Raw genomic sequence first — 72,089 nt, forward strand, 5'->3', positions numbered from 1 at the left:
CTACGAAGAACTTATTGAGCTTATCAGATTTACAAAAAACAAGGAAAACAAAATTTCACTTTGGAAGGCACATGATTAAGAGATTAAGGAGTTGTATAAATATCAAGTAGCTGTTGATGGTGCTGCTGCCAATGCTGATAGTGATGGTGCTGCTGATAGTGGTGCTGCCAATGCTGCTTCTCCTTGATACTTTATTATGATAATTAAGATATTATAAGTTTAAGGTTCTAATACTTGTTTGGTTTTGAATTATCGTAAGAATTGTTTGGATGGTGGTTTTTTATTAGGTTTGTTTATAGCACAATGGGTTCATGAATGAACTTTTAGTTTTAATAATGTTTGTAATGGGTTTATGGTACAATGGGTTTTATGCATGAATGAACTTATGGCTTGTAAATATAAGCTTACAGTCAGTTGATATGGACTTACGTATCAACTGATTTTGTGGATTTCATCCCATAATCAGTTGATGTAGATATCCATGTATATTGTTTCTGCAAGCTTAAAAATTGTCTGTTTTCTGTTGATTTTGTATATCACAATTGGCGGTCATGTACAACCATATCAATCTATTCTAATTACTGAAAACATCAACCTTTATGTTGATTTTTAAGGCTACAATCGCTCGATGTGGATAACCATACAGATCGATTTTAGTTGGTGTCAAGGCATATTCGGTCGTTAAGGACATTCACGAGCGTCAATTTTGTCCAATACCCTTCTTTCGATTTTTTTTTTCGAAAAATCTAGCCACTAGGTCTTACTCTATATAAGAAGGATCCATTTCCTGGACCCAATTTTCCCCAAACTTGTATCTTTTAGCACTCCTACTCCATCCACTACTCAAACAACACATACCTAGTTTCCTATACTCCAACAATTTCATTTCATCATATACTCAATCAAAATCACTTCACACCAAGTATGACACCGTTTGACTCAGTTGAAGATTTGGTCATTAATCATGGTATAATGAAACTCGAGGTGAAGATTTCCAAGCTGAAAGGGTTGCTCAGGTATCCTATTTGTGCGAGATGATGAAAATAAAAAATGAAGATCTCTGCAACAAATACACGATAGGTACCAACTTATCCAAAAATGGATTGTTTATTATGTAGACAAACAAGAGAGGATTTTTTTACCGTAGACATTTAGGCTTGTCGATCCAAGAATTTGTAAGTATTTTTTGAATTTATTTTACATAACCTAAGTTGTTTGATCTTCCACTTAAACACTAACAAAATAAGTTTGTGTTTATGTTTTTGTAGAAGGGAATAGCAAAAAGGCACTACTATGAGGAACAAGGAGTATAATTCATATTTGAAGAAAGCTATGAATTCACGAAGTCCGAAATTCAACCCGGACTATATGCCATTCAATGATTTAGATGAATATACCTTCCATGAAGATTAAGATTTATAATAGTTTTGAGTAGGTTTCTATGTAAATCCTCACAAGACTGTAACTCGTCCACTAAAATCACCTAGCTTGTTGCACACCATAGTGAGTTGGATAAAATTCAACGCTCACCAATTGTGAGGTTGTTCGCACCCCCTGGTTTACTCCGGGAAAACCACACCTAACCTTCTTTAATAGACCCCCCCCCCCCCCCCCCCCCCCCCTCTCAAGTCTCTCTGTAAATCTCGCCATTTTTCTCTGTCTCTAGCATCTCGTTGTCAGTTCACTTTCCCCAACGATGGAAGCTACGGCTCTAACAAATCACATATTCTCAACATTCTCATCTCATTCATCTTCATCTCAGGCTTCATCAACTCATCATTATCATTCCTTATTACCTACTACCATTTCACTTAAAAATCATAAAAGAATTTTGTCATCTAAAGTTTCAGTTTCTAGCCCTAGATCTCATTTCAACCGAAGAAATTTCATTATCTGTTCTTCTGTCAATGGAATAGAAGAAACTGTCAAAGATGTTCCAATTGAGAAGCAATTTCCTGCATACCCAACTGTGATGGATATTAACAAGATTCGCGAAATTCTACCTCATAGGTTTCCATTTCTATTGGTTGATAGAGTGATTGAATACAATGCTGGAGTTTCAGCAGTTGCAATTAAGAATGTAACAATCAATGATAATTTCTTTCCTGGCCATTTCCCAGAAAGACCAATTATGCCTGGAGTTCTCATGATTGAGGTACAATTTATGTTTTGCATATCCACATTTTATGTTGATTGAACGTTTAATTGATGACCAGTACTACGTTTTGATCAGAACCAGTACTACTAGTGTTATTGTCATAACAAACTGATTATTGATTCTTTTATGGTGGTATGTTGTTTGTTTGGTTTCATGAGCATAGTCATGTACGTTCACTGCTAGGAAAAGTCCTAGTATGCACATCTGAAAACCAGCTCTGCAGTTCTGAGTCCCACCGTTGAGACATCAAAAACTAAGCCAAGCCAAAACATGTGTTGTATGGTTTCGTAGTGTGGTTCGTCGAGTAATCATCCAAATCAGATTACTCATAGTGTTTTTTACGATGTCATTTTGCATAAAGTTTATAGATACCGATAGTGATTCAATTTATGATGGTGTGGGATGTTTGATTTTATCTATACCAGACCGATCCTCCTGTGATGCCTTAAATTTCCAGTGATGACTATAAAAATTTCCTTTAATTTAAATTAGAAGGGTTTTTTAGATGTTGTATTGCTGTTACCAACGGTGTACCTGAACAATTGATGGAGAACCAAGTGTTTCAAATTGCCAGAACTTTGTTAGATTCATACATTCAAGTGACGGGGAGTGCCAGTCAACTAGGCCCATAGCATGAAATTTGTTCCTATAATAGCTAACCTTCATATTCATTTGTTTTGTTGGTTGTACATCTTGGATGCAAACTGCAACAACTTTTTAGATATATCAAGTTGATAAAGTCCCTCATAATCTCCTTTGTCTTTGTGGTGCCATGAAGTATATAATGTGTGGCAAATTTCATATGCAGAAGTTTTTGTCATGAGAGAACATCTGCTGTAGTAAACATACAGGTCCTAAAGGGAGGTTTTGCACACTGTAAACATAACTGCAATGTAAACTTGCTTATTAGTTGCTTTACCGCTCCAACTTTTTCATTAAAATCTGTAATATGGAATTATGAAATCACTTGTATACAAACAAATTACTTCTTCATTCTCGGAGTTCATAAGTTTGCCTTGAATCTTGATGTTCAATGTTTCCATATCTTTTGTTGAGTGTTGCCTGAAATTTTTGATTATCAATAAATAAACCTTGTCGTCAATATGATTTTCAGTTAATGTTGGGAAGAGTATTCATGTTCTTAATAAGCACTAATACATTGTTTGGTATCCAGGCCATGGCTCAGGTTGGAGGTGTGGTGATGTTACAACCAGAAGTGGGTGGGTCTCAACAAAACTTTTTCTTTGCAGGAATTGACAAAGTGAGGTTCAGGAAACCAGTGATTGCAGGGGATACCCTGGTTATGAGGATGACCCTTATTAAATTACAGAAACGTTTTGGAATAGCTAAGATGGAAGGGAAGGCATACGTTGGGGGTGAGGTAGTATGTGAGGGTGAGTTCTTGATGGCTACTGGTTCTAGTGAATGAGCTGCTGCTGTCTCTTGATCCTTCAATTGCCAACCCTTCTCAAATCGGATCATATTACGAGGTCAAAGAGTTTGAGGATTTCATTTCATTGAGATTCGGCATTTAATGGTTCTGGATAAATTATCCTTTGGCATTGTGATTGTGTTTGTGTTTCTTAAGATAAAAGGGTTATTTTTCTTTCTTCTTTTGTTATTTTGTAGAATAATTTTCCAAATTATCATCACATAATCTAATGGGTATTTGGGTCCAATAGCATAGCTCAATGGTATCCCATCAACTCCATTAAGGAGGAAGTCAGGGGTTCAATCCCTGCCACCGTAAAGGTTTGTAATAGATTAATTGTATAGTGGGTTGGCGGTGTTGGATTTGGCGGTGGGGCCAGTTCAACTGGCTGGGCCGCTGGGTCCAGGTAGGGGCCTGAGTCCGGCTTTCGCGTATCAAAAAAAAAATAATCTAATGGGTATATTAATTATATGTCCTTCCTTTTCAAACCCAACAAATATATCCTTATTTAACAATAAATATGTCCCTACTTTTTTATAACCATATCCATTTAATATTACATTACCTTAATACCCTTATCCATGTAATATTTTTCTTTTTTTTTTTTCAAAATGGAACAAATTTCTTCCTCTACCACTTCACCACCACCACCAACATTTAACTACCATTTCACCACCACCTACCAACCGCCACCACCACCAAGTATTCCACCACCACTCCTTCACCACCACCATTACACCACCAACAGTCCTCCACCACCACTAGTCTGTCGCCGCCACCACCACTAGTCCGCCGCCGCCGCTGCCTCCACCACTGGTTCAGATATTTTTGTATCAACAACAGTAGTTGATCCATTTCAGTTGGATCAACAACGGATGTTTATCCATTTCAGTTGGATCAACAGTGGATGTTTATCCATGATGATGGATTAACAGTAAGTGGCATAAAACTGAAATTGATATACCCTTGATAAACAGTAGAAGTTTATCCATTTCACGGTAGAAGTTTATCCATTGCAGTTGGATCAACAGTAGAAGTTTATCCATTGCAGTTGGATCAACAATGGATGTTTATCCATGCTGATGGAAAAATGCTACCATTTCACCAGCTGCAGTTTCAGATCCACCATCAAAACCATCAACCACCATTAATAATCCATAGCAGCAACCACCGCCACCGTCGCCGCCGCCACCATCGGTTCAGATAATTTTGTATCAACAACAGTAGTTTATCCATTTCAGTTGGATCAACAATGGATGTTTATCCATTTTAGTTGGATCAACAGTATAAGTTTATCCATTTTAGTTGGATCAACAATGGATGTTTATTCATGCTGATGGACAATGCTACCATTTCACCAGCTGCAGTTTCAGATCCACCAACAAAACCATCAACCACCATTTATAATCCATAGCAGCAACCGTCACTGTTTTCTATGAAGCTTCAACACCAATTCGAACCACCACCACCGTCGCCACCAGAACCACCATCGCCGCTACCATTATCATCCTTACTTCTCTCTTCATAATTCTATATTCCCTGTAATTCCTACACATTTGTCACTACCCTAAAATTCATCTAATTGTGAATCTTCCCGCAACAGACCCATTCTTCCACCAGCTGCAGTTTCAGATCCACCAACAAAAACATCAACCATAATCTATAATCCATAGGAGCAACCGTCACTGTCTGCTCTGAAGCTTCAACACCAATCCGAACCATCTGAACCAATTGAGCAGATACAAAATCCTAAATCGAATCTCCATCTCGTCAAATCTGATTTTGAAAATTAATCTTCGAAATCACGACCAGTTGGCAGCGATGAAGATGGTGATAGTTGCAGAGCTGGTGACGGTGAAGAAATCATCGTTAGAAGAAGAACCCTAAAACTATCAGATCTATGATTTAAACATGAAAATTGATTTAAAATTGATTGATTAGATCTAAATCGATCTAAATTGATTGGAGAAACAGTAGTGATGGTTGTGGCTGTGACGATGGCTACAATCATGGTTGTGACGATGGTGTTGGTTAGGTGGTGGCGTAAGAGACGATGGTGGTACTGGTAGAAGCGATGGAGTTAGCTAGGTTCGACTGATTTTTTTGGAAGCGAAGAAGAAGAACTAAAAGGCTAAATAAGGAACTATTAAGATTATGTTTTCATATAAAATTTCAATTATGCCATCAGGGACATTTATAAAGTCTGTTAGGGATATTTGTGAAGGCCCATCAAAAACAAGGACAATGGTTCAATTACCACTTAATTTATTTTATTTTTAATAATGAGGAACTAAGTACGAGTATTTACAGACTTGACGTCTTTTTAAAGATCATCAAGTAGGCAACTAGGTGGACTGCTTGTCATACGGCACGTCTCTGCTAGGGAATCAGCGGGACTGTTAGCTGGTCTTCTTGCATACGAGGATTCCCAGTAGTTATTAGGACTCACACTCTCCCATCTTAACTTAGCAAAAGAAGAGTTAACAGCTTTTGTTCTCATCTTTCTGAATTACTAATTCCTCCTGGACCCGAGTTGCACTTCCAAACAAGCTAAGGCTTCAGCTTCATCACTGTCTCTAGCTTCCATGCAACATCCTTAGGCAGCAGTGATTGAACTGGAGCATCATGAGGGGTTAAACCAACTGCAGCTTGACGGTTAGTTCTACTATACGAAGCATCCTAATTCAATTTTTACAGCCTTCATGTGGTTTTTCCCACTGGGTGTTTTCATGAGAACCTGCAGCTTGATTTGATGTAGAATTCTGATTAAACTACGATGGTTCTGCATTAACTTCCACTATGTCCAGGATTCTATTGACAGCAGGACTGAGACGAGTGTTCTAAAAGGCAGATCCTCATCTGTCCTTTTAAAGTAGTGGTCACTATCCAGCAAAAAAAGCAAACCTTTGTTAGCCTTTCACACTGTTTCACTATACTGTAAACAGCACTCACTTTAAATAAGAACTCCCCTGTTTGTTAATGACGTTCAAGAACTTTGAACTCTGTTTTTATCTATTTACTGACTTCAAGGTTGTGAATTACTCAGCACTTTAAGCAAATTATGTTGATCGAAAGATCATTAAATAGTTAAAAGATGTAGCATTTGAAATGCTATTAGCAAAGCAGCTAATTTCCCCTGTCTTGGTGTTTCACATGATCTCCACTGAATAAATAAATCATCATTTACTAGCGCTTTTCAAAATTCGCAGACATGAGAGGCCAAGAAGAGAAATTTTGAACGCAATAATGAAAGACAAAGCAGGCCCCCGTACTGGATTTTTGGAACATGTGCAGTGTTTTCCAAAGAAAGGCCCAAATCGAATTCCTCTTCACCTCTATCTGAAAACTGGATGAGGTCTGGCGTCAACATTCTTGACCTCCCTAATCAAAAAGACGGTTGGCACATTTATAAGCCACCAAAAAAAAGTAAAAAATAATAATAAAAAAAATATATATCATTTTTGCCAAGCTGACGCCTTCTTCTGATTCATTGGACTGATAAACCTATCTTTTCCGCTCAGAAAACTCGATTGCCTCCTCCTTTATCTTGTTATTAGCTAAGAATATCAGAAAATACACCAGAATCTTTCCATATTACACTTTCACATGCATAAGGCGTTGGCAGTTAACACCACAACCAATGCCGTGCAGGTAACATATGAGCACCCATGGTTCATCACAATGATAACAGAAATATCTAAGCGTTACTATCCATCTCTCTCGGACATGATTTCAATCTTTAGGCAAATTCACAATAAACAGTACACCAGTAATGAAGATCCTTTTACAAGATCAACTTGTGGTGGGCACTGGAACACAATAGGTAATTATCTCCAAAATTGTTCTTTAGATGAATATTATTTTTTGAAAATTTTATTAGATCACGAAGATATTACAAAATATATAACTTAAGGGCTGGTATTGATTTGGCCCCAACAACAATAATTGCATTTCGAATTTTCGAATAACAAATTTACATGTAGAGGTGTGTACACTGCTCTAGATAGCTTCATGCTCTTTCAAATGTTGTGACCATTCCATCTCCTCTAACCAATGCCCAGTTTCAAGTGGGGTGTGTGGTCTGTAGACCACAAGACATATACAATGTGGTCCATACCACTTATAGCTAACTAAACCATTAGAGAAGGAATTGAATTGCTCATATTGTGTCTCATCCAGTGGTACTTAGCTTCCAGTCGACTTCTAAATGTTCACAATATAATGTACTTTTAACTTTGCTCAGAGCTATCTGCCTGTGTTGGAGTAACAGAAGTGATCGCTTCTCTGATCCTTTTTCCACCTCGTCAGTTATTCTTTTGCGAGGCAATTCCCTAGAGAAGTTCTTCCATTTTGATTCCAACTGGCAAGCTAGAAGAATAAAAAAGAAAGAAAACAATGGTCAGACTCTCTGCCTCTACTTAACATATATGTATAGAAAAAAAATGTGCATACTCATGCTACCGCTCAGGAATGCGCGACAAACAGGGAATACATGGAACAATTAAAGTGTAAAAAGTTCAAAAATAAAATAAACAGTAATCAGACAAAACACACACAACAAAGAAGAATACGACATATGCATGTTTAATATGCGCACTCCACCAGGGTGAATTTTCTAATGACAGGTTTTGAGTAAAATACTCGAGACTTCTCTTCATTTGGTCATAAATGAATCTCGCAAATATCATATACAGATGAACTCAGTAACAGATTATGATAGAAAAGGTGGATGTTGGTCCCTAAACAATATACTGCATAACAACAAAGGCTATTGTGATAAAAAAAAATCGAATTCAGAATCTGATGCATCTGGAGACTGGAGTCACGATCATCCCAGGCAAGGTTTCAAAAAGCGAAACGCTATCCTAATAAAGTGCAAAGCACAGCTTCAAAACGTTGTTGAAGCGTAGCTTCAAAAAATATATATAAATAAATAGATAAACTTCTTAACACAAAACCATATGAAAGTAAGATCAGAAGAATATTAGTGTAGATTTCTTAGCTTGGGCAGGCAGGCTAGCCATTGCAGATCAGAAGAATAAAAACGTAGAATATAACGGAAGAAGAAGAAGAAGATGTAGAATAGAAGGTGAAACATTTGAAGTCTCCAAATAGGTAGCTTGTTGAGAGTTGATAATAGTTTTTAGGGTTTTTTTTTTTATTAAAACAAAAAAGGAAACTCCGGACTTGTTTTTGGGCTTTAAAGCCCTCTTTTTTCCTAAAATATTAAAGGGGACGTTTTGAAGCGTTTTTATATTGAAGGGCTAAAAAACGAGCTTCAAAGAGTTTTTTGAAACAATGATCCCAAGACAGCATGGAAAGAATAATGCTCAGATCTCAAAAACCAGCAAGTCCACTTTGTTACACCTGGAGACTTGAAACTGGATACCAACTGAACTCCAGTTCAAAATAGTTCATGCCAATTTAGAGCATGTTTTATCCTACAACACTAAGCTTGTTCACCAAATCAGTAAGACTCAAGATGACTCACAAGAAATCATCTTTATGAGGAATTTCATTTTTGTGATGTCGCTTATAAGTAACAAGTCATGGTACAGAACTACAGACTATCTAGTGTTCTGTGGAGTCTAATTCTAAGCCATTAGCAACGGATGCACAGAGGATTGTGACCATAGGAATCAGATAGACCGACCACGATGATGGTGATGGGGATGTTGATGATTGATTTTGGGGTATGGGAGTTTCAATGTGTGATTTTAAGGAGCGGAAGGTTTTGGAAAGGATCATCCTTCTCTCCTGCTACTGTCCGTCTGTTCATCATTTCCAGGTTTCCCATCTCGCTTTGGCCCCCCCTTATAGTCACGTGCAACATCATCCTCGCACGTGCATCCCCACATCTTAACTAAACTAACTAAAACCGATTTATTTATAATAAGACACATGCGCGATGCGCCTGTAATTTTGTTCCAAACCAAACCGAATTTTGCACTCAATAATTTTCTTCCCGTAAAAAATCCATTTGCACAAAAAAAAAAGGTGTTTTCTTTGGAAATGGTCACTTGTCAAACCTTTTACTCTCTTTCTGGAGAACTGGATGCTCGAAACGGCCCAATTGCAAAGTCTGGGTGCCTTGATCTCAAAGGGCACTTGTACACGTTTTACGCATGGAAACCACGTGTTTGAGAAGAATTATTTTCGGTAATTTAACAATCTTAGACCGATCCTCTGTCTTTCTCCCCTCCACCACGGTCGCCGGACTTGCTAGTTCTCTGTTTATTATTCCCTGTAAACCAACATCAAGCTTTCATCACAGAAGTGGGAGAGATGGTTGAACAATCATTGATATTTATTCATCGGGGAAGTACTAATGTTTTGTTAGCATTAAAATAGGTCAGCCTCAATAGAAATCACAGGTGGCAACGGATGGTTTTTTATGTTCCATTAAATCCATCTGGATATTAGGAATGGGAGCCAACAGTGTATTAAGGGTGTGGGTGTGTTTTGGATTTGGATTTCATTAAGAGATGAATCGACAAAGAGAATGACCTACCCATTCACGAACCCCAGAGATGAATATGGATGAATTAAGTGAATTCTGAAGCACATCCCCTGAACACCAACTCAGGTTAAATAAGGAATGAAACAGATTGGGTATAGAAGGAGAAAATCAAAAGAGAGATCTCAAATTCTGAGTAGAGAAAATCAATCTGTACGAAGAAGAAAGAGAATAAAAGGAATTGAAAAAAAAAAACGAACCGAGAGAAACAATGAAGATGAGATTCAGTAGGTGTTTTGCAAACATGCGGTGAAATTAAGGACATTTTAATAAAAGAGGGTGGCCACGGTTGAAAAATAGGTCTTTTCTTTATATTAGTAATAGCATCTCCAAGAGAAGGTGCAAAAAATTCTATGTGGATTTTTATTTAGTCCTGTTATTTATGAGGTCTACAATAGAGTGAATGTAGGACCTCATATCTAAAAAATCATCTCCAATAGTGAGAATTTTAACCCTTAAAATTAAAAGAAAATTAGTTAAAAACATGACATGGAGGCGCAACCGGAGATGTAGATAACACTTTCTTGAACACCTTCATATTTAGTAATTGGTCCCTCCTAACTTGTAGGACCCTACTGTTGGAGATGAATTTATGTCAAACGGGGGTTTAAAATCCTATATGTCACCAAAAATAAATAAATCTACCCTCTGTTGGAGATGCTCTAAGATAATAATATGATTTCAGGTGATTTTCCTTTGCTGTGGTTAAAAGCTGAATCAAGCTCTTTTCTTAGAGCTTCTGGCTCCATCAAAAAAATATTGACCAATAGAAATCTAAGAATTTTTCACACCACCAATACTTTTTACGGGAGCACCACGAACATTAAACCTAAAAACTAATATTTCTTACGTCTCAATCAGAAAAGGAAAAAAAAACGTAAAAAATAAATGTGTCTCAATTAAGAAAAATAAGAAAAGAATTTATAGAAAACTACGTGCTTTCGGATTCCTAATGCAAGAGAAAACCCTGAGGCCAGTGCGTATATATATTGCATGATCAAGAGATAAATACGCAACAAGATGCAACATTAGATTGCATCTGCCAGAAAAGAGACGGGTGTGCGCATCATATTTACAGATGGGTAGATGCAGTCATAGCCGACAGGATACACACTAAACACTAAGTGCTGACATAGTCTTGCAACATCGGCATAAAAAAAATCCATCACTACTATTGTCTTGCGATGGTAGCGGACTAGTGGTAAAATACCAGGAGGAAGATTAAGGTCAGAGATGAGTTTTAGTATATTTGCACCCAATTTGGGTCAAGGTCAAACATATTTGACCAAAAATCAGCTTTCCCCCCGGGTAGTTTTGGCTTTCTCTTTAACAAAAATCACCTTAAAAGCTCAAAGATGACATTAATAGATCTAAATACAGTGAATTAGATTTTCATGAAAGGAACCATTAGGTAGAAGCTGTATCTGTTTAAACATTTGCAACAAAGCAGTCGAGTGTAATAGACGTGCATTGACTATCTTTAAATTTATGAAGAAAATTGCAGTAAATTGATTTAGTCCAAATGCAGTCCATTGATATAAAGCATACGGTGGTTAATTATGTTTAGTTTAGGTTTTCTGTTTGGTCTAGGTTTAATTTGGTAAGCTGATCAGAATTAATCTAACACATATGGTTATGGTTTCTTCATTTTGTTTGTACTTATAGTTTTCATGTGGTTTACATATGGATTCATAATTTTTATGGTTTGGCACTGCTGGTATAATATGGTCTTTTTTGATGAAACTATTTTTGGATTCATCATTTTACAACTGTTAAATTGGTTCCACCATAACTGATAATGTTTTTGGTTGATTACTGTTCATTACTAGTCGGTGTGAGCAGATCTTACATTTCCCAACTGTTAGATTTAATTCCACCAGAACTAGTCTGGTATTGTTGGTTGATTCTGGTCATTTTGATGAAACAATTTTTGGTTTCGAAATTTTTCGATTGTTGCATTGGTTTCACCAGAACGAGTTCGGTGGTGTTGGTTTCGATTTTGATGTTTTTGATGAAATTAGTTTTGCTTTCATCATTTTCCCTTGTCCAATTTGGTTCCACCAGAACTGATTTGGTGGTGCTGGTTAATTCTGGTAGTTTTGATGAAACCATTTTTGGTTTCATCATTATTCCCTTGTCGAATTTGGTTCCACCAATACTGGTTTGGTAGTGTTGGTTAATGGGCTTTTTGATAAAGTACCCCTACTTTTAACATTACACTAAAAAAATGCCCTCGTTTTTAAAAAAATTGTTAAAGTACCCTTGCCTTGAGCGTTTTATTCAAAAAGTGATAAACGAGAGTTAGCAGCTGTTAACACTTAGGTGGCAGGGTCAAAATGTCCAAAAAGCCCTTCCTCTTGAGTAGAGTTGGATTTTCTTGAATCGCCGACTTGAAACGCCGAGTCGAGTCAACTCCAAATCAACTCTACTTCTTATTGCCTGCAATTCCTGTCTCCTCTGTTTATGGCTGTTTCCCGGCCATAATTTCATGTCATTTCATTGCTAGCTTCCCTGCACAACCTAACATTCATCACTTCAAACCCATTCATTCTTCATTTGTCATTTGCGTCAGTTCAGCTACACATGCCAAGGCATATAAACCTTGTTCTCTGTAGTTGCAATCTGGAACTCTAACATACCACCACCACCAGCACAACTGCATCCATTCTGTAACCACCAATGCGCATAACACCATTAGCAGCTTCATCTACTTGCAGTAATTCCATACACAACCAACTTCATAATAAACATTGCAACACTCACCACTGTCTCAGTTCATTTTAGTTTATATACTCCTTCCATTTCCTGTCTCCTAATGCAGCTCCAGTTCTTGAGATCCCTGTACTTCGACTTTATATACATCCATGTAATGTATACTCCTGCCATACAACGCCATCTGTAAACCGCATAAACCAAATCCAGTTCATAGTTCAAACACCACCAGCTCATCAAACACCACCATCTCATCATCACTGCGTCTTTCATGACTGTTGTCCTAGCCTTCATCTGTACAGCAGCTGCAACCTTGTTCCGCCAAATACAAATCCCATAGTTCCATTGCAACCACCATCTTCTAACAAATGCAACACAATCCCTTCTCGTTCTCTTCCATTAGTACACAGATTCGGCACAACTCATTTATTATCTGACCGTGGTCCTAACATACATCTAAGATCATTATGTAGCTTCAATCATCCCAGTTTCAGTTCCCTGTAACCACCAACAATTCAACTACAGTACCATCAACTCAACCTCCATTTGCAGCAACATAACATTCATGGCCACAACCAACAACTAGTTCAACCCAGACCCACTCTTTAATTCATAACCAGCTTCTGAATCTTTCTAACATCAGCTCCATCTCAACTCCGGCTAGATTTCAGTACCACCACTGCTTTACCACCAACACCACTGCGGATCCAAATTCTTCTCAAAACGAAATCAAACAAATACCCATTGTATTCACCACCAAATCAAGACTGTAGCCAACACCAATTCCATCTCAATCGAACCCATACTTCATTTTCCACCAGCAAAACCTTTTCCCTTAAATTCGAGCAACATAACTCAAATCTAAACCAAATTAACACTGATTCAAGCTTGTTGTGTTCTTCTCTGTGAATCTCAAACCCTAGTTTTATTCTCTTCACCATCAGATTCAATAGAATCCCTAGAATTATTTTTGTTTCTTAAAAATCCCCAAATCCGAAACCCTAAATTTATTTGTGCAATATGAGAATCTTCTTTAGTTGGTTTTTATTGATTTACCAAAACTATAACTTCTTCTTTTGTTAGCGAACCAAAATCATGTTCTCCCGATATAATATTTGCAACATCATAAATTCTTTCTGCAAAAAATCAGATCCATCAAGCCCTAATTTTCCATTTTTTCTCGAACTAAACAAGCCTTAATAGAAGAAATTACAGGAGGAGATGAACTTGAAATTAATTGAATGATTTGAAGAAGTTAAAGGAAAAGATGAAACTTGATTCTCACTTTCTCATTACGCTTCCAAGGAAGAAGGCGAAGAAATCACGGGGTCGATGAAGATTTTGGGGAATGAAAGGATTTGGGACATTTATGTTTGGGTATGGGCTTTAGTGTAATTTCTGCATACAATTTTGACTGGGTGAACTGGTCTTGACCAATCAATGTGGGTCCAAGAAGGAAAACCAAACAGAAGGGCACTTTAGAAAGTTTGAAAAAAACGGGGGCATTAATTTAATGGGTATAAAAAACGGGGGTACTTTATCAAAATTCCCTAGGTTAATTCTGGTAGTTTTGATGAAATTCTTCCCTTGTTGTTCTACCAATATTGGTACGGCAGTGTTAGTTTATTCCTGTATTGGCTACTAAAATCAGTTTTGTTTTGCATGGAAAATACGTCAAGATTCCCTTGTTGGTTCTACCAGTAATGTTTGTAATTCCATACCAACAATTTTCTTTTACAAGTGCTAACCATTTATAAATTTGTTTTGTAATTTCAGGGTAGATTGTGGCCTTCATGTTTGTTATTACATGAAGAGCCTCTTGAAGGGAAACATGAAGTCTCATGAAGAGGATATTTCAGAAAATGTGGAAAATAGAGCAAAGTTGTGCTACAAGATCCTGATGGACAACCCACTGAAAGAATCATAAAGGAAGACATAAAAATTAGTATATAGTCAACTAGTTGTAAACTTAAATGCTTATAATAGTTTATAAAAGGTTTAAATGGTTTATGAATGGTTTCAACTAGTATACTGTGAACTAGTTGTTAACAATGTTTGTAATGGTTTCAATTATATTTAACGCAAACCATATTGCTGCAGAATGTTATGTCTGTTTTTTTGATGAAACCGAAAAGGGTTCCAACATATTTTGATTTCATAGTAGCAGTAAAATGATGAAACCAGAAAGGATTCCGACATATTGCAGGTGAAACCAAAATGAAAAGGGTCGTATTACAGCTTGGTTTAAACTCAAAAAATTAGACATATTTCAAGGTATGGAACATTTTTATGTTCCAAGGAAGAAGTCTAATTACAACAAAAAGTATTAGACAATAACAGGAAACACACCAAGGATCGGTTTTTGGCGATCGACATTCAACACAATGGTAACAAGTCATGGAAATAGTTTATAACACGACAAATAAAAAAAAGAAAAGATAATTCCGACATACTTGGACAACTCAACAATGCACATTTAAAAAAGCAATGAAATGATAAAACCAAAAAGGGTTCCAACCTATTTTTGTTCCAAAATAACAGTAGAAATAATGAAACCAAAAAGGGTACCAACATATTGCAGGTGAAACCTAAAAAGGAAAACATAATCTAAATGAAACACCAACAGGAAATTAACATGTTTAACTATAAAAATGAAATTTGATGAACTGTAATCAAAATAAGGTTAGACTATAAGACTTCACATCCGCTTCGTAGAGCTTGTCCTTCAATTATGCGTAGTCAATAAACTGAGACCACCACAAGTTCGCATCTTCTTGTTAGGAATTGAACTTGTATTAGGAATCATTTTCTTCTTACTTGGGCGACCTGATTGTGGCTAAACTTTAGGTCCAAGAACAAACAGACTTGGGTGAAATTGTTGCAGGCCTTTCAACTGTGGGAACTGGATGAATTGGTCTTGAATATGATTCTCGATAAGACTTAATTGTGAAGTAGTGTTGTCTCAAGAAAATTATCATATCACAATTAACATTGGTTTCGTCGTCAAAATCTAACAAAAATTAGATGAAACCAAAATCAGTTTTACGCAAATGCCTCTTCAATATCTCCTTTGAACAGGTGTTGGCTTATTGTATGCCTGTCAGAGAAATTACAAATTGGTTTCGTCTACAAAAGCTAAAAAAAATTAGATAAAACCATAATTAGTTTCAACAAAATGAAAAAAAAACAAACATATGAAACCAAAAAGTTTCATGCAAATGCCTCTTCAGCATCTCCTTTGAACAGATGTTGGCTTATTGTATAACTGCAAGAGAAATAACAAGAGGCATTATGCAAGTCCAAACCCAATCAACAGAAGCATAAAACTATCAGTATAAATTGGCGCTCTATTGCAAACAAATTTCAATCACCTACAAAAGAACAACATAGATGAATAAGATTTTATCATACTGCAGTTGTGCATTTTATCATGCTACAATTGTGCATACATGTTCAAAGATATTAAAGACACGCAAATCATTATTTATCTACTGATTTGCAAACTAATTAGTTTAGATGGGGGAAATTGGAAATGTAAATGAAAAAATATTGGACCTACCCCAAATTTTATATGCAGAAAGAGCGATACACGGATGACATCCCTTCAAAGCGTCTAACTTGTCACTAATTGGGTAGTAAATTCATCTTACAGTGATGTGATTTTTACACATGAAGACAATGACTAAAGAACTAACAGAATATATTTTTACACATTTCTTTTTCTAACTGTAAGAAAAACGAAAGTTCTGCAAAGTAAAAGTAACGAGAAACGACATGGAGCGAGTAAATAATCTTTCATGAACATGTTACATACAATATTGATTAGCATAGTTAGTCGTATTACTTGGTGTTTCTATAAAAAGACGTCGGCAATACTCTAATATAACCATCTTATCATTGAAGCTCACTTGGTGTTTCAACAAATCTATTAACACAAAAAATAATAAATATTTAACATTTCTTTGGGTTTTTAATTACCAATTACAACAAAATTCACAACAAAACAAGATCCAGTATCCAATTTAGTAAAAAAAATCAACGAAATGACAGGATTTTAACTACTTACCAACTTTAAATTACCATTATAAAATTCACCGTTTCTCCCAATACAATAAGCAGATGGAATTGAATCCCCGTCAATGGTTCATTTCCACCATGAGATCAATTCGCCACCATCACCACCTTGGTTTCGCTAATTGAGCTTGTAATAATAATCGAATACCTGAATCATTTCGACGCATTTTCATATTCCATTATATTACTAGCAATTGATTCATATTATTAGTTGTGGTGGCGGAGGAAGGGGAGGAGGTGCTACCGATGGGTTGGAGGAGAAGACAAGAAGCCGGTGTTGGTGGAGATGGTTGTGATTGTGCTGGTGGTATAGAAGTAGAAGGAGAAGGTGATGTTTCTGGTGGTGAAGGTGGAGGAGGATGCAATGGAGGAGGTGGTGTTGATGTCTGATCTGAACATCGTAACCGGTTTGGTGGCGGCAGATGTGTTGTTGGTGGCGATGTGAAATGGTAATATGCGATAAAAAAAAGAGGTGTTGCTGGATATGAAGGAGGAGGAAGAGGATGAGGTTTTGTTATCGTATATGGAAGTGGTAGTGGTTTGGTGATGGTGCGACGGTAGGTGGTGGTGGTGGTCTTAGGGGAAGAAGAAAAAAGAAATGAAATCACGAGAGGAGAAGAAAAACTTATATGCATGTATACACTATAAGGCAGGTTTGGAAATACATAAAGTAATGAAAACTAAATTTAACAATTTTAAATGGAACTTGAAACTTTAATACTGCTCTCATTTACAAGTTAGTATGGAATATTGTCACAGATGATGAGGAATTATGGGTGCAAATTTTGAGTGCTAATTTTTTTAAAGATTGTAGCATTTTTCATTTAGAAAAGTTCAATGAAAATTGTTCCTGGATTTGGAGGGGCATTTATAAATGTATTGATATTATAAAAGATAACAGTTTTTGGGCTATTGGGTGTGGTACCAGAACTAAAATTTGGCTTGATAGCTGGGTTATTGGACTTGATCATCCACCTATTCCTGCTGAAGGTCTAGTGAACATTGTTTCATATACGTATGTTTCTGATCTTTTTATAGAGAATACTAGATTCTGGAATGTTCACTTAATCTATTATCTGTTTGACAAAGATTCTGCTGAAAAAATTATTAATATGTTTGTGCCTGCCACTGGTAAGGATAATCTTATTTGGTTGCCTGATAGAAAGGGTCAATTCAGTGTTAAAAGTGTCTACAATGTGTTGAATAAAGGAACTAACATTGCTGCAAGTTCCATTACAATCCTAACTCAGGTTTGGAAATCTCTCTGGAAAGTTCAACTCCCTCATAAAGTAAAACTTTTGCTTTGAAATGCATTAGGAATATTATTCCTACTAGAGACAAGTTTTCTAGCTATAAGAGTGGCATTGAAACTCATTGTAGCTTATGTAACCATGTAGTTGAATCTTGTGATCATCTCTTTTTAGATTGTCCTTATGCAAGATTTGTTTGGTTAGTAGTTAATATAAATGTCAGCACAGTTTTAACACAGCATGGCTCCTTTAGGAACTGGGTTATCTCTTGGTTCTCAGTAGGTGCTCAGCTAGTTTTTGGCTCTGGTATTACAAGGGATGATATAAACAAAACTCTTATGGTTACTTCATGGATGATTTGAAAGATAGATGCACTAAAAAAATTCAGAATAAGAATCCCAACAGGGATATTTCAGTTGTAGGGATTAATAATCTCACTGTTTTGAATACTCATAGTTCAAACAGTCACAATGTTCACTCACAGGTTCAAAGATGGAGGCCCCCTGATCCTGGATTTTTGTAAGTCAATTTAGATGCTTCATTTATGCATTTTAATTCTCAAGGAGGCATTGGACTAATTGTTAGGGATTTTGCCGATACCTGCATTGGAGTCCAAGGGAAATACTTTGATGGAGGAATGAAGAAAGGAATAGAAGTGGAGGAACTAGAGTGCATGGCTATGCTAGCAGCCGTTACTTTTGCAAGCAATGGAAACTATAATAAATCACTTTTTGAGAGTGATAGTGAGGTAGTAGTTAAGTCAATCAATGAGCAAACATCTTATGTTCATTGGATGAATAATCATTTTATCTTAGACATTAAATATTTGTTAGGAAAATTAGATGAGTGGAATGTATCTCTGTTAAAAGAGATGCAAATGGTGTTGTTGATAAGCTAGCTAAGAAAGCTAGAACATCTAAGTCATCTTTTACATATCAATCTGTTCTTCCTCATGATGTAAAAGAGTGGATTGATATGGACTACAATGTAAACTCTTAACTCTATTAATAAACTACTTTTTGCATAAAAAAAAAAACAATTTTAAATAGAAATGGGGTTTTTGTTTCATTTCTCCTGAATATGGTTTTCATTTAGCCCAAATAATATGACTGGTGTTTGTGTAACTCAAAGAGTATCACCTTGTTCTTTTAGAGCTTATTATTTTATATAAACCAAGAAAGTTTGGAGTCGTTAATTCCATTCGTTTTATGAATACCAGAGATCAAAATTTGATCATAACTTTCAAGAAAGTAATAAAAATCGGTTCTTATTTCTCTATGAACTGCACAAATTTGGTCGCCAAAACTCAAGAACATTCGGATCGCAGGTAAAGGGTTTTCTTCTTCTCAAATTCTACATTTGATCATCTATCTAAATTTCTATGGGTTAGGGTTTCATGTATTCTAATGAAATCAGATTGGGTTCTTGAAATATTTAGTCAGGGTTTAGCGATTTTATTGTTGAGTAACTGAAGAAATTAACTCTCTTGAGTTCAGTTGAACTAGGATCCAACAGTAGAACTCTCAACAACCTCTTTTTTTTTGCTCAATTACTTTCAAGAACCTGTACACAATGATTCTTGATTATTTTTAATAACTTTGTTAAAATCTTCTTCTAATTTTTTGTATTCGGTCAAGATAAATCCTTAAAATTTTATCAAATTTTCAACTTTTCTTTTGACACGAATGTTTCTTTCTTTTAATATAAATGTTATGCTTCTTGTTTAATCATTTTTAGGAATTTTTCTTAATGATATTAGAGATAATACCTCTTCGTCTAATCCATCTTACAGATAAAGAATGGACTTTTCTAATGATGAAGATAACAGAGTCGATGACTCAACCGATGAGGATAATTTCCCATATGATATGGAGGGTAAAATCTTAAATGGAACTCAACCAGTTGTTGGGACTACTGAAAACCAGGAGAATACTGCCCTGGTTCCAAGTAACAGAATGGATGATTTAAGCGATGAGGATAGTTTTTCTTACGACATGGAACGTTACGGTGAAATCTTAAACTCAAATAACATGAATGGATCTCAACCAGTTGTTGAGACTAGTGAAAACGGAAATGTACAGGAAGATGTCATTGTTTCAAGTAATGCAGGTGAACCAGCTGAGTTGAATGTTCAGGTTTCTGTCCCAAATTTGGAGCGTCGTCAGCTTGATCCGAATGTGGAGACTAGTGCCAATGTTGATACTGAAATATCTACTAGTGTTAAAGTCTGTGGGCATCCAACTCAAAACCAATTGGCAATGAGTGGAGCGGCCCTTCCATATTATATTTTAAGTTAATTAAGCGGATTATAGCGATGTGGGACTATTGTTCTTTCACACTCTCCCTCACGTGTAAGGCCAGTCATTGGGCCTCACACGTGGACCTACGTACGAGTTACCAGTCCATCGGTAACAGGTGTACACAGGTGAGTGACTAAATCAGGGGGTAACACCTCGGCCAGTATATGCACTGGCCTACACCCCGGGTGTACAAGTGAAAAAATCAATTAAATACTTCGGCCAGTAATTCGGCCTACACCCGACGTACGCAGGTCTGGGTCTGGGGCTTAGCTCTGATACCATGTTAAAGTCTGCGGGTATCCAACTTAAAACCAATTGACAATGAATGGAGCGGCACTTCCATATTATATTTTAAGTTAATTAAGCGGATTATAACGATGTGGGACTATTGTCCTTTCAGAACTAGCCTGAAAATTTCAGTTGGGACAGGGCAAACTTCTGAGCAACAAACATGTTCAAACAATTTTGACATGTCTCCTACTTATTTTCCTTACGACACCGATCGGTTTGGTGTATTTATGAACTTGGACAGAAATGAACAGGAGACAACGGATGGCACACGTGCAATAGAAGATGAAAATGTAGCTGCCTCAAGAAACCAAGACAGCGTTACTGATGATGTTGCAATACCGAATTTGAGTAATATATCGGTCGAAAATGAAGAAAACTTTGGCCAGCAATCAGATTCGAATGAACAGGATCCATCCCCTCCATATTTCCCCTATGACATGGATCGATTTGGTGAATTCTTGGACCCCAACAACCGGAATGTACCTCTATGAACAAATGAGATTAGTGAAATCCATGGAGAAAGTGCAAGCAACGAGGAAAATGAGTTGGTTGCTGAACCATCAAACTCAAGTGATATGAAGAGAATCTATCTTCTACACTTTTCCATTCCGACTGCTTTGGAGACTTTAACAATAACATGAGCGACGATTTGCATTTTACAATATGAGCGACGATTTGTATTTTGAAAATGATATGCCAAGTAAGCAAAAGTTCTGATGGATCTCAACAAACAAATGTCAATTCTAAAAATGATGGTGGATATGTCGAGGTTACACATAATGAAGATGATGCTACTAATAACTAAGGCCGCACAAGAACCGGTTGAGAAGACCTGTCCCGGACTGGGACCGGAACCGGTGTAGCCGGTACAGGCAACGGGAATTAAATATGGGAACCGGTGTAGACCGGGACAGGTACCGGTTCTGCCAAAATTCCCGGCTTGTACCGGACCATAGTACCTGTTTAATCATATCCGTTGATTTTTTATGAATCCTAGTCGTTCATTCTTGGTATTTACTTCACTTATTACTCTTAAAAATTTTCATCGTCATTGTTCCTTCTTCTTCTTCTTCTGTTCTTAGGCGACAGTAACCAAATCTCTTCTTCTCCAGCAACACCACTAGAATCAAATCGCTTCATCTTTCAATCAGTCATATATGTTCGTAAGCGACACCACCAGGGCCACCACCATCTATTAGACTATTACAACTTCCAACTCCTTCTTCTTCACTTCTTCTTCAGTAGTTTCAAAAACTAGCAGCAAGTCAACATCTTGATTAACTCGTATAGCTATAAATTGACATAGGGTTCTTATTTATTTCATGTTAGATTAATTTGTTAAATGAGATTTATGTTCTTATTAATTGCATGTTTGATTTAGGGTTTTGTTTGAGATCGATTTGGAATATCGTGGATTGAATCGATTGATTTTTTTGAAATTAAACAACAACAACAGGTAATTGTGAAATGGGTTTGATTTATTTGATCTTTGTTTTGCTTCTATCAATTGATTTTGTGAAAGAAGAAGAGAGTTGGGTTTGAGATGGAATGGTATTTTAGTTGCTGATACAGGTAATTGGTGGTGGTATGCTGCTCAAATTACAGAAGAAGAGGAGTTGGGTTTGAGCTGAAATCGAAGAAGAGAACAAGAAGAAGGGATTAAATGGGCTCTGGTGGTTGCTACTTGCTATTACAGTGATGCAAATTAAAAGGATTTGTGATGTTGGTGTTGTTTTGGTGGATTTGCAGCTGTTTATTGATTATGTGTATACAAACTCCACTGTTTATTCTGTGATTATTGATTCTGTTTCATTCTGTACTTTGTAACAAAAAATTTCTGCTAATAATTGTGTTCATTAGGGTCTTTGAATGCTACTGTTTAATGTTAATATGGGTAAAAACCCGGTACCGGAGGTGCAGGTATAGGTACCGGTCCTCAAAATGAGGTACTGGCCAACACTAGGTACAGGGACCGGTTCCATAAAAAAACCGGGCCGTACCGAACCATGCGCAGCCTTACTGATAACATTCCCAGCGCTGCAGTTCTGAATAGTGGGGTCAGCAGTGTTACCGATGATAATGTTTCTAAAGAGTATGGTTTCTTACGCAATTTGTACCTGAATCCTTCAAACAACAACGATACCCCCTACTATTACCTATCAGTTTTCAGTTCTTTTCCCCTTATTATTTTTAGCACTGATATGAATTTCTGTAAGCTTATGCATTTACATTTTAATAATCTAAAGAAATGGAGACTTTTGAGCTATGAGTTATTTTCATCCTTAACCACTTATATATGTTTTATGGCGGATGCAGATTTGGATGATTGGATAAAAAGATTACTTCTCACTCTCGGTTAATTTTGGTATGCTAGCATTAACAAATGTGAAGCATCCACGAGGGATCATATTATTATGTTGTCCATCTGCGACCCGACTTTGATAATAGTAATAATATCAGCGCTCAATGAATGGATTGAGTTTCAGTGTGAATTTAGATTTATTGTAGGTTCACCAAATTAAGAATCCATATATGATCTTTAATGCTCATCTTCTTCTCTTGTATAATTTTCTTTTGGGTTACTACTTGATAACTGAACTATAGAATTATGTGGAATTAAAACGGTATATTGCGCTTTTATTTGTTGCTTTCTCGGGGTGGTGAAATGTTATAAACTGTTGACATATGTCAACACGTAAACTTCATGAATAAACGAACCGATTAGACAAGTGACGGACTCAAGAATTTCTCTTGGATAGGGCTATATTCTCAAGTTTGTGTTAGGCGGCGGACCACCGCCATCTTTATTCATTTATTTATTTTTAAGCTTATATGCAAGTAGAGTTCTGGTATACACTATCCTATAATGCATAATCATATTGCAGCCCATAGTTTTTCAAGTCTTTTTTTTTTTACTAGGAAATGAGAAATTTCATTGATAAAGCAGAAAAATTACATGAGATTTAGGCCGAATGGAGCACCATTGTCTAACCATTCTCCCAAGACATTAAATATTTTACAATATCTGGCTGCTTTGTCAGCCCAGCCGTTAAAGTCCCTACTAACATACTCAGCTTTAAGATAATTAAAATCCTTAAAGAGATAAAAGACAATCCTCTAAAATAGAATGATTGAACCAGCTAATCTGGTGTATTAAGAAAGGAAATAACATTATTGGAATCACTTCTAAGACATACTTTACTTAGATTTATTGCTTTTGCCCACTTCGCTGCTTCGAGCAAAGCTATGCATTCCGCTTCTTCTGGATTCATGGCATGACCTGCGACTGTCCTGCACCCTTTGCATTCACCTGATACATTGTATATTACAGTACTAACACCAGAGTTGTTAATATTCTTGTCAAAAGATGCATCACAATAAATAATATAACAATCTTGTGGTAGTTCTTCATTGGAAGGAAGAGCTTGCTCAAAAGTAACTGCAATTTGACTGTTATTCTGATTAGAGACTAAATAGTCATTAGCATCACTAATAAGTCTAACAGAAAGTCTCGATGTACCCAATGCATTAATAGGCTTTTGTTGAAAAATATGAAAACATCTATCCCTCCACAAACACCAAGCAGTAGTTAAAACTGAACAACAAATGTCATTGTTGGAAGAGAGATATTTGTTAATCCAGTCATAAATATTCATATTAGAAGCAACATCTTGAAGAACAGAGTTACCAAAATGCATTGAAGTCCAAATAGCTTTAGCAAACATACAGTGAAGCAACAAATGTTCAGTAGTTTCAGGAGAATTAGAATCACACATGCTGCAAATAATATCCTGATTAGGTTTGAAAGCCGCCAATCTAGACTTAGTTGGCAGAATGCCTTCAATACATTTCCACAAGAAAATTGGATTTTAGGGAAAAGAGCAGCCTTCAAGAGACTCTCATAGATGGGATTAACCTGATGATTAGTACTAGCAGAAGGTAGGCACCAGACAGAAGCTTATAAGCAGACTTAATAGAAAAGTTTCTATTTTTCGTAAATGGCCAAATCAACCTATCATTACCTATCATGGGAATCCTAATATTCATTATCTTTTGGCTATTGTCTTGTGTGAAGTATGTTTGCACTAGGTCAGGATTCCAAGTTCTGGAATCTACATCTATAAAGTCATTCACATACATATTAGGATTAAGAATGAAAAGCATGAATATTAACTCCATTTCTGACATCCCAAATAGAATGTTTCCTAACAATGTTAAGACCATGGCTAATACTCTTCCATACCCATGAAGAGTCCTCAATTCCATGATGATGCAAGGGATGACAATTTCTGAAATATTTGCATTTTAAAATTTTAAATCAAATCTCATCAGCAGAATGAATAAGCATCCACGCAGTTTTAGCAAGTAAAGCTTCATTGGTAAACTTAAGATTCTTGAAACCTAATCCCCTTATCATTTTATGAGTGCAAACTCTGTCCCATATTTTAGGATAAGAACCCCACTAGAATTTTTTCCCCCACCAGAAATCCCTTTGGGATTGTTCCATTTTATGGATAATATTATCTGGTATTAGGAAAGAGTTCATATGGTAAATGGGAGAGGAATGCAAAACATTATTAACCAAAACAGACCTTCCAGATTGGGTTAAATGTTTTGCCTTCCACTTGGCACCCTTTTATCAAAATGATCAGCAAGATAGGAGAAAGACTCACTCATGGATTTTTTCATGAATATAGGAATGCCTAAGTGTTTGTCATTAAGATCAACTTTTTTAACATTAAGTGATCTAATGAGGGAGATATAATGGTCTGGATGAACATTCTTACTAAAGAAGCATCCATATTTTTGAAAATTTATCACTTGGTCGGACATAAGAGTAAAATCCTTAACGAGAGACATTAAGTTACTAGCCTCATCATGGGTGGCTTTCGTGAATAAGAGACAATCGTCAGCAAAGAGGAGATGGTATATACTAGGCGCCTCTTTGTGGACTTTAAATCCGTGAATAAGATTACAACTTTCGGCATGCATCAAGTATCTAGAGAAATATTCCATACATAAAATAAACAAGTATGGAGATAATAGGTCACCTTGTCGAAGACCTCTGCTAGGTTTATAAGCTGGACAAGGAGTGGTGCTAATGCATAAGCAGAAAAACCAAAACTTTTGAGAACATTAATCAAAAAATATCACTCAACTCTATTGAAAGCCTTGGACATATCAAGTTTTAGACCCATAATACCACATTTGTCTTTTTTCTTTTTCCTGTTCATAGAATAAACTAGCTCATGGACAATGATCACATTATTCTGAATATTCCTATTGGGAATATAAGCAGATTGAAAAAGTGATATAATTTTTCGTAGCAGTGGTTTCATTTTATTAACAATTATCTTAGAGATGATTTTATAACTAGTGTTGCATAAAGAGATTGGTCTAAATTCAGCAGGATTGACAGGGTTGTGGACTTTATGTATCACAGATAAAAATGTATGGTTCATTTCTTTGAGCAGGTGTTTAGAATGAAAGAAACTTTGAATAGTTTGAAAGACATCATTCTCAATTAGCTCCATGTTCTGTTTGTAGAATCCTGGTGGGAAACCATCAGGACCCGGGGCAGACCATGAAGCCATTTGCTTTGTTGCATCTCTGACCTCTTGTAAAGTAATGGGACTCATTAACTTTTCATTGTCCTCATTAGATATACAAGGTTTTATGCAATTTAAAAATTCTCTATTTTGAAAAGGTTTTGAAGTGGTACTAATTGAACTGAAATGGGAAACCAATAGATCTTCAAGTTGATCCCTATCCTTAGACCATTGGCCATTGTTCAATTTGAGGGCACTAATATGATTGAAATGCCTTCTCCTATTCACATAAGCGTGTTAGAAGTTCGTATTTCGATCATGACCCTTAATATACTCAACTCTAGACTTTTGGGCATAAAAGTCCTCTTGGATTTTTTCCCAATACTCTAACTATAACTCAACTTGTTTAATAGCGTCAAGGTTTTGGATAATATTAGTCTGACTATTCAGAGCTTCAGTTGAGATCCAAGAGTTCTCACTTTATGATCAATATTACCAAAATGGGAAATAGTCCACTTTTTCAAATCATGCTTAACATTTATAAGTTTATTAACAAACTGATAAGCATGAGACCCTCTGACTGATATAGAAAAAATGTTCTTAATCACATAATGCGAGGAAGAATCGCTAAACCAACACTTGTAATATCTGTAGGGACTTTTACCTTGGTGAGTATTAGTATTTATCACCAAGATAATTGGAAAATGGTCTGAGCCTATAGAGTCAATGTGGAAAACTTTAGAGTTCACATAATGACTTAGCCACAAGCCATTTACCAAGGCCCTGTCCAATCTGGCTCTAATATTGGCATTGCCAGATTGTCGATTTGACCAAATAAATTGAGATCCCACAAAACCTATAAGATAAATCGGATCTATAAATTATTTGTTGGATTATAGGGAATTCTTCAGTTGTGGGGCTGGTGGATGTAGTCCTCTCATGGGAAAACATAGTTATATTAAGGTCGCCGATGAGAACCCATGGGAGATTAGCACGTTCACCAATCTCACTAATATAATTACATTGTTGTAACTTCTCATCATGGTATACAAAACCATAGAGAAATGTTACAAGGAATTCAGGCTTGATGGGGTCATAAGAAATGATTGTATTTATCATCTTATCAGTATTCTGCACAGTTTTTAACTCAAAACTACTCTTCCACATTAAAGCTATGCCACTTGAGAGACCAGCGGAGGGGAATATCCAATTATTAGGATAGATGAATCTTCTCATATATTGGGTCATTTTAGTGAAGTCATTTTTGGTTTCGCATAAAAATATCACATCAGGATTCTGACTCTTAATAAGATTACCTAGAGCAGTTCTAGTTGTAGGGTTTCCGAAGCCCTGAAAATTCCACGACAAGATTCTCATGATGATCAGAGAATAAACAATGAGACTAGCACTGCTAATAGGTGGCAATAATGTAAACCTATTGGGGCACAACTACCGATACCACACTATGAATAAACAGAGAAAGATGAACTAACTACCAATACAAATAGAACTACTGATTGATGAAATTAAGCTAAGACTATCAGTAGGCAATTGGAAGGTAAGAAAAATCCAAAGAATTAATAAACACACATATATGAACCAATAATAAAGAATAACAAACCCACATAACCAATTGAACACGTTATTAGTGTGAACTAGAAAATTATCATACATGAAAAAGCGGGGGTACAACAACCACACCCAATATTTCGCTTAGCAATATGTATGGACAAAATCCAATATACTTTCTAGAGAATCAACTAGACAGTCAGAATCAATCTAGATAAAAGTATATCAAAGAGTTAATATCTTAATCTCTCGATTTGAACAATACTCAAGCAAATGGAAATCTGCGAGTCTTTATCAAATACTAGAGAAAAACTTGTACCAAAGACCAATGTTCAAGTATCAATCAACAACCAAAGGTCGGATTTCCAATTGATTGATTCTAACGCACAACCTGTGATATTTCAATTATAAAGATAAGCAATATAATGCGGAAATAGAAATAACACAGACACTAGAATTTTGTTAACGAGGAAACCGCAAATGCAGAAAAATCCTGGGACCTAGTCCAGATTGAACACACAATGTATTAAGCCGCTACAGACACTAGCCTACTACAAACTAACTTCGGTCTGGACTGTAGTTGAACCCCAATCAATCTCACACTGATCCAAGTTACAGTTGCGCTCCTTACGTCTCTGATCCCAGCAGGATACTACTCACTTGATTCCCTTAGCTGATCTCACCCACAACTAAGAGTTGCTACGACTCAAAGTCGAAGACTTGAATAGACAAATCTGTATCACACAAACAAGTCTACAAAATAGATAAATTTGTCTCTCACGGATAAACCTACAAATTTTGTTCTGTCTTTTGATAAATCAAGGTGAACATGAACCAATTGATAACCCGGACTTATATTCCCGAAGAACAGCCTAGTATTATCAATCACCTCAACATAATCTTAATCGACGCGGCGAAAGAAGATATTGTGGAATCACAAACGATGAGACGGAGATTTTTGTGACTACTTTTATATCTTGCCTATAGGAGATATCAATCTCAAGCCAATCTTTGCGATTGTACTCGTACGATTGAAATAGCAAGATCAGATCATACAACTACGAGAAATTAGTATCGTCCTGGCTTCACAATCCCAATGAAGTCTTTAAGTTGTTAACCTGGTTTTTAGAAGAAGAAACCAAACGTTAAAGGATAATCGACTCTAGCTTACACAACTAGTATCACAGGTAAGGTGTGGGGATTAGGTTTCCCAGTTGCTAGAGTACTCCCTTATATAGTCTTTCAAATCAGGGTTTGCAATCAATGTTAGCTTGGTAACAAAGCATTCAATATTCACCGTTAGATGAAAACCTGATTAGATTCAAGCTAATATCTTTCAACCATTAGATTGAAAACCTAGCTTGTTACACACAAATGAAATGCATGTTTCTAGGTTTGTGTAACCGTACCCAAAGATGTACATTTTTTGGTTCAACAATAGTTAACCAAATGGTTATCCATATGAGCACTTTCATATCAACCATGTTCTTCTTCACCATAACTAGTTCAAGTGACTCAAATGAACTAGTTAGAGAGTTGTTCAATTGCAAGGAAATTTTATGTAACTACACAAGACACAATTGAAGCAAAAACGATTTGTTTCACTCGAATCGGTTCATGAACTTTATAGACACGGTTTGCAATTAGCATTCCTTAGTTTATATAAACATGAGTTCACAAACAATCGTCTTTAGATATAACCTAACACAAGTTCGCGGAAGGAGTTCTCAAACTCCAACAGATTTTCTCGGGTCGAGAACTTCCGCCAGTTCGCGGACTTAGTTCACGGCTCTTGTTTCGGTTCTCTTGATCAACAAAGTTCGCAAACTTCGGTTCAAGGAATAAGGACTTATACATATATGTATTTCCACAACAATGCTTATATCCATCATTAGTTATATAATCTAAACTCTCATTTCAATCATTGAAACATTCTTAGAGGACGTTATATAGTTGTTATTTACAAACCATTTTTCGTCAAAGCAATTTTCAAAGTGATTGAAACATAACATGTCTTTCATCACTAGGTAAATATGAACTTGGACAAAGCGAAAGCTTACCAACACATATTTCGAGAAATATATAGGCGAGATAAACTCGGCTCGAAATAGCAAATGTGTATAATCAAAGTCTATATAGCAAAAAAACTTTTGTCTCAAGATAGGAGATAAAGTAGATAGACTTTTGAGTGATAGATAAGATCAAGTCTCCACATACCTTTTTGTCGATGAAGTTCCACCAGTTCCTTGAGTAGTTCTTCGTCTTGTATGATGATCCGCTATGGAGTTCTTGAGATCAACTACACTTTCTATCCTAGCCCGGGACTTAGCTATAGTAGACTAGAAATCAAGACTTACTGTTTTGATCACTAACATTGACAAACATGCTTGAGATTGCAACGCATGCGAGTTCGACCGAGCAATGCTATACCAATCTCCCCCTTTGTCAATTTTAGTGACAAAACTATCAATACATATGGAATACAAAAAAGATAAAGAAACTTATGTAGCTCCTATTCCACATGTCTAATCTTCAACATTACTCGAAATCTTCGTCACTTCCAAGTACTCCAATGAATCCAAAGGTTGTAAGTTCAACATCATCGTTGTTGAAACTCCGTATCTATAACAATGAGAAAACATAATTCTCGATCATTGGTATACAATGTCGCAGTATCATTACACAACATCAAAGTTCAATTGTATCACAACTTTGACAACAATACTATGGTGATATGTATCACTCCCCCTTAGTCAATACTCCATCTCTCATGGAAACCACTCCCCCTTACATAATGATCCGAAAACTATATGTATTTGTGGTGTGAACTACATATTAATTCTCCCCCTTTTTGTCAATAAAATTGGCAAATGTACGAAAAAGGGATCCTAATGAAATTTCCAAAAGAGATATTTCATGACCAAAAAAAAGCATATATCATCTTGTTTAGATGCAATCATAAAGCCTAAGCTAAATGCATTCTTCAAGGAGTTTAAAGATACAAGATAACCCCTATAATATTGCATAGCCGCACTCCCCACAAATATTTGGAAATTAAGCACAAGTTCAATTAAGAATTCTCCCCCATTAAATGTCATTCCCGAAAGAAAAACAAGAGCGACCTTAATTTCGAAATAAAAGAAGGATTTCTTTGGAAATAAAAATCACATACGAGTATGAATTTGAATCCAAAAATACTCAATTAAATTAACCAAAAAAGAACCTTTGATTAATTTAACCGGAAATACTCAACATAAGTGAACTTATGGAGACTCAAAAATGCTCAATAAGATTAATCACAAGAGAACCCATAATTAATCTAATCGGAATACGCAACCAAATTACCACAAAAAGTAATCAATTTAATTGGTCATGCTCGACATAAAGTACCTCACGGAGCAGCAACTAAGATATTCGTATGAAAATAATCAACTCAGTTGATAGTGCTCTACATAAGACACCTACGGAACAACACAGTATATACAAAAAATATGGATCAGGGAAGATCAATACTGCGGAATACACAAGGATTCATTCTATTTTCCATCACTATTCACATAACTACATTCAATAGCATAATCCTTGTAAACAAAAGATTTTAACCTATCTTCCATCAATAATGACATAATAGGCTTAACATTTGTATTTGTCAAAAGTCTATACATTCTTTTATCAATACATGCATATCGACTTATGAAAGACTTTACTTTTGACAAGATATGGGACAATCATAGTTCACGGATACAAACACACATATACCATAAAAAAATTGCAATATATAAAACCATAAATATTAATACTGCAAAAATCATCTTTAACAGTTTTAGAATTTAAACAAATAAACCTAAAAACATGAAGATGAAAATGTTGGACATAGCTACGTGTAATCACAATAATGGCTATTCCAAACTCTAGTTATTCTTCTAAATAAAACACAAAAAGAAGATTTACTAGGCAAACTAATAAAATCAAAGTTCATTGAGAACTTCATACCTTTCAATGAATCCATCAAAGAAGGTGTCATCGATTTCCTTTACTCTCTTGACCGTGGATACACCATGTTCGTGAGTTAGAACACCAACTTTAAGATCAACAACCCGAGCAAGCTGTCTAGCCTTGACGCATTCCATGATGAGATTCTTTTGATTCCGTATCAGGATATTCTGATTAGCAAGGATTTTGGCCTGACCATCTAGGAGTTGGTTTATTTGCAGTTGAATATTTGCAAACTCGACCTTTGAATCGTTCTGAAAATGAATTAAATCCTTGACAGAATATTCAATCCAGGAGTTGTGATCCTTTCTTTCAAGCATCTTCTTTAGAACCAGCTCTTGAATTGACTCACATCCTTGAGCGTCTTCCTCCATCTCAAGATGCACAATCTCTTGAGATTTTGCAGAGTTCTCCGTATAATTTTTTGTTAGGGATGGAAAAAAATAATATAAAGTAATATATATGTGTATGTAAACAGGAGAAGGAAACTATTGTTTTTGGAAACCCTATGAACTCATAAGTGGAGGACGCGAATGTTTATGGACCGTCAGCACACAAAAACGAAAAAACTTAAACATAAAATATACAACATACTTGAGTAATTCTCAATTATTGTACTTGCACCTCTCAAGTTAGGAACAAGGAAAAGAAAACCTGGAATCAGGTGGTAGAGTGAGAAATAATCCCACCATGATCATTGAGAACGGAGTTTTGCATATCATCTGACAGCTTGATTTTTGTGTTTATCGCCTTTCTTTGATTGAATTTCCTCCTAGAAGGGTAAAACACAGCTTGTTCAGCATAACCGTCAGAAGGCTTTCTCTGAGGACTAAATCTAGGACCTCTTGCAACTGGTTCAAGAGGATCAGGATAGAGAGGGATCCATTTTCTAGACTTAGATTTACCAGAAACAGTCTTATAAACACAGGGAATGCTTTTATCAACAACACAAGAATTTATATCACTAGAATGCATTTGAGCCCTGTGATAACTTCTATAGAGGAGATCATTTTTATAAGGTTTCTGGTTTTCTGTGGTCATGTGATTCAGTGCAGTAGTCGACCGACTATTTATTCCGTTGACAATGGAAAGAAGCAAATTATGAAGTTTATAAATTTGTTTCCTCCTGGAAAAACAATGGATAGCACAGTGATTCCTTTTTCCACAGAATGTACAGGTTCGTGGAGGAGAAGCAATAATTGGCACCCTTTTTAACTTCATATCCATATGAGAATATTGTAAGTTATGTAAACTTTTCTTGACACAATCTTCTTCTGGAGAACATTTCTTCATGTACTGTAACTCATGAGAATTAGTTTGTACAGAAGAGTTTCTCCATAAGACATATTTTTCCTTTTCCAAGGATCTGCGTTGTTCCTGAGCTAGAATAAGAAATGCGCTTAGTTTCTCTTTCTCGACACGAAGTCTGTTAAGATCTGATGAATGCGTCTCGATCAAACGTTTTTCTCTAATTGAGTCTTCCTTAACAATATCCTCAAGAACACTAATCTTTTCACGCTGTAGAGTAGTTTCTTGGAGAAGTTTTTCAATATTCTTATAGAAGGACTCAATGATGTTATAGAGTTCATGCTCACAATCAAGAGACTTTTCAAATTCATCAATAAGCTGATCATGAACCTAGAAATCAATAATCTGAGTAGAATTTTTTGAAATTCTGGTGAGCTCCATTTCAGCTTTTGTCATAATGCTCAATGTCTCATCGGAGAGAGAGATGTCAACACAGGGGACAACCTTCTTACCTCGGGAGAGAGAGATGTCAATAAGGAGTAATCCTTTGAGGTATTCCCAAGAAATTTGGCATAGTTAAAATCTCTAAAATACATCTTGGTATGCGTGTATGTCAGAGATTCTGTCCTCAGACTCAGATTGCAATAAACACAGACTTGTAAGGTCTATAAACGTGTTTGCCTGCTCTTATACCAATTGAAAAAGCGGGGGTACAACAACCACACCCAATATTTTTCTTAGCAATATGTATGGAGAAACTCCAATATACTTTCTAGAGAATCAACTAGACAGTCAGAATCAATCTAGATAAAAGTATATCAAAGAGTTAATGTCTCAATCTCTCGATTTGATCTATACTCAAGCAAATGGAAATATGCGAGTCTTTATCAAATACTAGAGAGATAACTTGAACGGTACCAAAGACCAATGTTCAAGTATCAATCAATTTCAATCAACAGCCAAAGGTCGGATTTCCAATTGATTGATTCTAATGCACAACCTGTGATATTTCAATTATAAAGATAAACAATATAATGCAGAAATAGAAATAACACAGACACCATAATTTTGTTAACGAGGAAACCGCAAATGTAGAAAAACCCCGGGACCTAGTCCAGATTGAACACACACTGTATTAAGCCGCTACAGACACTACTACAAACTAACTTCGGTCTGGACTGTAGTTGAACCCCAATCAATCCCACACTGATCCAAGGTACAGTTGCGCTCCTTACGTCTTTGATTCCAGCAGGATACTACGCACTTGATTCCCTTAGCTAATCTCACCCACAACTAAGAGTTGCTACGACCCAAAGTCGAAGACTTGAATAGACAAATCTGTATCATACAAACAAGTCTACAAAATAGATAAATCTGTCTCCTACAGATAAACCTACAAGTTTTGTTCCGTCTTTTGATAAATCAAGGTGAACAGGAACCAATTGATAACCCGGACTTATATTCCCGAAGAACAGCCTAGTATTATCAATCACCTCACAATAATCTTAATCGACACGAAGAAAGAAGATATTGTGGAATCACAAATGATGAGACAAAGATGTTTGTGGCTACTTTTATATCTTGCCTATCGGAGATATCAATCTCAAGATAATCTTTGCGATTGTACTCGTACGATAGAAATAGAAAGATCAGATCATACAACTACGATAAAGTAGTATTGGCCTGGATTCACAATCCCAATGAAGTCCTTAAGTCGTTAACCTGGTTTTTAGAAGAAGAAACCAAAGGTTAAAGGAGAATCGACTCTAGCTTACACAACTAGTATCACACGTAAGGTGTGGGGATTAGGTTTCCCAGTTGCTAGAGTTCTCCCTTATATAGTCTTTAAAATCAGGGTTTGTAATCAATGTTAGCTTGGTAACAAAGCATTCAATATTCAACGTTAGATGAAAACCTGATTAGATTCAAGCTAATATCTTTCAACCGTTAGATCGAAAACCTAGATTGTTATACACAAATGAAATGCACGTTTCTAGGTTTGTGTAACCGTACCCAAACATGTACATTTTTTGGTTCAACAATAGTTAACCAAATGGTTATCCATATGAGCACTTTCATATCAACCATATTCTTCTTCACCATAACAAGTTCAAGTGACTCAAATGAACTAGTTAGAGAGTTGTTCAATTGCAAGGAAATCTTATGTAACTACACAAGACACAATTGAAGCAAAAACGATTTGATTCACTCGAATCGGTTCATAAACTTTATAGACACGGTTTGCAATTAGCATTCCTTAGTTTATATAAACATGAGTTCACAAACAATCGTCTTTAGATATAACCTAACACAAGTTCGCGGAAGGAGTTCTCAAACTCCAACAGATTTTCTCGGGTCGAGAACTTACGCCAGTTCGCGGACTTAGTTCACGGCTCTTGTTTCGGTTCTCTTGATCAACAAAGTTCGCAAACTTCGGTTCAAGGAATAAGGACTTATACATATATGTGTTTCCACAACAATGCTTATATCCATCATTGGTTATATAATCTAAACTCTCATTTCAATCATTGAAACATTCTTAGAGGACGTTATATAGTTGTTATTCACAAACCATTTTTCGTCAAAGCAATTTTTCAAAGTGATTGAAACATAACATGACTTTTGTCACTAGGTAAAGATGAACTTGGCCAAAGCGAAAGCTTACCAACACATATTTCGAGAAATAGATAGGCGAGATAAACTCGGCTCGAAATAACAAGTGTGTATAATCAAAGTCTATATAGCAAAAAAACTTTTGTCTCAAGATAGGAGATAAAGTAGATAGACTTTTGAGTGATAGATAAGATCAAGTCTCCACATACCTTTTTGTCGATGAAGTTCCACCAGTTCCTTGAGTAGTTCTTCGTCTTGTATGATGATCCGCTATGGAGTTCTTGAGATCAACTACACTTTCTATCCTAGCCCGGGACTTAGCTATAGTAGACTAGAAATCAAGACTTACTGTTTTGATCACTAACATTGACAAACATGCTTGAGATTGCAACGCATGCGAGTTCGACCGAGCAATGCTATACCAATCTCCCCCTTTGTCAATTTTAGTGACAAAACTATCAATACATATGGAATACAAAAAAGATAAAGAAACTTATGTAGCTCCTATTCCACATGTCTAATCTTCAACATTACTCGAAATCTTCGTCACTTCCAAGTACTCCAATGAATCCAAAGGTTGTAAGTTCAACATCATCGTTGTTGAAACTCCGTATCTATAACAATGACAAAACATAATTCTCGATCATTGTTATACAATGTCGCAGTATCATTACACAACATCAAAGTTCAATTGTATCACAACTTTGACAACAATACTATGGTGATATGTATCACTCCCCCTTAGTCAATACTCCATCTCACATAGAAACCACTCCTCCTTACATAATGATCCGAAAACCATATGTATTTGTAGTGTGAACTACATATTAATTCTCCCCCTTTTTGTCAATAAAATTGGCAAAGGTACGAAAACGGGATCCTAATGAAATTTCCAAAAGAGATATTTCATGACCAAAAAAAAAGCATATATCATCTTGTTTAGATGCAATCATAAAGCCTAAGCTAAATGCATTCTTCAAGGAGTTTAAAGATACAAGATAACCCCTATAATATTGCACAGCCGCACTCCCCACAAAGATTTGGCAATTAAGCACAAGTTCAATTAAGAACTCTCCCCCATTAAATGTCATTCCCGAAAGAACAACAAGAGCGACCTTAATTTCGAAATAAAAGAAGGATTTCTTTGGAAATAAAAATCACATACGAGTATGAATTTGAATCCAAAAATACTCAATTAAATTAACCAAAAAAGAACATTTGATTAGTTTAATCGGAAATACTCAACATAAGTGAACTTATGGAGACTCAATAATGCTCAGATTAATCACAAGAGAACCCATAATTAATCTAATCGGAATACGCAACCAAATTACCATAAAAAGTAATCAATTTAATTGGTCATGCTCGACATAAAGTACCTCATGGAGCAGCAACTAAGCTATTCGTATGAAAATAATCAACTCAGTTGATAGTGCTCTACATAAGACACCTTACGGAACAACACAGTATATACAAAAAATATGGATCAGGGAAGATCGATATTGCAGAATACACAAGGATTCATTCTATTTTCCATCACTATTCACATAACGACATTCAATAGACATAATCCTTGTAAACAAAAGATTTTAACCTATCTTCCATCAATAATGACTAGTATATGACCCGTGCCGTAACGGCCCGGGATTTGAAGTTGGACACCTTTATATTTGTTTTTTATCTACTCTGCATCAGTTTGATGCACAATGTGCTTCCTTGGTTACGTCCCTTGTGATTCCACCATTAACACGTTCTAAGTAGAGCGCATCCCAATTATGTGCAGTACTATAGAGAAAACGAATCGATATCTGGTTGTCCAAAAATCTTTCCTAGAAATTGTATTCTTTTTTATACATTGGAAATTAAATTATTAAAAGTATATTGATCAACAATCTAAGTGATAAGTTAGTCTTGTTTATTTGTAGGGGTCTCCATAATATCAGAGGCATAGTGATGATAATGAGGATCAACATGTCACCAACATAGATACAATTCAGTCAGTGCATGTCGTGTATTTCTTCAGGGTGATGTGAAATGTAAGGTCATTTACTGTCAAAGAAAATGTGAGGTCATTTGTTCTTTGGTAAAAGTTGCTGCACTATCCTTTAAAAAAACCATTTTGGTAACATAATACTTCAAACCATCGTAGAGTCCACATCCCATCACTGTATAAATCTTTCTGGAAATAAAGATACCTCTCAAGTGAAGTAGAACATTTCTATTAATGATTAATCATAACTAAAAGCAATATGTCTGCTTATCCAAATTATTTTCTTTTCCTACTTGAAACCAATACAATTTACGGAAAGATGCAGAGTTCCACCACTATCCTCTACAGTGTGGTCATATCCATATTTCCGGTGATTATAAGTAATTAGTCAGCATAATGTGATTACTATAGTGGCGTTTACTGCTGATGATAAAGGATACTCACGCTAAAAGGACAACAGTGATTGGATCACAGAAAAAAAAAACACAACATAAGACAATTAAATGCGACATTCATGAAAGGAAAACACAACTTTGAAGCTAGGAGGCATCAGTTTCTTTATGTTAAACGCCTGGTGCCATCTGAAGGTTCCTCAATGCATTATGATAACGTCGAAGGCGGACTGAACTTTGGCTTTTACCTGTCCCTCCCTGCATTACCAAACAACTCCAATGTAAGAGAATGACATATCATACACGCTTCAAAGAATGGAGTCATGCTGGCATTATATTTTAACTGTTCTATATGTACATGTAAAAAAAATGGAATTGCACATTTTTTGGGATTCTAATGTAATCTGGTACATATATCCCTTCCCGTAAAGTTTCAAATGCATATTGAGTGACCAGTGTGGTGTCATAATGTACAAATTAACCGAGAATGAGAGAAACTCAAGGAGCAAGGATGATAAGTAACCTTTCCAAATGGTATATACATTGGAAGATATGGGACCAGGATCTCGCCATCCAGAGCAGCAAAAACAGCAGACCCCTTCCGCCTTCAGCTCAACCGCATTATGTCTTTCAGCAAATTAATTGTCACAAAAACAGATACATGTGGTAAAGAGAAAAGTCACTTTGGTTTCGCATAAAATCTCAAATTGTGTCGATATTGTTATGTTCTTTGCTAAAAATGAAATTTTATACAGAAGAATTAACATGTGTGTCTTTGGAGAATATATATATTACATTTTGAGGGATCCATGCTTGCATTGCTTGAAATTCCTAGCAAGGGGTGGTTACCTACGTGCTTGTTGGACCCATAATGCCTACCAAGGGCCAGAAGAACCAACAGTATCACCAAGCAATCCCCTTTGACATAAAAAAATTCCTTTTCTTTTAATTCTCTCTCATCTTTCTGCAAAATATGGTTCAGGCACATCCCTATCGAGACCCCTTCCACTAGTACCAAAATCCTTAACTTCCTCAGCAGTCAACAACTTTCTATAACATCACAGTTACCAGTTCTAGCATCAAAGTTTGTTGTTGTGGTAGTTGTCGTTCTAGACATGGGATTAATCAAAAGCACGGGATCCAGCATTTTGGTTTGAGTACCAAGAACATATTTTGTCAATTCTAGCATTTTATATTTCTTAGACTGGATTTTTCATTACCAATCACAGTTTCCATTCTTTTGACATTAGTACCAAGAATATTTCCTTACAACAACAAAATGGCTTAACCAAAAGAATGACGGAATCATATAAAAATGCAAATACAAAAAGTCCATTTCAATAATGAACCAACTGTTTGATCAAGGAAGATTGATCATTGGAATTTATGCTAAATATAATTCTGGTAAGGAAAAAGTTCCTACTCTTATCTGCAACTTGCTTTGATTGACCATGTTGCTGGATTTCCTTCTATATGTGATGTAATATTGAAACAGTTAAGAATTTCGCTTAAAATTCCTAAAAAAAGTTGAATATCCACTACAAAAGTTCAAGAACGATAACATACATAGCTGGCTTGATCCTGCTAGAATGTTGCATGTCGATGGCAGGTCACCTACGAAACAATGTGTAAAACACTGCTACTTCAATAGATAGTTCTTCAAAAGGTAAGTATAGCGGTACTGTAAACATCTGCTACTTCAAGATGTTGATAACCAAATGCAGCACATAATACTTCTTAACTAAGTCGAGCAGCTAGCCAATTTTCCCTTTGGAGTATGCTAATGATCACATGCTGTAAGGAACCACAGCCAAAGAAAGAGGCAATCGCTAACGCATAGGCTTGTTAAGCCTATGAGCATCCCCCAGCTAAAGCGTGGATGAAGTTTACTCAACGAAACCTATCTAATATGCTAAGTGAGCTTGTAGAACCTAAAACAACTCATATATATATATACATAAAACTTGATTAGTGTGCCGCACCATTTTCACCTTTTTATCTTTGAACCTGTGAGAGGGACATGAAGCCGTACTAATTTTTGGTTTTTTTTTTTTTTGTTTTAGTTTGGAGGAATAAAACATGAGCAATTTCAGTTCTGCAGTGAACCTGTTTAAGTGTCTGCAGTGTTTGTATGAACAACTTATGGTTAACACTTGCAAATTTAGCAATGAGAAAACAATGTGTATTCTGACAAACACTTTATTATTGCACTCATAAACTAAGAAAATCAGAAAATATAGGTGAGATTATTAGGTTTACCTCGACCTACTATAGAAGCTCACGGATGAACAACATCAGTAGACAACTTGGATTGTACTTTAAGTGAATCCCATCTTACGGAAACAATATTATCGGTTTACCCTCATGAAATATCTCAAAAGATGAGCTTTGAATCCAAAATTCAACACATTTCAATCAAAGATAGTTCCAACTAAAAGTACCAATCAAATACAAATTTAAAGTAAAATTAAGATAGTATTTACCTAATATTCTTTGGAGAGCACGCTGAAGAAAAAAATGGAGAAACCTGGGAAGATGATAAACCGTCTAGAGGTTTATATAGTCGAACATTTCAAGGTAACGTAAGAAATTGATTATTGGGTTGTGAATTGAAGGGATTGAATGCTGCAAATAATGGTTTCTGTAACTTTGCGAAAAATTGGAGGAGAGCTGCTGGAAATAAATCCCTAATTTATGGTGCCGTTAATGGATTTTGTAACTGAAGAGCATAATAACAGAGGAGCCGATATGAGCGGTTGGATCCGGGAGTAAACCATGGATTCATTTTCAGCCACGATTTGTCTTCCAACTTTTTGAGCTTTGAGAGCAATGATGACCCTTGATGGTAATAAAACTCCCAATAGAAACCGTCGGATTAGACAAAAACTATTTGTTTTTGTAAGATAGACATAATAAGCTTAACTTTTGTATTTGTCAAAAGTCTATTCATTCTTTTATCAATACATGCATATCGACTTAGAAAAGATTTTACTTTTGACAAGATATGGGACAATCATAGTTCACGGATGCAAACATACATATCCCATAACAAATTGCAATATATAAAACCATAAAGATTAATACTGCAAAAATCATCTTTAACAGTTTTAGAATTTAAACAAATAAACCTAAAAACATGAAGATGAAAACGTTGTACATAGTTATGTGTAATCACAATAATGGCTATTCCAAACTCTAGTTATTCTTCTAAATAAAACACAAAAAGAAGATTTACTAGGCAAACTAATAAAATCAATGTTCATTGAGAACTTCATACCTTTCAATGAATCCATCAAAGAAGGTGTCACTGATTTCCTTTACTCTCTTGATCGTGGATACACCATGTTCGCGTGTTAGAACACCAACTTTACGATCAACAACCCGAGCAAGCTGTCTAGCCTTGACGCAGTCCATGATGAGTTTCTTTTGATTCCGTATCAGAATATTCTGATTAGCAAGGATTCTGGCCTGACCATCTAGGAGTTGGTTTATTTGCAGTTGAGTATTTGCAATCTTGAACTTTGAATCGTTCTGAAAACGAATTAAATCCTTGACAGAATATTCAATCCAGGAGTTGTGATCCTTTCTTTCAAGCATCTTCTTTAGAACCAGCTCTTGAATTGACTCACGTCCTTGAGCGTCTTCCTCTGTCTCAAGATGCACAATCTCTTGAGATTTTGCAGAGTTCTCCGTATAATTTTTTGTTAGGGATGGAAAAAACCAATATAAATTAATATATATGTGTATGTAAACAGGAGAAGGAAACTCTTGTTTTTGGAAACCCTATGAACTCATAAGTGGAGGACGCGAACGTTTGTGGACCGTCATCACACAAAAACGAAAAAACTTAAACATAAAATATACAACATACTTGAGTAATTCTCAATTATTGTCCTTGCACCTCTTAAGTTAGGAACAAGGAAAAGAAAACCTGGAATCAGGTGGTAGAGTGAGAAATAATCCCACCATGATCATTGAGAACGGAGTTGTGCATATCATCTGACAGCTTGATTTTTGTGTTTATCGCCTTTCTTTGATTGACTTTCCTCCTAGAAGGGTAAAACACAGCTTGTTCAGCATAACCGTCAGAAGGCTTTCTCTGAGGACTAAATATAGGACCTCTTGCAACTGGTTCAAGAGGATCAGGATAGAGAGGGATCCATTTTCTAGACTTAGATTTACCAGAAACAGTCTTATAAACACAGGGAATGCTTTTATCAGCAACACAAGAATTTATATCACTAGAATGCATTTGAGCCCTGTGATAACTTCTATAGAGGAGATCATTTTTATAAGGTTTCTGGTTTTCTGTGGTCATGTGATTCAGTGTAGTAGTCGACCGACTATTTATTCCGTTGACAATGGAAAGAAGCAAATTATGAAGTTTAGAAATTTGTTTCCTCCTGGAAAAACAATGGATAGCATAGTGATTCCTTTTTCCACAGAATGTACAGGTTCATGGAGGAAAAGCAATAATTGGCACCCTTTTTAACTTCATAGCCATATGAGAAGATTGTAAGTTATGTAAACTTTTCTTGACACAATCTTCTTCTGGAGAACATTTCGTCATGTACTGTAACTCATGAGAATTTTTTTGTACAGAAGAGTTTCTCCATAAGACAGAGTTTTCCTTTTCCAAGGATCTGCACTGTTCCTGAGCTAGAATAAGATATGCGCTTAGTTTCTCTTTCTCGACACGAAGTCTGTTAAGATCTGATGAATGAGTCTCGATCAAACGTTTTTCTCTAATTGAGTTTTCTTTAACAATATCCTCAAGAACACTAATCTTTTCACGCTGTAGAGTAGTTTCTTGGAGAAGTTTTTCAATATTCTTAGAGAAGGACTCAATGATGTTATAGAGTTCATGCTCACGATCAAGAGACTTTTCAAATTCATCAATAATATAATCATGATCCTGGAAATCAATAATCTCAGTAGAATTTTTTGAAATTCTGGTGAGCTCCATTTCAGCTTTTGCCATAATGCTCAATGTCACATCGGAGAGAGAGATGTCAACACAGGGGACAACCTTCTTGCCTTGGGATTCGGAAGAATCAGCTAAGGAGTAATACTTCGAGGTATTCCCAAGACATTTGGCATAGTTAAAATCTCTAGAAGACATCTTGGTATGCGTGTATGTCAGAGATTCTGTCCTCAGACTCAGATTGTCAAAAACACAGACTTGTAAGGTCTTTAAACGTGTTTGCCTGCTCTGATACCAATTGAAAAAGAGGGGGTACAACAACCACACCCAATATTTCGCTGAGAAATCTGTATGGAAAAACTCCAATATACTTTCTAGAGAATCAACTAGACAGTCAGAATCAATCTAGATAAAAGTATATCAAGGAGTTAATGTCTCAATCTCTCGATTTGATCTATACTCAAGCAAATGGAAATATGCGAGTCTTTATCAAATACTAGAGAGATAACTTGAACGGTACCAAAGACCAATGTTCAAGTATCAATCAATTTCAATCAACAACCAAAGGTCGGATTTCCAATTGATTGATTCTAACGCACAACCTGTGATATTTCAATTATAAAGATAAACAATATAATGCGAAATAGAAATAACACAGACACCAGAATTTTGTTAACGAGGAAACCGAAAATGTAGAAAAACCCCGGGACCTAGTCCAGATTGAACACACACTGTATTAAGCCGCTACAGACACTAGCCTACTACAAACTAACTTCGGTCTGGACTGTAGTTGAACCCCAATCAATCTCACACTGATCCAAGGTACAGTTGCGCTCCTTACGTCTCTGATCCCAGCAGGATACTACGCACTTGATTCCCTTAGATGATCTCACCCACAACTAAGATTTGCTACGACCCAAAGTCGAAGACCTGAATAGACAAATCTGTATCACACAAACAAGTCTACAAAATAGATAAATCTGTCTCCCACAGATAAACCTACAAGTTTTGTTCCGTCTTTTGATAAATCAAGGTGAACATGAACCAATTGATAACCCGGACTTATATTCCTGAAGAACAGCCTAGTATTATCAATCACCTCACAATAATCTTAATCGACGCGGCGAAAGAAGATATTGTGGAATCACAAACGATGAGACGAAGATGTTTGTGACTACTTTTATATCTTTCCTATCGGAGATATCAATCTCAAGCCAATCTTTGCGATTGTACTCGTACGATAGAAATAGCAAGATCAGATCACACAACTACGAGAAAGTAGTATCGATCTGGCTTCACAATCCCAATGAAGTCTTTAAGTCGTTAACCTGGTTTTTAGATGAAGAAATCAAAGGTTAAAGGAGAATCGAATCTAGCTTACACAACTAGTATCACATGTAAGGTGTGGGGATTAGGTTTCCCAGTTGCTAGAGTTCTCCCTTATATAGTCTTTCAAATCAGGGTTTGCAATCAATGTTAACTTGGTAACAAAGCATTCAATATTCACCATTAGATGAAAACCTGATTAGATTCAAGATAATATCTTTCAACCGTTAGATCGAAAACCTAGCTTGTTACACACAAATGAAATGCACGTTTCTAGGTTTGTGTAACCGTACCCAAACATGTACATTTGTTGGTTCAACAATAGTTAACCAAATGGTTAGCCATATGAGCACTTTCATATCAACCATATTATTCTTCACCATAACTAGTTCAAGTGACTCAAATGAACTAGTTAGAGAGTTGTTCAATTGCAAGGAAATATTATGTAACTACACAAAACACAATTGAAGCAAAAACGATTTGATTCACTCGAATCGGTTCATGAACTTTATAGCCACGGTTTGCAATTAGCATTCCTTAGTTTATATAAACATGAGTTCACAAACAATCGTCTTTAGATAAAACCTAACTCAAGTTCGCGGACTTAAGTTCCCGGAAGGAGTTCTCAAACTCCAGCAGATTTTCTCGGGTCGAGTACTTCCGCCAGTTCGCGGACTGGGTTCGCGGACTGAGTTCACGGCTCTTGTTACGGTTCTCTTGATCAACAAAGTTCGCAAACTTCGGTTCAAGGAATAAGGACTTATACATATATGTGTTTCCACAACAATACTTATATCCATCATTGGTTATATAATCTAAACTCTCATTTCAATCATTGAAACATTCTTAGAGGACGTTGTATAGTTGTTATTCACAAACTATTTTTTGCCAAAGCAATTTTCAAAGTGATTGAAACATAACATGACTTTCGTCACTAGGTAAAGATGAACTTGCACAAAGCGAAAGCTTACCAACACATATTTCGAGAAATAGATAGGCGAGATAACTCGGCTCGAAATAGAAAATATGTATAATCAAAGTCTATATAGCAAAACGACTTTTGTCTCAAGATAGGAGATAAAGTAGATAGACTTTTGAGTGATAGATAAGATCAAGTCTCCACATACCTTTTTGTCGATGAAGTTCCACCAGTTCCTTGAGTAGTTCTTCGTCTTGTATGATGATCCGCCATGGAGTTCTTGAGATCAACTACACTTTCTATCCTTGTCTGAGACTTAGCTATAGTAGACTAGAAATCAAGACTTATAGTTTTGATCACTAACATTGACAAACATGCTTGAGATAGCAACGAATGCGAGTTCGACCGAGAAATGCTCTAACAATACAGATTAGAGTGTTTACCTATGACAATTATATCAATGGGAGAAAGGTAAACACAACAAATACGACAATTGAACAAATTTTGGGTCTCAAAAAATGACTGAATTAAAGAAAGCAAGCAATCAAATCGATCAATCGTTCTAATTAGGTGTATAATTTTGAGGATGGGAACCCTAAAAAAAATTGAGAAACCCTAAAATTATAAATTTTGAACGAAGAAAAAAAAGAATTTAAGCGAATTAAACACAAAATCAGGATGTAAATATTAAGGGTTTTGAAGAGTACCTGATTTGTAGCCACCAGTTGGACCTTAGTTGCTCAATTCTCAGTGGTGGATTCAACTCCTATTCCTTCCATAGCGTCCAAATCAATATCAGTACTATTGAAAAGCGAACCAATATCTTCTATAGGGATATCATCTCGACTTCTAGTGAAAAGGGTATTTTCAAGAAGAAGGGTGTGATTTTGATGGATGGAGTTTGTATTGGGGATTTCTCTGAGAGTGGTGGTGGTTTGAGAAGAATGAGATAGAACCGATGCAGTATCATTCCTGCTTCTTTTATTTCTCTTTTGTGCTTGGGCTTGACAATACTGAGGCCCATCAGAAGACCCTACTACAAAGCTTTGCGATTCAATAACCATACACTCATTCACAAAGCTATTTGAGTTTGCAGATTGATTCAAATTAGCTTGTTGAGCTTCAGACTCTTGTTATTCTTCTATAAGATGCTTATGTTTAGCATAATAATCATTCCATTCCTCTGTATTGAACCTCAAGATCATATGTTGATGAGCAAAATCTTCACAATCTTCTTCCTTGTGAATTATGACAAAGCATTTAGGACATGTTTTCCTTGGATGCTTGTCATAGTGGTATCTTATCCAAACTTCTTTCTTTTTAGCATTTAGTAGCCAAGTACCTCTTTTGAGCGGTTTACTGAGACCAACTTCAATCTTAGCAGCAATAGTTTTCCCACTTTCCTTCTTCCTCCAATGTGAATTTTGTCCACTGGTCTACCAATATCTTTGCACATCTTCTCAACGATATCACTATCCAGATGTTCCAACTTCAGGTTTTTGAATTGAACATTAAAAACTTGGTGCGTGAATTTGTAGTCAGATATAATCATATTAGAGTTGTAAACTTGAAGCACCAGAAGGTGGTCAAGGATATTCCATGGTTGACTACTCCAGACTTCATCCATATCTTATTTACTACTAAACTTGAAGACAAAGAGATTTATATCCATAAAGTTAATATCTAAGTTTTTGTACCTACTCCAGATTATTGCAACATCTTTCTTTATTTTCTGAATGTCCAGTTTACCATTTGCTATAATTTTTCCTATGGGGTTGGATGCAGCAATCCTCCCGTCCCGCAATTATGGCCAATTCATAAATGTAAAACTTCAGTTACTAAACTAAAAGCAAATCATCTGGCTGTATGTCATGCCAGTTACCTAAAATCCTTCCATATTCCTTCTCGAAAATTGTCCTTCCCATTCTATCTCATAAAACCCAACCCTAAGTTCTTATTAGGGCCAGAACATCTTAAACTTTATCTCACATGACATACAGCCAGATGATTTGCTTTTAGTTTAGTAACTGAAGTTTCACATTTATGAATTGGCCATAATTGCGGCACGGGGGGATTGCCCAATTTACCCTTGTCTTGGGAAAACCTGCAGATGGAGGATGGATTCATGGTGAAACTCCCAATGGTACTAAGGATTTCATCTGACTGATTTCTTTTGAAGAAAAAATCATGATCCTTGGAGTGGAGATCTAGGTGGTTGATAGCATAGAAAGATATATTAGCAAATAACACAGTTGTTATTACTGAAGCACTGTCCCAATAATACTCATGTTGAAGAAATAGAGTGACACAACTGTTTATGAAGGAAACACAACTGTAATAGGAAAAGCACTACTGCTACAAATCCACCACTGGAAATACCTGCTAAGGCAAAAATTGAGGCTACAAAGCAAGATATTGGCTTTACATTAAACCAGAATTAAAAATAAAATGATAAAAGAAAATTGAGCAAGTAATTGATTGTAAGATCAAGCAACTTCCCTATAAAATTCTTAAAGGAAATAATCAGTGTCGTTCTTAATCAACATTAAAACTTCACCGTTCAAGAACCAATCGATGTTTCAAAACAGCTAAAAACCATATATTCAAATAAGAGGTAGAAGTTTAAATTATAGAAAATTCTGAGCAAATTCTGAATTTGTCACAACTAGATCATGAATGAAAGATGGATTAAGATGCGCAAATTACGTGGATACTTAATTCATTCATTTTTTATATCTCTAATGTGGGTGGAAAATAGGCGGAACCAAGAATATTTATCGTCCGGTGAAGATTAGATCTTTAATGGCCACTCTAGCCTAATTATAATTTTCAAGTCTATCCCTCAATAGATGACCTATTTATTTTTGTAGAAATTAAATAAATACCCCTCTTTTTTATGCTATCCTTAAAAAACTTCACAAATACCCCTTGAGATATAGCTGAAATTTTCATTAAAAATGTAATTCAATAATCCCTTATTTTACCTTCCGTCTCTTCTTCTTCTTCTTCTTCTTCTTCTTCTTTATTTCTAATAACACATAAGAAAACTCTTCGTCGCCTCCATCGCTTCCACCACTACCATCTTTATCGCTCCCATCACCACCACCACCATCTCGATTGCCTCCACCACAACTAGCACCACCAGCTCCGTGAAAGTCAGTCGTTACCATCAACATATCTATCAAATTGGTTTGGTTTGGTTTTGATAGGTGGAAATGGAGTTTACGGATTAAGAAGAGTAACCCCGCCACCAGTTCCAGCACCACCTCTTATACTTCCAGCGAATCCTCCACAAGCAACAACACCACCACCTCCTAAACAATGGATTTAGATCGAATTTCAACTACAAAACTCAAATCTAATGACGAACCAACGAGAAACTAATCTCCAATACCTAGTGTTTGTAGGTAAAAACGACCTGTTGGTTTTCTGGTAAAAAGTGGTGGGGGGTAAGTACTCGAAGTAGCAAACCGCTCAAACCTTTAAACAAATGTACTTCACGGGAGTACTTTGAGTTCGAGAGGCTAATCTGTAGGACCCTGGCCTAAACCAAGATAATGGTTGTTCCAGGTTCAATTCGGTCACAAGAGGAGGAGAAGGGTCGGTCTGTAGGGAGGGAAGCTGAGAATGTGTGGAGATCAATGCAGATTGATCAATGATGTGATGTATTGAACTGCTTAGAAGATGAATTCTCTGTGTAGATGATAGAAATTGTCTGTAAGTGTTTAATAATTGACAGTGATGAGTCTTACTCTAATGTTGTTGTTCTTATTTCTTTTATCAAACCATAGGTTGAAAAACTTTTTATTGCAACACATCGATCTCCTGTAAGTGGTGATAGTTGAAGGAAGTAGAAGAATGGAAAAGTGGGAGAACGTGCAAAAACCACTTCCACTTTGCGTAGAAGACTTGGTTGATTGACCATCCACTTCCATTTACTACTTAACTATCAGCACGACTTACTTACATTTCTCATCGTGGATGTGCCTCACATCACACGTGATGTAGGTCGCCAGACCAAAACCCTAATGATATTCCCCCATGTGACATGAATTAATGTCTCATGTGAAAGTCTGCTTAGCAGATGTATTTTTATGTGTGGTCAATCTTTGACCTAAGACTATGAATCTTAACCGATGAACCGAATGGTTCATGGTTCAAGGTCATGATAGATGAATCATGAAGTGCTTGCTGGAACAACAATATGTTCTGCGGACCATGGACGTTGAATTAGTCACTGATAACCATGGCATATCATTATGCTAGCTGAAGCAGTAATGATAGTTAAATGACTTGAATTAATGAGCATAGGTTAATGAGATTGTTGGATCGATCACAAACCATTATGTTGGTGCGTTGAGCACTTGATAGGAAGTCTCATGAAAATAATCATTGTTGAATGATCATAGAAGGTTCATATCGATCCATATATCATGAGTCATTTGAATGAAAAGGAGAGAATATAATATTAAAATAATGATCGACTGACGAACCAAATGTTGGTTGATGAACTAACAAGATACTGATCGCTGGATCAATATGAAATTCTCGAATGCTGATAGCTGAATCAACATGAGAAATATTTCTTTGTAGAGCAATTGATAGTTGAATCAATAAAATACTAATAAAATATTGGTAGCTGACCGAATATTAAATTGTTAATTAAAATGTTGATTGCTAGATCATCATAAAATCATTGGTGTTTGAACCTGTTCAGAATTATGCTAGACAGAGCATTAGGTTCGAAACCCTAATTTTGATTAATGTATGATCAACTGAGAATCAAGAGGAGAGAGGTATCGGCAATATGGGGTGATTGACCGATCATGTAGTGCTTAGATGCTCGACTGAGCATTCACTAAGTCATTTGCGTGGCAGTTGGTGAAAGGAAGATTAATTGTTGTTTAATCATTTTTAAAATAGTGCTTGACTGAGCATTAGGTAGTAAAACCTAATTCTGGAGAGAGGAGGGACCGACCAAGGGGTGTGAACCTGTCCCTTGGTGGTCGTGGGACCATCTGATGGTGAATGGATCATCTTCCCAGTTCCAAGAAAGAGTTTGAACCAAATATGAACTTTGGATGATTAATTAGGTCATTAATCACAGAGATGGGACCGGCTACTTCAAGACAAAGGGACGACCATGACCGGTCATGGGGGCATGCCCGTATCGCCATGCTGTCTGCGGACCAATCCTGAGACTTTCGAGCATTATTTTAATATTTTATGAAGAATCTGAGTTTAATTGAAACTCTTAATCTTGGTTGAAAGACAAATCATTAAAAATATTAGAATAATATTATTTTAATATTTCTCATGGTAGAAAGACATGATGGTTGCGAGACCGATTGATTTGCTAACCATATGGTCCATGGAGTAAGATTTGAAAAGATATGGAAATAGGGAGTTTTGATAGAAAGAGCAAGTCCTTGAAAGAGGGAACCCTAATAATAAAATAATATAAAAAATAAGGAAAAGGAGTGGGGAACTGGCCAAAACCGGCACACAGATAGCCGGAGTCCGGATGGCCGTGTGGGCCCCACCCCTTGGTTTTCCTTTTTTTTTAATTATTTTTTTTAATATTTTCTCTCTCTTCCTTTTCCTTCTTTGATTAAACTTCCATATCCTTGTTGTTCCATGTTTTTGGATGTTTTTTTGAGCATTATTATTAAAGACACCCGCACCTTTTACTCGGGGCTAACTCGGGGGTGTCCATATGCCCGAAAGGTAAACATTCCTCACTGCTCCATGGAAATCAGCCCAGAAAAGCCATGGATCTTGTAAGTGGTTATTAGTGTATTTTTTTAGGAATTCAACTGATGAATACTGCAACTAGAATTAATTAGTGGCAATATGTTTAGGAACATTTAATTGATTCAAATATGATGTGATCAGCATCATATTTATTCTGACTATTAATCTGGGTCAGACACCAGATATGAATTCCAAATTCAAAAGAGATGCTGACTCACTGAGTCTTTCTGCTTAATCAGGAAACATTAGGTAGACCCCCTTTCCTACCTTGTCAACAAAGACACATAACAAACGAACGACACAGATCATCAAACACTAGTGTTTGTACAAAAAGCCACATCATACAAATTCCTCAATAGTAGCATTATTATTAAATTAACAAGCTTATTATAGGGGCGGCATGGTTTATTGGAGAGGCGGCATTGTGATAGTAATGTCCCTTTAGTTAGTTAGGGGATTGATAGGTGTCTAAAACACCTAATTTAATATGTAGTAGTTATGCTTTCTTTGCTATTTTTTCTTGTGAATTTTATATTTTATGTTTGTTTTGAGTGTTTTAGGTATTTTGGAGTTGCACGGAGGAAAAGAAGAAGAAATCACCCAATTTGTGTGAAAAGAGCAGATTTGTCATTTCATGGGCGAACACTATCTGGAGGCCAGTCAAGGTTAAGAGGCAACTATATTTGGAGGAGTACTAAGTACATTCAAGCAGAGGTTAAGGGGGTTTCCATCAGGGTATCCCTTATCATTTATCAGTGGGTGTATTTATCAGGTCCCTATCCCTGGGGTGTAACCATCCACCCAAACAACCCTAACTATCTCGAGAGCTTCTCATTCTTCTCAATCATTGCTTCACCTGAATGAAATGGAAGAAGAAAAGCAGCGCAACTGCTGCTGTGAAATCGAGAGATGAGAGAATTTATGAGAGCTATTTGAATCAGAGGGTTTGTGTTGGTGATATTGAAATCGAGTAGAAGAAGAGATGGATTCAAGAACAGCAGGGATAAATCAAATCGAGACAAGGGAAGAACATGAAATAGATGGATTTCTGAAATTGAATTACAGGGAGAAGAATGGTGGTGGTCTGAGGTTTTAACAGTTCGATTGTAGACAAAAGTAAAAGCTGACTTTGAGTTGTTGTTGGTGTTATGAAGAAATTCAGAGAATAAGTAGAAAATGGGTTTTGTCCTGTGAAGATGATGAATCCAAATAGAGCAGAGAAGGAAGTGAATTTGTTGCATTCATGGAAGACTTGGAAGAGTAAAAGGGGATTTGAGACTAGATTGCATAAATGTAAATGATGTTGCTGTCGATCTAAGAAATCAGATGAAGGTATTGATGATTTGTGGTCTTGCTGTTGCCACTGTGAAGATAGAGTTGCAATTTGAGATGGGTTTTGATTGAATTTACTGGACATAGAAGAATGGCTCGAGATTGAACTATGGAGATGGAGTTGGAATCGATGATGGGAATGATTTACAGGTCTCTTGAGTTTTTAATGTGAGCAGCTGCTGTTGGTGGTCGAAAACAAGGAAAAGATGTAGCTGGTGTTGCTGTAAAGGTTGGGTTTGATGAGAGACTCAGGGAGAAAGAACAAGAAATGCTGCAGAATCAAAGCTGCAATTGAAGGTGTTGGTACTGTTATTGTTAAGGAAGGAATTGTGAATGGTGTTGGTATGAAATTTCAGCTGATGGCAATAGTGGAGGAGCTGATGATGATTTGAAGCCCTGTTGGTGAATGAATTGAATTTGATTAGATGTATGTTAGGCTTAATACAGGGAAGAACAGCTGTTTTTATTGTTGGTTTTGGAGAAAAAGAAGAACAAAGCAAAAAAGGGAATTCAAATGTGCTAAGTCACCGGATTAGTGAATGGAGCAGGAACTGGTGGTGCAGGTTCAATACTTGAGCTTGTACAGAATTGATGCTACTGTGTGCTGCAACATTGCAGATGGAATGTGGTTTATGGCTCAGATGCAGTCAGCTATCCATTTTTGGTGGTGTATTTCAGTTGGCAGTAGCTTGGTTCTGAAGGTGGAATTTCAAGTGATGATTTAATGTGAGATGAAGATGATGGCTAGAGCTGCATTTGAGTGCCTGAGATAGAAGTGACTGGAGAGGATCTGAAGGCAATGTCTAATGAGCAGATGGGTATGAGCTGAGATTGCAGGGATTGTGGCCTGTGTTTGGAAAATGCAATGGTGAGTTGCAGTGTTGGTGTGCTGACTGGTGCGCAACAATGAATGCTTGAGTTGTTAGATGAATGCAAGGAAATAATGCAGGGAAGGATCAATAGAATGGCCTGAACTGTAGCAGGGAACAACAAGAACTCGGCCCGAATCCAATTCAGACGAGTCAATTCAGTGATCCAAGTGAATTGACAAGATATAGGCGCCGTCAGTCGGACCGTTAAAGATGACGGCGACAGAACTCAGGTGGCCGCGCGGCAGAACTTTTCCGTCCAAATTCCGGTGATCCCGAGAACTTTTCAGGCGACCAAAATTTACATATTTTTGTGTGGATTCTTCTCATGGGTGTGAACTTAGATTTGGAAACTTGGAAGATTTGGAGAATTGGACTTAAAATTGGAATTAAGCTCAAATTGGGAAAGTGGTGTTATTATGGAATGAGGATTCTTTTTCTACAAGGATTGGAGAGCATTGAAGCCTATAAATAGAGAAGTTCTCCATACACTTCGCCACACCTCTCTACACACACAACACTTGTGTTTTTGCTTGCTTTCAAAATTCTTCTTTTAATTATTTGTGTGAACTTTAAAAGTTCTCCCTTTAATTATTTGTGTGAATTTCAAAAACATGAGTAGCTAATTTTCTTATTGATTGAGGATGAATTCCTAGTTCTTAACATGTTTTGAGTTTTGTTTTTAAATCTACTTTGAAGTTTTTCAAATGATTATCGTTTGTTTTTACTAATAGGAATGTTTTATACATTCATGGTTGATTGATAGATTGTTTAGGAGGCCAACTAAATTGATTTGTTAATTGATCTAAAGCTAGTGAAAGTTAGGGGATAAGTAATCGTTTCTTGACTCTTTACATAAGTAGCAAACACGAGACCTTGCAGAGGGATTCCGTGGAGCAATTGTGTGTGGGAACAACGTTAGCAAGTAGACCTTGAGATAAGATTCTAACTACTAATATCAACCTAATAAATTCAGAAATCTTAATGCGTTTAACTAAATTACATCTTGAGTGAGCTACTACTAGGTGGTTTGGTGAATAGAATCCGATAGTCGAGAACTTCCGTATCCGGTGATACTTGGGATTTAGGGGTTTAGCACTGAGCTAGCTGCTTTACCTACGGTTGGTGATAATCTGTGACTAATAAAAGGTGGAAAAGAACATAACTTGAATCATTGTTTTGCAACGAAGAAGGATTCCTTGATCTAATCTCTCTTATTGATTTCAACTTAAACTTTTAATTACTTTATTTACTTTCTTTTGTTTTTAAAATCTAAAACCAATCCCCCCTTTTTGTGACAACTAAACAACTAAAACCTCTTACTCCTCGTGGGAACGAACTTGACTATACTATATTACTTGTTAATTTGGTGGGAAAATATTAATTAATTTGTTGTGGTTACGACGCGCATCAAGGATGTCCTAAACGGGATGTAAATTAACTGGATTACCATTTTCATGTTAAATCAACCAAAATCAAATCAATTTTTTTTAAACCTAATGAATCAGAAAAAATCAAATCAGTTTTTTTCCATCTTCTTCTTCATATTCTCTTCTCCTCCATCAACCGTAACCTCCATTAAAACTTGAAATTTCATCGTCTTCGATTAATCAGGGATTCGAAAATTAATCAAGTGTAATGACTTATATGAAGTATATTATGAAAAACCCAGTTAGGGTTTAGTTTATTTTGTTCGATTTAAGTTTAATTTCTATCAGAAATTAGGGTTTTAGGTGAAAATTGAAATTCAAATTTCTGGGTTTATGTGAGTTACGGTTGATTTTAACTCTATTACGAACCGTAACTGGAGATGTTGTTACGGTTGGTAATAGTTCAATTACCAACCGTATGTTCTTATATCTGAAAATTTTCTTCAGTTACGGTTGGTATCGAGCATTTGGTTACCAACCGTAACTGAGTTACGGTTCGTATCGAGCATTTAGTTATCAACCGTAACTGGTTTTACAATTGGGTTTTTCCCCAAATTTAACCAGTTACAGTTGGTAGTTCATCTTTTACGAACCGTAACTATGAATTACGGTTGGTTACGAGCGAAATGCCAACCGTAATTAGCTCTGAAAATATAAGAAATTGATTTTTTTTACGTATTCGAGCAACAAAAAGCTAGTTGGGACTAATTTAGAAGTATACCTGGTCATTTTCAGGCATTGGCTTTTCACTTTGTTGGTTAATTTCTTCAATTGATTGAGATTGGCTTTCACTTTGGGCTAAAACTTCTTACCATTTCCAAACTTTTTTTTTTAAACTCTAAAATCTGATTTTGTTTTGATTTTGAGTTAATATAAGTGAATTTAATCATTAACATTAAACTTAATTAACATCACTAAATTAGGTTATCAATTATGAGAGTTAATTTGTCATTTCCAATTTTTTTTATGAGATCATGTAATGATCTTTTTGTCCTATTAAAATGACGACCTCTAATAACCCACGGCGCGCCTATAATAAGCTTGTAAATTAAACATAGTCTAAACTCGAGAGAGAGGTCAGAGGTGTCGTTGCTGAAGAGAGAGTGAGGGAGGTCTCCTTCTGCTAAAAGAGATACCAACTAGTAGTGTGTTTCGGAAGGGGAGGGTGTAGGTAACTTTCGCAGAAGGGAGATCTTTGTTTCTTCTTATCTTTTACTTGAAGAAACTGAACCATAAACAAACCCTAAAAATTTCGAAGAGGGTTTATTTTTGTTGCCCATCAAAATGATTTTGTTAGCATAATCATACACGGAATCGATTATCTTTTACTTTCGGATTATTATTTCTAGTCGTGAGGAAGTATCTGACCATCTTAAGATTGCGATTAGAAAAACAAAATTATTATTATTATTATTTTTCTTTTTTTTTTTAGTCGGTGATCTCTTCATTCATTCTCTCTTTTCTTCTGGGTCTTCTTCTTTTCTCACATAAAACTAGATAAAACTAGGTAAAAAAAAAGGAATTATTTTGGATTGAATTTTATGTGAGCAGGAAGAACAAGAAAACTTCAGGGTTTGCTGTCATGGTTTGGGATTTCTGTTGATTGGATTTAAATATATAAGTGTACTGTTTTGGCGGATAATTTGGGGAAATCGTAGTGAATTAGGGTTTTCTTTCTGTGGTTCTAATCTAAATACAAAATTTAGTTTTTTATTTTTAAGTGTTTGACTCTGGAAATCCAAGTGAAATTGGATTGGTTTCTCTGGTGATAACTAAAATTAGATTTGGGGAAGAAAAGTTGAATTTCAATTTGGGGATAAGATGAGTTCAAATTTGACAGAGGGTTTTGTTCCTGGAAGGAAGTTACTACTTCATATAGCAGAGAATGGGCACTCATTTGAGCTTGATTTTGATGAATCAACCTTAGTTGAATCAGTCCAGAAATACATGGAATCAGTTTCCTCCATTAATTTCAACGACCAACTTCTTCTTTGTCTTGATATGAAACTAGAACCCCAAAGACCTTTGTCAACTTACAAACTCCCTTCTGACGATCGAGAGGTATTTCTCTACAATCGAGCCAGATTACTCAATGATTCGCCTCCTCCAGCACCAGAACAAGTGAATCTCCAAGAATTCCCTAGCCCTCCATCGCCATCTTCATCGAGAAATGTGCATCCTTTGGACGATGCTTCAGATCCTGCTCTAAAAGCATTACCTTCTTATGAGCGCCAATTCCGTTACCATTTTCACTGTGGTCGTTCTATATATAATCACACACAATCAAAAATTGAGATTTGTGAGCGGTTTCTAAGAGAACAGATGGTTCAAGAGAGGGCGTTGGAAACTGCTCGTGGTAGTATGGATCATTATTATCGAATGATACAGCAAATGTACACTGATTTCATGAAATGCTTTACACAGCAGCATCGATATCATTCAGATCTTTTACTCAATTTTGGACGAGATATTGAGAAATTGAGAGCATGTAAGCTTCATCCTTCTTTACAGACTGAAACACGCAAGTGTTTGCTGGATTTTGTCAAGGAGAAGAATTTGTGGAAATGGGCTGAGAGTTGTAACAGCTCCCATAGGCAATTTGAGTCCAAAGTTTCACAACTTAAACAGATGTTTAATGAATTGAAGCAAAGAGTTGAAGATTTATTCTCCGCCAAGTCTCTAACAGCTACCAGAGACTTAGAATTGATGATCAGAGATTCTCAGAAACATGTCGATGAACAAAAGAGTATAATGCAGTCGTTGAGGTTAGTTTGTTTTTACTCTATATATGCCTTTCACTTGCTTATGTTTCCTTGGTTGCCAAGATTTTGTTTCTTTATGTAGGTAATCATTTGGTACACAATACCTATATCAACCTACAATATACACTAAAAATATACACTAAAAATAAACACTAACATACAAACAATGACTATAAGAAAATTGCCGTTTAGGTTGGAAACTCTACATGAACATTCAAGAAAGGTCATAGTTGACAAGGCAACCTCAGGTAGTCTTAGTCGTCGTCATCCTATTCCTACTTAGAGAATGTCAAGTGCAAACTTAAATGTTTCTGATGTGTTCTATTGTTGTGGAATATAACAATGCAGTTTACATCACCAAACTACACTTATTTATGTTCTGTGCAGCAAAGACGTCAACACTGTGAAGAAGCTCGTGGATGATTGTTTGAGCTCCCAATTGGCTGCCTCAATTCGTCCTCATGATGCTGTCTCCGCTTTAGGTCCTATGTACGATGTCCATGACAAAAGTCACTTACCAACAATGCAGGCTTGTGACCGTGCAGTTTCGAAGCTACTTGAGTTCTGCAAAGGTAGGAAGGATGACATGAACGTCTTTGTGCATAACTGCATGCAAAAGGTAGCATACATTCAGTTCACCATCAGAGATCTTCGCCTACAGTTTCCAGCATTCAAAGAGGCCATGGCACGCCAGGATGATCTATTTGCCGACTTAAAATTGGTACGCGGTATTGGTCCTGCATATAGGGCCTGCCTCGCTGAAATAGTGAGGAGGAAAGCGTCTATGAAGCTTTACATGGGTATGGCTGGACAGTTGGCCGAAAGACTTGCAACAAAGAGGGAAGCTGAGGTGAGAAGACGGGAGGAGTTCTTAAAACTGCAGAGTGCTTACATACCCCGGGATATACTGTCATCAATGGGATTGTTTGATACTCCTAACCAGTGTGATGTGAATATCGCTCCTTTTGATTCTAACTTGCTTGATATTGATATAGCCGAAGTTGACCGCTATGCCCCTGAGTGCTTACTGGGCATGTCCTCTAAGTCAGATAAACATGGATCATCAAGGACTTCCTTTGCCATGTCTAATGATGGTTCTCAATTGGTTGAACCTGAAGACACTAGTGTTATTACTGCTGAGAAATGTAGTCCTGAGGAATTCCTCGAGGTCTATGGGTCGGTGGAAATTGCTGGAACTAGCAAGATGGAAGTTGAGAATGCAAGGCTGAAAGCTGATCTTGCTTCCGCTCTGGCACGAATTTGTTCGTTCAATCCACAGCTGGAGTATGAGTCACTAGATGACAGTAAACTAGAGAGCATACTTAAAAGCGCAGCTGAGAAAACTTCTGAAGCCTTGCAACTGAAAGATGAATATGGGAAACATCTCCAGTCTATGATAAAGATAAAGCAGATGCAGTGCACATCATATGAAAAACACATTCAAGAATTGGAACAAAGATTGTCTGATCAATACTTGCAACGGAAGAAGCTTACCACACTTGGTAAGGATGTTTCTGATTCTATTATATCAACTATAAAGGCGGAGGACTGTAAGTCTGAAATTTCAGAGGAGGGAGAAGCAAACAGGCCTGACATATTGAGCGAGCCCATGGATGAGGTCTCTTGTACTTCTGCATCTTTGCATGAGCAACCGAGCAAAACCCGAGAAGGTGTTGATGAGAATATGACAGATTCTGTCGGCCCGCTTAATCTGCAGTTAGATTCATCAATGATGGAACCACATCGAGATGATTTGCAAGTACATGAAAAATGTGAGAAAAAGAAGATGGGTTTTGGCTTAGAGAGTGGGTCTACTTCTGGGAGCATGGCAGAGCCTCTTAATATATTTACATCTGAAACTGCTGCTAAAGAAGTTTCAACTACTGAATTGAGTAGTGATGTAATGTTGAAACTGCAAAATGCACTTGCTGACAAGTCAAACCAGTGTACTGTAACAGAAACCAAGCTCGAAGCTGTGCTAGAGGAGGTTGCTAATCTCAGGAGGGAATTGGATATCAGCAGGAAGCTCTTAGATGAGTCTCAGGTATTTTTCCTCGTATGATGAATTTTTTCAACCGTCAATGGTTGTTTTGATATAATCTGCTTTTGTATTGCCGAATCATACATTTAAATTGCACATGTTTTAAATTATACTTCCTCGTGTTGGGTCCATCACGAACGAAATATAATTTTAAAAGTGTTTATCTTCTGATGTTTTGGTTACCAGTACGATCTAGTTAGGATTCACATCAGAGAGAAGGGATAAGCAAAGCCTAGTTCCTTATATTATCTTTACCATTCATATGTCTCTATATTATCGTTAAGATCGAATGCTATGATAAATGGTAGTTGTCGTTCCTAAATCTTAACCATATCTCTTGTGCTGGACATGTGTTGAGTTGAAAGTGAGGTGAAACTGTACAAATAATCTTTCACATTTATAGTTTAATACTAATAGGCTTTGGATATTTTCATGGTCTACCTGTGTTCTACTTATAGGACATGAAACCCTGAAAATTACTTAGTTTGAGGTTTTGATAATGTTTTCTAAGGCCTAAACCATTCGTAAGATTAGTATGGATGTTGATCCGTTGAGCGAATAATGTTGAGCGGATAACATATTAGCTCTAGTTATATCAAGGCTTATGAATATGAACAGGTTTAGTGTGCACCAACATACAAGTGCCTCAGATCACTGATAGTGAATCTGTTTTTCATGAGTACTAGCTTGTTTTGAATAGCACCAACCTTGGTCTGGATGTTCTTAATCCTACTTACCTCGGATTAACATTCTTGAATTATGCTACAAAGTTTGTGGTTAAGTATCCGCGATACAACTTATTGGTATTTCATGATCAAAGGAGGTTCTTACCTCATGCTTCATATGAAGTGCTATGCAATATACGCGATATAGTATGTCTACCATCGTTTCCTGTTTATTTAAAGTAGATTGTGCCATCATACTCATTCTGAATCTGGTGTCTGAACTAATGTGCAATAGTAATATTCATATCCTTCATCAAATCCTTCTATATTTTCTAATTTACAAATATTGTATGGCGCATATTCTGATGCATTTTCTCCTGAACAAGTAGATGAATTGTGCTCATTTGGAGAATTGCCTGCATGAAGCAAGAGAGGAAGCCCATACTCATCTATGTGCCGCTGATAGGAGGGCTTCAGAGTATAGTACATTGCGTGCCTCTGCTGTTAAAATACGTGGCCTTTTTGAAAGATTGAAGAGCTGCGTCACGGCTTCGGGTGGAGTTGCTAGCTTTGTTGACTCCTTGCGGGCCTTGTCTTTCTCTCTGGCAAAGTAAGTTTGCTTGTTTGATGCTTATTGCTTCTCAAGGTTGATCTGGAACATTTGCTTAAAATGTCTCAAACACCATATTTTATTTTTGATCTACAAATGAATTTGAAAAGTATAATACAATCAAAGTCTGGGAAGTACATCATGTTGTTTGTTGAGATTTCTTGGATTGCTTTGCTTTAAAAATAATGAACCATAGTCAGTGCAACTATAACTTAATGTTGCTTATCCTTGGTTTTGTTGTATGAGGATGTGCATTGTTTGAGTGACTTCAGTTTTTAGAACTTCTAAAGTGTTATTATAAACATATACTATTACCATCATTTATTGAATAATATTTCCTGCTATGAATCTGTCTTGCATCTGTGCCTTCTAGAAATTTGTAAATCAGCCCCTTCCGAAGGGGGTCTTTGCAGGTGTTCTGTTTCCTCGTTACTATTATTTGCATCAAATTACCTGCTCTATCTATATCGTTTCCTGTGTTGTTGTTTCCCGTGATTTATGATTTGGAGATTTCAGTTGGTATAGCTTTGAACTCAAGTTTGGATTATATTCCTGATGGCGTGTACACAAATTCTTATTTTCAGCTCTGCTAATGATAACGAAGATGAGGGTACTGCTGAGTTTAGAGCTTGTATCCGGGTCCTCGCAGATAAAGTGAGTTTTCTGTCTCGGCACCGTGCAGAACTTATGGAAAGGTGCTCTAGGGCCGAAGCTGCACATGGACACCTCACGAAGGAGTTGGAAGAGAAGAAAGAGTTGGTAAAAAGCTTGTATTCAAAGCACCAGCTCGAAAAGCAAGTAAGTAGTTCCCTTGTTCAGATTAATTACTTAATATCTCCAAAAGTTTGGGTAAAATACAATTAATGTTTGGAGCACATAGTTATTAATGTTTGGAGCACATAGTTGATGTTTGATCCACTTTGATCTGATGTGTTGTCTCATAACAGGCAAACAAGGAGAAAATATCTTTTGGTCGTTTCGAAGTCCATGAGATAGCTGCCTTTGTCCTCAACAAGGCAGGGCATTACGAAGCAATTAACCGAAGCTGCCCCAATTATTACCTCTCCACTGAATCTGTGGCCCTCTTTGTAGAACACCGTCCTAGCAGACCCACTTACATTCTAGGGCAGATTGTGCACATAGAACGACGAACTGTGAAAACTTCCGTACCACTCCCATCTGAGCAATGTTTGGATCAAGTAGAAAACTTAAGCCCTGACGCGACCTCTGCTATGCCCCAGCGATTACCTCTTGGTACGGCATCTACTACGATTACAAACCCTTACAATCTTCCAATTGGCTGTGAATATTTTGTCGTAACAGTAGCCATGTTACCTGACACCACCATCCATTCACCACCTCCTTCCTGATCCTGATGTGCTAATACAAGACATGATGGAAGAAGAAGAAGAAAACCCCCAAGTGTAAATACAGCACATATTTTATATATATATATACACAAATGCGAATAGAGAGTAGACTCTTATGTCTTGGGTGGGAATGAGATGTTAAATTTACACTCTAATAATGTACATACGGTTCATTGGATTCTGCTTCTTCTCTTGTGTATATATGATTTAGTGATTGTAGGATTAACTCTTTCCTTGATTCGATTATTAAAATTTGTGAATATTTTCAAACTGCTGTATATGAGTCTGGGATCTCGCCAGTGTTCTCCCACCATTTCCATATGCAAAGAAGCGAACCTTCTTTTCGGCTCTGTTCCCTCCAAGGCAAAATAGACCACCTTAAATGAGTGATTTGCTTGCTTTTTAAGTGAAACGATATTGTAATTTCTAGATGTGAAAAATACTATAGCCCTTATATGGGTTCAACATATACAAGCCCCACAAAATAGATCATTCACTATCAACTCCATTCTTTCACATTTTGGTATTTCTTGGCCCAAAACTTTTATTTTTGGGGCCAGATTTTGAATTCTACCAGATTGCTAACGTCATCAACTTTTTAAATTAATCCAAAAATACCAAAAATAACCTCCACTATTTATAGTTATTTTATGCAATAACAGAAACAGAAAAACAAATAAGATATTATTTCTTCTTCTCTTTTCAGAGCTATGAGATTAGGTTACGATTATTCAATCACTTGTTTGATCTGTTTCATCCCAAGAAGAAGCACAATTACAGAGTTTACCTTGTTCTACATCATTTGTTTGATTCACGGGATTAAACTAAAGCTTCGTCAAACTTATTTTGTTGCAAATTGTTGATTTTGAGAAGATTTTTGCAGATTTGATAAGATGAAATCAATAATCTAGGTTTGCTTTTGTTGTTTTTCTTTTTGGTTTTTATAACGTTCGATCTACTGATTTTTTTTTTAATTCGTTGATACTAAGAAGAGGAAGCTTAAACAACATCATTTTAGAAGAAGAAATACAAATCTATTGTTGTTTAAGCTTATTGATTTCGATTTTATGATTTTGGTTTTTTCTTATTTTTGATTTTTTTTGTTTTGATTTGGAATTTGTTGGTACGAAGAAGAGGAAGAAGAAATCAGATTATTTCAGAAGAACAACAACAAAACTAAGTACAATTTTTTTTTTTGTTGTTTGATTTCAAATTTGTTTTTAATTTTTCAAGTTTGTTTTTGGATTATTTGCATTTCTTATTGATTTGAGAAGAGATTTAGTATTAGATGAACTCCGTTTATAATTCTTGTTAGCATTTGTTGTTTCTGAGAAGAAGAAGAAGAAGAAGAAGAAGAAGAAGAAGAAGAATAAGAAACAACATTGTATCTGAAGAAGAACAACAAATCTAGGTGTAGATGATGTTTTATAAAATGTGTAACTTCAAGTTACACATATTGTCCTGTACCAGGTGTAAGTGCTATTTGTTATTGCATGACTAAACTAGTTGGAATGTATTGTCAAGGGCTTCTTCTTCTATTTCTAATGGTTCTAGTACGTCGTCGAGAAACAATCGTTCGGTTGGAATGTATTTGGAAATAAGAGCAAGCCTGCAAAACCCTTTTTTTTTTATTTCGATCTTATGATTTTGTTGATTTTCATTTCTTTTAGTTTCGAATTTGTGGATACTGAGAAGAGGAAGAAGAAACCACATTATTTCATAAGAACAAACCTAGGTACGAATTTTGTTGTTGTTTGAGTTCAAGTTTCTTTTTGTTTTGGATTTTTTGCATGCACGATTTGAGAAGAGATTTAATACTAGCTGAATTTCGTTTATAATTGTTTTTAGTATTTGTTAATACAACATTGTTTCTGAAGAAGAACATCAAATTTAGGTAAAGATGTTGTTTTATAAAATGTGTAACTTGAAATTACACATATTGTCCTGTAGCATGTGTAACTATATTCAATTATAGCATGTGTATCTTTAAGACACATTTTTTCTTTTGTTTTCCTTTGTTGATTGCTCATGTTATGTTTAAGTTGCTGCATAGGATATATTTTCTCATGTGAAACAGGTTGAACACTAGTTAGATGCATGCGAAACTGATTGTGCATTGTTGAGTGTACTGTTCTTTTAACTTCATTAAAGCTGATTGCTCATTGTTACTCTTCAGGTTGTCGTTAACTTTTACAGAAGGGACTTGAAGAGTGCATCTCTTGCAAGGTTAACTGTTGTGCACATACTCTCAAGGTTTTCAAGTACGGTGTTTTAAGAATAGGAACATGTAGACTTCCAAGAAATCTACCAGGGTTTAAAGATGCAGTTGATCTTCGTTTTTGTTATACAACCATTACATGTCTTTTTAGCTAATTTTTGCATTAATTTTTTGTTGCTTTAAGAGCACGAACGAGTAATTAGATTTGTGACCCAAATTCAAATTTTTGTTCATACAAATTGTACTTGAGAATCTTCTGATTGTTATTGTTCTGAAAGAGTTAAAAATGAGAGTTGGAATGAATAAGAATGTATTGGTTACAAATATAATGATTTCTTTTTGTTTTTGCTGTGTAACTTCGATTTACACATGCAAATTGGATGTGTAGACAGAAGTTATACATGCAAATTGGATATGTAGAATCAAGTTACACATGTACATTGGAAGAAAAAAAAAGACTCAGAGCTGGAACAAGCTATATGAATATCTAACTTCGAGTTACACATGCTAATTTGATGTGTAGATGAATGTTACACATGATAATTGGATGTGTAGACGCAAGTTTCACATGTATATTGGAAAAAAAAAGGCTCAGACCTGGAAAAATCCGAAAATCAAGTACACAAGCTATATGGATGTGTAGCTGTGAGTTACACATGAATGAAAGTTACTCGTGCTAATTACATGAAAAAAAACAGACACAGAGCTGGAACAAGCTATATGAATATGTAATTTCGAGTTACACATTCTAATTTTATGTGTAAACGAACGTTACACAAGCTAATTGGATGTGTAGACGCAAGTTACATATGAAAATTGGATGTGTAGACGAAAGTTACACATGTTATAACTCATCACATAACAAAAGTTATCTTACAACAACAAAATTACAGTTGCAGAAAAAGACAACCAATATCTAGGACAATATTTCACTTGATTGAACAAGATCATTAATAATTAATACAAATTTTATAGACGGATCACTCGATGTTGATATTCGTTCGTCACTTTCAAACAACTGATTACAGTCCAATCTCACTCTCACTAGATCCACCACTACCACCGGCACCATCAATACTCTTGTAACCACCACCATTACTGTAAGAAGAGTGTCATAATCAGAAATACAAGCAAGCTGATCAATATAAAACTTCTCACATAAAAACTTCGAGTTGATTTCCTAGATGAAGAAGATAAAGAAAGAAAAATCAAATTACAAGCCAAATTTTAATAATAAGAAGAACGTCTTTGAATTTGAAACCATAAGAACATTGTTAAATTCAAATAAACAAATATCAAACCATGTACCAACATGAATAGTTATAATTAATAAGTATAGAATATCGTTAAAATCGAAGGAAACGTACCTGATGTAACTTGAATCTCTTTTAATAGTTACAAAAGCTCTTTTGATGTGTAACTTCTATGTGTAACTTGGATCTGCACATGCTAAGTTGAAGTGTATACGAAAGTTACACATGCTAATTGGATGTGTAGACACAAGTTACACATGCAATTTGGATGTGTAGACGCAAGTTACAAATGCAGATAGAAGTCAGTGGTGAGATTTTAGATGTGTAACTGGTAGTTACACAGGGTCATTTGCATGTGTAACTTGTAGCTACAAAAGAAAAATACACAAGCTAACTTCTAAAGACACAAGCTAGTTGTTCATCTCCAGATGCAATAGTTGATTCAACAAATATATATCAAGCTTAATTCTCAGTTGAAATCACTACTTAATACAACAGAAATTTCATCAAAATTTTCACTAAAAGCTAGGGGATTTTGCTCGATTGGTTCCATAATCGTATCTTGATCTGAAAATCATGAAAACACCTTTTAAACAAACAATCGAGATTAAGGTTTGGGAAATACTCACAAGAAGGAGAGATGTGAGAGTGACTTCCACGAACCCTGATGAAACTAGTCTCCTTTTACTTTTCATCCTCTCAAAAAAATCAATCCAAATGTAAACTCAAATCAAAACCTAAAAATCAAATACAACAGAAATCTTATGTTTACACATCAAAACAACATCAAAATATACCTGAAATAACTGTGAATCTGAATGATTTGTTCTTCTATTTTTTTTCTACAAGATTGAAACAGGAAGAAGAAGAAAAAAGTTTAATACGAGTTTAATCTGTTCAACAAATCGAACATGCAAAATCATCAACAAATCCATCAACATCTGAATGAAAACATACATGTTCTTCTATTTTTTCGTCTTGAAGATGAATTGATTCGATCAATTTTAGTATATTTTTCGTTTTTTTTTTTATTTTGGTTTCTCAGGTGACGAGATCTACTTTCTCTCTCTGAAACTAAAAATAATGTGGTATGTGTGAGAAAAAGCTAGATTAGATAGTTATATACCGAAGGTCAATCTAGTCATTTCAGCTTCTAATTTAATTCAGGGTCTAAATTTAAACTTCTTTTAATTAGGGGCCTCATATTATGGGTAACCCATGGGTGGAGCCTTAGCCAAATTTTCCCTTTCTAATTAAAAGAAGACAGTGTTGGACTCGGTTGGCGGAGTCCAACACCAAGTTTTTTGTTTTCTCCAGCCCACGACTCCCATTACCTATTTATTTTATTATTATTATTATCTTTATTAAAAAAAATAAAATAGCACCAGGGCCTTTTATTAAGATGAAAACGTATTATACAAGAAAAGCAATGGGAGGGAGTCTAGCTACAAGCTGAGCACCCACAACTTTTTGAATAATAACACCGAGCCTATGAAAAAGAGAACCACCTATTTTGTTTTTGTTTTTTTTTGACCGGTAAAGAATTGGTGAATTTACCACTACACTACAGTGACATCAACACCCATTACCTTGTTAAGCCGTACAATTTTTGCCATCGATGCAGAGTCTTGCAGACCACAGAAGGCCATGAACTTATTAATGAAACTACAATAGAATTTCGATAAATTAATCCTCAATAAGTTAATTACTTCGCTAAAATAATAAAATTCTCTGATCCCAATTAGACTTGGATAAGCTAAATTTTAACTCGATAAATTAATAACTTCGTTAAAATAATAATTTTCTTTGGTCCCAACGCTATTAATTTATCGAAGTTTTACTACAGATGATAGAAGAGACGAAAGAAGACAAGGCGGGTCATGAATAGAAAATTTAATCCCTCCCAAAGGAGAGAGACAATGCTCGAGAGATGCACGGTCGTAGAAAGGTAAGATCTGTAACAGTTACATGTAAGGCTGCACAAGAACCGGTTGAGAAGACCTGTACAGGATTGGAGCCGGAAAAACCGGACCCGAACCGTACCGGAACCGGTGTATCCGGTACAGGGAACGGGAATTAAACATGGGAACCGGTGTAGACCGGGACAAGTTCCGGTTCTGCCAAAATTCCTGGCATGTACCAGACCATAGCACCTGTTTAATCACATCCGTTGATTTTCTATGAATCCTAGTCGTTCATGCTAGGTATTTACTTCAATTATTACTCTTAAAAATTTTCATCGTCCTTGTTCCTTCTTCTTCTTTTGTTCTTAGGAGACAGTAACCAAATCTCTTCTTCTCACTAGAATCAAATCGCTTCATCTTTCAATCAGTCATATATGTTCGTAAGCGACACCACCAGGTCCACCACCATCTATTAGACTATTACAACTTCCAACTCCTTCTTCTTCACTTCTTCTTCAGTAGTTTCAAAAACTAGCAGCAAGTCAACATCTTGATTAATTCGTATAGTTATAAATTGACATATGGTTCTTATTTATTTCATGTTAGATTAATTTGTTAAATGAGATTTATATTCTTATTAATTGCATGTTTGATTTAGGGTTTTGTTTGAGATCGATTTGGAATATCGTGGATTGAATCGATTGATTTTGTTGAAATTAAACAACAAACACAGGTAATTGTGAAATGGGTTTGATTTGTTTGATCTTTGTTTTGCTTCTATCGATTGATTTGGTGAAAGAAGAAGAGAGTTGGGTTTGAACTGGAATGGTATTTTAGTTGCTGATACAGGTAATTGGTGGTGGTATGTTGCTCAAATTACAGAACAAGAGGAGTTGGGTTTGAGCTGAAATTGAAGAAGAGAACAAGAAGAAGGGATTAAATGGGCTCTGGTGGTTGCTACTTGCTATTGCAATGATGCAAATTAAAAGGATTTGTGATGTTGGTGCTGTTTTGGTGGATTTGCAGCTGTTTATTGTTTCTATGTATACAAACTCCACTGTTTATTCTGTGATTATTGATTCTGTTTCATTCTGAACTTTGTAACAACAAATTTCTGCTAATAAATTGTGTTTGTTAGGGTCTTTGAATGCTAATGGTTTAATGTTAATATGGGTAAAAACCCGGTACCGGTGTTGTACCGGACCGGTATCGGAGGTACAGGTACAACTCCAGGTACAGGTCTCCAAAATGAGGTACCGGCCAACACCAGGTATAGGGACCGGTTCCATTAGAGAACCGGACTGTACCGGACCATGCATAGCCCTAGTTACATGGTACTTTGAGTATCTTCTCTTGAGACAAAAGACCAAAGACACCAAAACAACAAACCAAGTACGACCTCATTTCGAGAAATAGTGTTAGATCTAGTTTTTCCAGTCTTGATAATTATATGGCTAGAAAGCATAAATAAGCATCTGAAAACAGCTCAAGACAGATCTAACCCTCTAATCTAAAAGGAACTATAAAAAAAATTAAGCTTTTGAAAACATATTTGAATTCATGCAAGGCACGGAGGAGGCCGAATTTCAGAAAGAGCTTACATAAAACTAAAATTTACTGATCTGGAGGAATTCTCTCCTCGTCCAGGATCTTGGCCTTGACATTGTCAATAATGTCAGAGCTCTGCACCTCGAAAGTGATAGTTTTTCCGGTCAACGTGTTCACAAAGATTTGCATGCCACCACGGAGACGCAAGACGTGGTGGAGGGTAGACTCCTTATGGATGCTGTAGTCAACAAGGGCCTCCATCTTTTAATATTGTTGTAGGGAAAAATACGGTTTGATCCAAAATCGCATCTAAATAGACTAGTTAGTCCTGGCCCATTCAACTAGGTACAAATTAGTCCTTTATTTATTTGGAGTATGGAAAGTATACAAATAACCTTCCTGGGCTCAGTCCAAAATGACTCATGATGATGTCAGTAGTATAAAAATAATTTGACAATGATTTATCCTTCGAGATGCCCGTCCAAAATTCACAATTTTTATATATTCGGAAAGCTCTTTGCAATATCTACAAAAATACTACCTATATGACTATAAAATTTCATTTTCAGAAACTTTTATTTTTGCTTTGGCGTTATAAGGTCTACAAAAAAAAACATATGCACAAATTTTTTGCAGTCATTTTTTCATATATGCACCACTAACAAAACGTGCGTGAAACTGATCATTCATACCCACAAACAAACCTACTCTTTTATAGAAAATACACTGATGCACAAATATGTACACCCTTGCAAAACATACATAAAATCGACCATACAAACCCACACAAACATACTTTTTATGGGAGTTATACACTGGTGCACCAATATGTATACCCCTTACAAAACATGCATAAAATCGATTATTCTTAAAATAACAGGTGCAACAATATGTACACACCTACAGAACATGAATTAAATCGATCATACACACCACACAAATAACTATTTTTCATGGAAAATATACTGATGCACCAATATGCACACCCCAACAAAACATGGAACAAATAAACCATATTCACCTATAAACAGATCTATTCCACGGGTATTACATTAGTGTATACCAGTGAAAAAGCGGGGTCTAACAACCTCACCCAATATTTCGTTTAGGCAATCTGTATGAACAAACTCCAATATAATTCCAAGAGAATCAACTAGACAGTCAGACTCAATCAACGGAAATATATCCAAGAGTTGTATCTCTGTTTCACAATGTAATCAGCAAATCAAACAGATGGAAATCCGCAAGCCTGATTATTATGTGAAACAACTTGAACGGTATCAAAGACCAATGTTCAAGTGCCAATCAATTTATATCAACAACCAAAGGTTGGATTATCTAATTGTTAACGAGGAAACCGAAAATGCAGAAAAACCCAGGGACCTAGTCCAGATTTGAACACCACACTGTATTAAGCCGCTACATACACTAGCCAACTCCAAGTTAACTTCAGACTGGAATATAGTTGAGCCCTAACCAATCTCACACTGATCAACATACAGTCGCTTTCCTTATGCCTCTGAATCCCAGAAGGACTCTGCGCACTTGATATCCTTAACTGATCTCACCCACAACTAAGAGTTGTTACGACCCAAAGTCGAAGATTTGATAAACCAATCTATCTCGCACAAAAAAGTCTATTGAATAAATAAATCCGTCTCCCACAAAAATACCTATGAGTTTTGTTCTGTCTTTTGATAAATCAAGGTGAACATGAACCAATTGATACACCAGACTTATATTCCTGAAGAACATCCTAGTAATATCAATCACCTCACAATAATCTTAATCGTATGGTAGCGAAACAGGATATTGTGGAATCACAAACGATGATACGAAGATGTTTGTGACTACTTTTTATCTTGCCTATCGGAGATTAAATCTCGAGCAAATCTTGGAGAAGATAGTATTCAATGCGATAGAAAACAGCAAGATCAGAACACGCAACTACATAGAAATAGTTGGGTCTGAATTCACATCCCAATGAAGTCTTTAAGTCGTTAACCTAGAGGGTTTTGGAAAAAACCTAAGTTAAAGGAGAATCGGCTCTAGTCGCAACTAGTATCACACATGAGGTGTAGGGATTAAGTTTCCCAGTTGCTAGAGTTCTCGCTTATATAGTCTTCAAATCAGGGTTTGCAATCAATGCTACCTTGGTAGCAAGGAATTCAATATTCACCGTTAGATGAAAACCTGATTAGACTCAAGCTAATATCTTTCAACCGTTAGATTGAACTTAGCTTGTTACACACAAATGAAAAGTGACTTCATTTAGATATGAGTAAATGTACCTAAACGTGTACACCTTGTTGGATCAACAATAGTTAACCGAAGTTAGCCATATGAAAAGTTTCATATCAACCTTGTTCATCTTAACCATAACTAGTTCAAATGATTCAAATGAAACTAGTTCTAGAGTTGTTCAATTGTTTATATTCTCATAGAAGTATACAAGATACAATTGAAGCAAAATTGATTTTGATTCACTTGAATCAATTCATGAACATTATATCCACGGTTTGCAAAAGATTGCATTCCTTATTATATAAATGTATTAGTTCATGAACAAATCGATTTTAGAACATAACCTACTCAAGTATGAAAACGAGTACACAAACCTAAGTGGCCGGACTAAGTTTGGGTTCGCCAATATGCAAAAGGATACGCATACCTTCCAAACTCAGTTGAATTTACGTACATGAACTTTTCCCCAGTACGCATACGGGTATGCATACTAAGTTCCCGGAATTTCATTAAACCAACCAGTACGCATACGGGTATGCATACTATGGTTCAGGACTTGGAATAACTTGTAACAGTTAGCTACAAGCACGCAGACTGTGTTGTATCCAATAATGGTTAATAGTTCTAAACTCTCATTTTAATCATAGAAGCATTCTTAGAAGACGATAATGGCTGTCTCACACAAACTATTAGCTTCGAAGCAATTTTCAAGTGATCGAATGATCAATAAGAAATATTCCGAGTCTACATCAAATGATTGTCTTACACAAATCGTGTAAGATGTTACCAGGAGATTTTCACATGATCATCTTTTGACTTTCGTCAAGAATAT

General features: G+C 36.1%; 2 protein-coding genes and 1 long non-coding RNA gene across 3 annotated transcripts; all 3 read left to right on the forward strand.

Annotated features, from left to right (window-relative positions):
• Positions 1-1,622: 1,622 nt before the first annotated feature.
• Positions 1,623-3,837, forward strand: LOC113301963 (3-hydroxyacyl-[acyl-carrier-protein] dehydratase FabZ-like). Its single transcript, XM_026550794.1, has 2 exons — positions 1,623-2,155; positions 3,333-3,837. Exons 1-2 carry the CDS (start codon positions 1,697-1,699, stop codon positions 3,585-3,587), a joined length of 714 nt encoding a protein of 237 aa, XP_026406579.1. The 5' UTR covers positions 1,623-1,696; the 3' UTR covers positions 3,588-3,837.
• Positions 3,838-21,796: 17,959 nt separating this feature from the next.
• LOC113304872 lies at positions 21,797-22,604 on the forward strand. The gene is made up of 2 exons (XR_003338462.1): positions 21,797-22,018; positions 22,116-22,604. It is a non-coding gene; the product is annotated as an uncharacterized LOC113304872 (long non-coding RNA).
• A 33,117-nt stretch (positions 22,605-55,721) lies between these two features.
• On the forward strand, positions 55,722-62,360 carry LOC113301244 (autophagy-related protein 11-like). The gene is made up of 5 exons (XM_026550000.1): positions 55,722-57,407; positions 57,792-59,448; positions 60,500-60,720; positions 61,305-61,518; positions 61,668-62,360. Exons 1-5 carry the CDS (start codon positions 56,464-56,466, stop codon positions 62,088-62,090), a joined length of 3,459 nt encoding a protein of 1,152 aa, XP_026405785.1. The 5' UTR covers positions 55,722-56,463; the 3' UTR covers positions 62,091-62,360.
• Positions 62,361-72,089: the final 9,729 nt, after the last annotated feature.

This window comes from Papaver somniferum, chromosome 8 (assembly GCF_003573695.1).
Source record: "Papaver somniferum cultivar HN1 chromosome 8, ASM357369v1, whole genome shotgun sequence".
In the NCBI taxonomy this organism is placed as follows: Eukaryota; Viridiplantae; Streptophyta; class Magnoliopsida; order Ranunculales; family Papaveraceae; genus Papaver; species Papaver somniferum.

Excerpts from the sequence above, each read along its gene's own strand:
- LOC113301963 (XM_026550794.1), top strand. The coding sequence starts at position 1,697 with ATGGAAGCTACGGCTCTAACAAATCACATATTCTCAACATTCTCATCT. Across the intron at positions 2,156-3,332 it reads CTGGAGTTCTCATGATTGAG|GCCATGGCTCAGGTTGGAGG; the intron begins GTACAATTTATG and ends TTTGGTATCCAG.
- LOC113301244 (XM_026550000.1), top strand. The coding sequence starts at position 56,464 with ATGAGTTCAAATTTGACAGAGGGTTTTGTTCCTGGAAGGAAGTTACTA. Across the intron at positions 60,721-61,304 it reads TTGTCTTTCTCTCTGGCAAA|CTCTGCTAATGATAACGAAG; the intron begins GTAAGTTTGCTT and ends TCTTATTTTCAG. Across the intron at positions 61,519-61,667 it reads AGCACCAGCTCGAAAAGCAA|GCAAACAAGGAGAAAATATC; the intron begins GTAAGTAGTTCC and ends GTCTCATAACAG.